We start from the raw sequence: 72089 nt of genomic DNA, 5'->3' as shown, positions 1-72089 counted from the left end.
ACCAGGACAACATCAAGCTAAGTAATCAGACATGTCTCTTATTAGAGCATTGTATGTACATTGCACAGTGGTGAACATCAGTTGTAACATGACAGACTAGTGAGAATGGGCAAGATCACTATTGCATCTTCTTTAGAGTTACAGTAACAGGGCCTCAATGAAGTTGTAGTCATTTCAATCTGAACTCCCCAACACTTGGCAAATGGTAACATGCATGATAAATGAACATTAGTAGTCGCAGGACAGAACAGTGAGAATTAGCTTGATCAGTATTGCATCTTGTTTACAGTTACCGTAACAGGGCCTCATGGTAGTTGTAGTCAATCTCGACTTCCCAACACTTAATAAATGATGGGTGCAACATACCTGTTGGCAACACGCATTTGGGATGGACCATACATTTGCAGATTAACACATATCAAGGGTCCTGGGATGATATATTGATATTTATGCACTTACAGACAGCATAACAACATGTGGCATGTAATGGAGATTGATACATGTGATCATATATGCAACCATAAACATTTACACTGACAAACCAACATCTCTGATACTTGGAGGTTTGAATGTGAGGAAAGAAGGCAGACAACACAATAGTAAAAGCAGAGTTGGGAGCCAACATTGAGGTATTGTGACAGTTAGTGAAGTATAACTTAACAGACTCCACTTCCCCAGTTATTAATGGCATGCCCTCTGTATGCAGGATGGCCAAGGCCTCCTCCTCCAAGGGAAAGAGTTGTAATGGGGCACTGGGAGGAACACCACCAGTACTCTGGGTCTCCAGGTGGTGCTTGGATGCCATGGAACACAATTTGATCCTTTCACCTCTTCTTAATTTCCAGCTATGTCCGCAGAGTAGTATCAACAGCATTCACTTTGTCGACTATCCTGTCCCACATTCCACTGAGAGGAGTATGTTGGACTTGGGTTCCAAACAATTATGGCTGTTTTCTAATGATATCATCCACCAAGACTGACAACTCTGCCTCTGTAAAACGTGGATTTTTGGGGCGAGGTATTACTATAAAAGAAAGAAAGTAACAATGGAAAAAAACACTGAGGGATATTAGAGAAAAACAAAAAAAGAATGTTATAAATGGGGGTCACTAGTTGGCAGAGGTAGGTGGCTTTGTCCAAATAGGATCCCTTGCTTCTATTCAGGGTCAGGGGAACACACACTTTATAAAAACCCCTGCTCACCCTCTGGGTAGCTTGGCACGAGCAGACAGACATATCCCAAAGGCAATGTGTAAAGTATTTGTACTCAAAACACACAGTAATACAGTGAGAACACCACAAATGAACACCACACCTGTTGAGAAAAATAAAGTATCTTTATCTAAACTCAACAAAACCAAAACAACACAAATCCAACACACATATGATAATAAGAGGACTTTTCAAAGGTTTCCAACAACTGGGTTTATAGAAAATTATGGATGTGTGATTTCTCACAAAGTACCTGGAGTTGCATCAAAATTCACAAGGCCAAACAGCCATAAAGATGCCGAAAAACAAAGATGTGTCAGTTCCTGAGACCTTGGGAAGGCGATGAGACAGTTCTGATGCATGCAGGAGAAGTGATGAGTTGAATCCTGTCTGTAGGGGGAAGTGATACCTTGACTCCAAGACAGTTCAGGTCCACGGGCAATTTGCTGCGATTTGCATTGGGAAAACTTGCTGCACAGGTATGATGCTTGGAAATCCAGGATGTGTAGGCAAACAATGCAGCAGCGTCGAGTGGCACTGCGTTGGTTTCTTCGGCTGCAATCCCTCAATGTGTTGGTTCTTGCAGCTGCGACAGGCGTTGCGTCGGTTCTGCGGCGGCGCAGTGATGTGTGTCTTCTCGCATGGCAGTGCTGCGTCAGAAATGCAGCAGCAGGAAGGAAGATGCATCGATTTCGTCAGTCCTTCATTTCTTCCACCAACAGGACAACCGTCAGAGGCTCATAACTGGAATAGGAACCTCCTGGAAGGTTAGAATTCTCAGAAACAGAGTTCAGGGGAGCTGGGGGTGAAGTCTTTGTGTCCCTGAGACTTCAGAACAGCAGGCCAGCACACACAGGTTCTTGAAGATGTTCTTCAAGCAGGTTCACAGCAAAGTTCCAGTCTTTGTCCTTTCCTTTGCAGAAACAGCAACTGCAGACCAACCCCACACAGCACAAAGCAAATGGACAGTACTCCCCTTTACAGTTCTTCAACTCTTCACCTTGACAAATGTTCATCTTTGTCCAGAAGTAATCTAGAGTTCTGGGTTTTAGGTCTAATACGTATACCCCAAAATGTCTTTGTTCTCTAAGTGCAAGGGTCTCCAAGCCCAGTCCCAACCAGTTCTGTCCTCATTGGTGCAGTATGACCACAGAGGGTGGAGACAGCATTGTGTAAGGGAGACAAGCCCTATTCAGGTGCAAGGAAAACTCCTCCCACTACTCTAAATTCAGCCAAGGTCTATTCAGCTCAGCTCTGAGTCATACAAGAAGGCCAGGCAGAACTCCCCCCCCCTCCCCCAGTGGGTGTCTACAGTGAATGCACATCCCCAGCCCCTGGCACTCCAAAACTAAGTAGTCAATACACAAACAGGCAGAGGCACACAGAATGGTTAAACAAGAAAATGCCTACTTTCTAAATGTAATCTATAGTTGGCGCTGTTGGGTCAAACAATTGCTTTGTTTGTGATGCCGTGATAACGTTTTAAACCAGTCAATTAAACCATCATGATTGTTAAGCAGCTCTGAAACACCCCAAACAAACATAAATAAAAATAGTCATACAATGTGAATACGAACAATCACTTTTTTTGTTAAATTAATAAATATCATTGCCATATTATGTCTATCTATATCAGCAGATATGATTTTATTTCTATCCTACCATGAAGGTGTCCCTAGCTTGAATAAACAGCTGCCAAAGCATTCAGGCTTCTTGTAACAACTCGCAAAAGAGTTTGGTTACCAAATAGGTTCTTTTGACATTGATAAGGCATTCATTATTTGTACCAATTTACTTTTTTCTAAGAATTTTTGTCATCTTTGAAAACCGGAATTTCCCTGTGATTAGGCTCAAAGTTCATACTGTTTCAGTCCTTTTGGTGTATTTTTTTGTTCTAAGGACATGGAAAGATATAACTGTGACAAATGAGATAAAGACAGTGAAGTTCTGGAGTGGCCACCTCACTGATTTTTGTCTTTTTCAAGTCTGTAATGCAATGATGTAATGATTTAATATTTCAATATATGACTGCAAGTGTATGGTTTGTTGTAGCGGTCATACAGCTGGACATACAGACCATCAATAAATTTACTAGAGTGAAGATGTCACATATTTAAATGAGTTACGCCTCTTGGGACCTCCAGATATATGATCTTGTCGCTGCTTACTCGTTTTGTGTTGTTATTAAGAGTATTGCTCTTGGTCCTGTCTATTGAGTAGATTTTATCATGCCTATTCCTCATTGTCCCGCTCACTTGTGAGACCACTTGCCTGCTGCAGATTTCCATCTGCATAGTAGTAAAAATCGAAAATGATGTATAACCTTATGAATCAGCACTAACCCTGCTCCTAACATCAGAGGGCTCTGCAGTTCCTCCTCTTCAGGTGAGAATAAAAAAGCCACTGATTAGCAGTACCCACTGCATAAAGCACCTTTGGAAAAACATTCACACAAGTCTGCTGGTTAAGTAACTTCACCAGTCCTAAACCTCAATCCATCTTCTTCTTCCTCCCTGTTAACATAACAATATTTTCTATTCCTCTCTCACACATTAAATCCATCAGAGAGCATGTGGGAAAATTATCATCCCCTGCTTGCAGTGGTGGGGAGGATTGAAGGCGAGTCAAGCTATCACTGTATCAGTGAAATAACATCGATCTAACAAATATTGAAAAACCAAACTATTGTCTCCGTATACTCACTTTTTGGAACAACAAACTTTTGTGACCCACCTAGCTTTAATGTAAATGAGGCTGGAAATGTTTAAATGTAACTAAAGTGTCATGTTGATAGCATTATTAATTTATGGACAGCACATTTTTTTCATTGAAATTGTCACTACATTTGCACAGACACACAGTTTTACCGATAACACGATATTCCACACACATGATAGAGTGGAAAATGGCGTTTCAGTAAATATTTATTATTTCTACATCACCAAGTAAGGTGTCTTGGTTTGCTCCGATCCTATTAAAATCTTTGCTTCCATCACACCTCACAACTTAAGAAAAAATGTGACTCATTTTTGCTTTCCTTACTGCTGAAAGTGTACAGTTAATTTACAGGTATTTACATGTTGTTGTGTGTTACAAAACAGTGACAACCTACAGACTTTCGTTTCACACTCCATGCACCCCAGGATTATGTCAAATAATTTACTTTATTTTTCTTTCTCTGAATGTGATGTGAGAGGAGTTTGTAAACCCCTGTCATCTTGTTCAAATATTAAGCAGCAGAAGACTTAGGCTGACATGTGATCTCTGTCTTTAAAGAGCAGATGTGACATGATAAATACAGAATTTAAAGGCATTTTTATTTAATGCTTGGACCCACCAAAAATCGGCTTGCGACCATTCAGTGGGTCGCAAAAAACAGTTTGGGAAAAACTGAACTATACGTCTTTCTATCGGCTATTCAGGCCACCCACTTTCTAGCACATCAGCTTCCAAATTACCATGTCATCTCATCGGTAGCATTGATATGACCGTATATAAATACATTTATACTTATGTTTCCTTCCATACCGCTAACCACCTAACCACCTTGTTTTGAATAAACTGTCAGCCTTTTCATCCCTTTTTAAAATTTGACCCCTGTGAGTACAAAACAAAAGCTGTGTTATTGACCAACACAATAATTATCACTGATACACACAGCCAACACATAAACCCACCCCACTGCAAACTCACACATGGTGAATAATCATTCCGCTTCTTGTTGTTGGCGACGCTAACAAAGAGATGCTTCCCCGCCTCCTCCCCTCAGCCACCCACACAGAACTCCTAATTAATTAAGCTCATTCCCTTCAATTTCATTCTCTGAAACCCATTATCTTATGTATATTTGTAAGGTACACAATCACCCCAAGGGTATCATGCAGATGAGCAGATGTGTGTGCCTAGTCCGATCTTAGGGGCCTATTAGGATGGCGGACGGACCTGTGTCCGTCCGCCACCCCGAGGTGGAGGGACCGTCTGCAGGGGCAGCGGTGGTCCCTCCATTGCAATTAGGATGTGACCGCCACCCTGGCGGTCACATCCCGTATCTTTAACCTTGCGGCGGGTGCTGCTTGAACCAGCACCCGCCGCAAGGTTAAAAATGCATGTTTGACATTTACATGCACAAAGCGGCAGGCACCGCGTAAATGCTGGGGGGTACCATAGGTACCCCCCACGTGCACCCCCACCCCACGACACCCTTGGGGCCCGCAACGGCCCCCAAACAACAAAGACCACATGCTTTTCCACGGCGGAAAAGCCGCCGTGGAAAAGCATGTTTCCCTGCACATTGTAATTTGTCTGACGGTGTCTTGCAGACACTGCCACCAAATAGCCCTCCACAACCCGCGGCAGATCCGTCCGCCGCTGGTCCCACCGCAATCCCACCACCATCCTAATCTGGCGGTGGGTGTTTCCTATGGCAGCGGCGGTGAATCTGCATCCTCCAGGCCGGCGGTCGCTTCCGCCGGCCCGGAGGATGCGGATTCACCGCCATCCTAATCAGCCCCTAAGATAGGTTGGGTAATTGAACAGCCAGGTCTTCAACTTCATGCAGAATTCAAGAGTCAGCATCTGTGTTGTAGAGTGGGGTGTCATTCCGCACTTTAGGGGAAATATAAGAGAATGCTTATCCTCCAGGTCTTGGTCTGTGTGTGTGTGTGGAATGTGTACATGTTGGATTACTGCAGAGTGGAGGTGTTGAGGGGGTTGGTGGAAGGAAATGTGACTGTTCAGTTAGGTGGAGCCTAAGTTGTGTAGTGCCTTTAATGTGTGTATGAGGAGTTTGAAATGAACATGTTTGTGTATAAGGAGCCAGTGGAGCTCTCTGATATGTGGTGTGAGTCATGTGATGTGAGTTCTGTGTGGGATGTTGAGGATGAGCTGGGCTGCAAAGCTCTGGGTGGTTTGTAGTCTTCGGATGTATGACATTACAACGCATGCTTTTACCACGAATGCTTTTACATCGCAAGTTTTACAACGCATGCCTGTACAACGCATAGCGCTTTGGGGTGCTGGATAGTGATTAGTTTAATTTACTATTCCATCTCCAGACCCCGTGGATAGTAGGGAAGGTGTTGGATAGTAAATTAAATCTATTCCCTATCCTAGAGCGCCCCCAGCGCAATGCGTTGTAATGGTTTGCGTTGTAAAAGTTGAGATGTAAAAGCATTGCGTGGTAAAAGTTGCGTTGTAAGTGATGTTTCCCGTAGTCTTCTGGTGAGTTGCTTGGTGATCCTGGAGCGGAGGGTGGTCCCATAGTCCAACTTGCTGGTGATTAGGGCATGAGTGAGGATTTCTTTATTGTTTGCTTGGGAGCCACTTGAAGTCATTCCTCAGCAGCTTTGGGTCTAGAAGCAAGATGTGTTGAGGGTATTGACTTGTGTGTTCCGGTCTAATTTGCTGTCCATAATGAATCTGAGAATCCTGGTGTCGGAACTGGGTATAGGTGAGGGTCCGAATTTGGCCGACCAACATTTGGAGCTCCATGGTGAGATGCTCTTGTCGGAGATCACCACTTCTGTCTTGTTGGTATTGTGCTTCAGACGGTTGGCTTTCATCCAGTTAGCGTCTTTGGTCATGAGGGGTGGTAAACTTGCTTCTAGTTTTGGGGGTCTTGTCTGAAAGGAATATGAGTTGAGTGTCATACAAATTGAAGCAGGCGGAGCAGAGCTATGAGTCTCGAGGCACACTGCAGATAGGGTTGTAGGCTTTCAAGGAGTATGTTGCCAGGATGACAGTTTATGTTCTATTTGTTAAGAAGGAGCAGATACCCTATGCAGCCAGAGGCTGCCCTCAGAAACACCAGAAGGTTTGGGGGGACTGGCAACATTACCGAGGCATCATACTTATGCCAGACGCTACTTTTTCTAGGTCATTATAAGATGAAGTGCGGCCCTCCAGGTCTAGATGAAGGTGGCCACCACAGACTGTCACACTGAGGGATGGGACCAATGGGATTCTAAATCCACTGGGAGGCTAGGGTGGTGCCATGTGACATTAATTTTCTTTCTGCTTTGTGATCAAGGTGACAATCAGAGATGTTACTATATGGATTTATGTTTACATTTCTGGACATTGCACTATCCATGTTATTATCATTATAATGTCAATACGATGTTATCATAGAAATGAGCAGATCCAGTAGAGAGGGGGACTTTGGATGCTAATCTCATGCAGTCGCCTGATGAGGATGGGGTATGAGACTTTGTCAAATGCTGAAGAGAAGTTCACAAGAATGAGGGCTGCCATGCCTCCTGTGTCAAGTATCATGTGAACGTCGCCTGCAGCATTGATGAGTGCTGTTTCTATACAATGGGTAGGCCTGAATCTAGACTGCGTGGCATCTAGAAACTGGTTGTAGCTGAAGTGGTCGGTGAGGCATCAGTTGAATAGTTTCTCCAAGACTTTTGCCAGGTATGGTAGGAGGGTTATGGATCTGTAGTTGGAAAGCATGACTGTGTCAGAGGATTGATTAATGAATAGGACTAATATACTCTCAAGGATCGCTCCCCTCACCCTCCTAGAACCCATAATACACAATTTCCTCTCTGGCGATATTCTACATCTTCCTTCTTCTGCTGAAATATTCTTTATTTGACAATCCTAAGTAGGAGAGCCGCAGAAATGTGGGCAGTTACCTCCTTTGTCTCACCCATTTGTTTTGTAAGGGAGTGAATATTACTGGTTAATTCGGTCAATAAATGCTGAGTCTCTAGTTTGCCAACTTAAACTTCTGTGGTTTGTGGATGTGTCTCACTTATGAGTCTGAATCTGTTGAAAAATGACGTCAAGTGAGTGTTTTTCAATTGCATTATCACAGCCTGCTCAAACGTATTTCCCATTCTCTAGGGATGCCATGTCTTGATTAGATGTGGTATTCCTATTTCCTCTAAACATTGTGGAATAACCTGCTTCTTTAGCATTGGATTGATAAATTCATGGGTATTTATCCACAGAGACAGAAATGTCAGACTCTACATTGTCTCTTTCCTTTTTATTGGAAATATGGGGGAGTCTTCCCTCCATTTCAGCAGGGTGGTTTGACGTATTAGATGTATTTTTTTAACAGTATGCTCTGTTAGATAAAAGGCCATCAGTGCTCCTTTGTTCATCATGGAAGAGGGGCAACATTCATTTCAATAGCTTCTCCAGATTTCTGCAGAGTAGGTAACGCCTTTGCCAGCTTTATACTATCATGTTCGGTCATTCAGGCAACCTCCTTTAACGGAGCTGTCACCAGGAGTGGCATTATTTAAACAATCCTTAGGATTGTTCTTTCCATCTGAATCATAGAAAGAAATGCCCTCTAAGTTTGCAGCATGAAGGGGAATAGATATGGAGCTCACCCAGTCTCTAGCAGCCCACTCCTCAACCATCAAAAGGACCTGAAGGAGACATTGTTACAAAGCTTGTTGCTTCAGGTGAATCATTGTCGTTGTCGACAAATCTTCGAGCTGCATGGGGGCACTATATGGGAGCCCAATTGAATGGCGTTCTCAATACAGGAGGTAACCAGAGAGCGATTGGAGTGTAGGGCAGTATTAGAAGGAATGATGAACTGTTCAGTTAGGCAAGCAAGCACATGCTTACAAATTCTGGAGCCAATGCTTTTGCCCTCTTTGTGCCGCCTCTTTTGGTATTCTGAGGTATTTGATAATAACCACCTCCCAAAAGCCGCCATCCTCTCCCATGGCTTCTTCTATTCCCTCACTGTGCAACCATAGTAGTAATGTGATTAGTACTAAAGAAAATGTGGAGCTCAGATAGATAACATTTCATTCATAGAAGGTATTAGAAGTATCCGATTGAGCGGAATATATGGATTGTTTAGATAGATCCAGCAATGTTGCACAGAGATTCAAATCTGGTTCATAAGCATGTTTATTTGTACACAGGAAGTCAAATTTGAAGAACAATGAAGTAGGAAGTGACAGGACAAGGCCAGAATTGAGGATTAGACAATAGAGTATTGGTGAGAAGAAAAGGGAAAATCAGGATCAGAAACTCTAGAAAAACGAATAGGTTCAGAGTAGAGTGGAACTCAGAATTAGGTATTTGAGAAGTGTTTGTATTGTGTTTCTGTACTCAAACCTGCCGACATTTAACATGGGAAAAAAGATGTTTACTGTATCATGTTAAACACCAAAATCTATCTGTTATTTCGCATGGACTCATAATAGGTATTATTTATCGTAACCGACAAATAACGCGCCTGTGGTATCGGTATTTATCAGGGGCGATAAACAACGCCTTAACTTCTAATCAGGGTATAATCAGTAAACTTACATGTGTGAGAATTTCCCCATAGGAGAGGTGGAGTGGAGATTTTCACTTGTAGGTTTGTGAATTACATTTTGTAGGAAGTAAGTAGTGTAACTTTATTACTACTGTCTGTACTACAAAATGCAGTTTGTGAATTGGGCCTCTAGACTCTAGCCACTGCAACTGAAACACCAGAACATAAAGTTACATGCATCTTAAAAGGAATTATCAACATGTTTATTCCGACATAATGTTTGCAAATGGTTTGTAAAAAGGTGCCGAGATAAGATGCATAATGCAAAGCATAAGGAATGTAAGGGGATCAATAAAAGATTAACAGAGCGCATTGCGCCCTTTTCCTCAGGAAACGAGAGGTGGGGTGGTAACAGAAACTCTTGTCCTACTTTTAGTTTCCATAGTATCTAAAAATAAATGCTAATGTTTTGAATATCTGAATAAAAGATCTTGTGTCTGCAACCTTTAAATCCATCCCACATTCCTCCTGCATTCATTGAATTTGTGTCCTAGTTTTCTGAAGTGTTTTTACAGTAATAAAACATAAAACTTGTCAGGTTGCATATTCATTTTGTAATATGAGCAAAACCTTTCTAGTATACAAATAACATGTTTTGTTTCGATTGACTTACTGTAACCTTATTTATTCACACATTTGTCTAAAAAGGGCATATATTAGAAAAGTATTCGCAGTAAATTCGAAGATAAACAAATATATGACACAATTGATTTTGTATTTCAGGCAGACATTTAAATGTCTTTAGTGAACTTAAAAGAACAGGGTTGTGAATGGGGGACTTTGTGAAACATATATTGATTAATTACCCATAATGTTCATGGCATTGTATGTAAACCTCTGAATCAAAGATCTTGTATTTCCATATTCATTTTGTAACATGAGCAAAACCTTTCTAGCACATAAATAGCATGTTTTGTTTCTATTTGCCTACTGATGCCTTTTTTAATGACACATACATGAAAGTTTTTCAGAAAGTGTTTTTTAAATAAAAAATAACATATTTAAAAAGATATTTTCTGTAAATTGAAAGATAAACAAAGATATGACAACATTGATCTAGCAGTGCACCGAAACATTTATCTATCTTCGATGAACTCAAACGATCATGCTTGTGAATGAGAGACTTTGTGAAATATTTATTGATTAATTACCAATAAGCTTCATGCTATTGAAACCAAACATTTTTTGTCACAATACTTAGTCGTCTACAGTGTGTTCAAACCTAGGAGACACGCCACAACATTTGCCTATCCTTCCCTATTTATTACAGGGTGTTTGCAGAAATCTTGGGCATAAAATAAGAGATGTCTGGCCAAGGACGCATGGAACCGTTTCCTGAAACCAGAGCTCTGGCATCCGAGGCCCACAGAGACATTCATCCTGCTTCCCTTGGTAACCTAAAATACAAAGCTCCAATGGCTGATGACTGAGGGACTGAAGTGCCATCGCTGGTGGCCACTGTGGTTGTACCCTGCAGCGAGTAGCCACCGGGTCAGGAGCTGAGCCGGGCAAAACAAGATGGCCGACTCAGCTCAGACCTGAGGTTGCATCTGCAGGCAACCAAGAGGAGGTGCGAGAAAAGCCAGTTACGTGAGCCCCATAACATGGGGGAAACAAAGAGCAAAAGCCCTGGAGAGAGAGGTGAGCCAGATCTCTTCCATAGAGGAGAACGATAAGGGACAGCAGGGTCCAGGATGGTATCAGTTGTATGTCGTTACAACGCATTCCGTTGCAACGCATGCCTTTACCACGCATGCGTTACAACGGAATGCTTTTTGTTCGCATAACCTTTTCCCCGAATATTCCTTTACCACGCATAGATTTACACCGATTTTCGTTGTATATTTACGCATGTTAAAGGCATACTCGTGCTAAAGGTTATACCCCTCCCCTGTACCCTTACGTGACCCCCAGCCCCCAATCCTTCTTATATTTACCCCTGCCCTTAACCCTCAATCTTTTTTTTCAACTAAAATTCCCTTACCTCTACACGTCGTCTCCTGTCCTTCATCTCCCTTTTTGACGTCGGACGTCGTAAAGAGGAAGCAGAAGTTTCTTTCCGTTTCCTCTCTAACTACGCTGATTGCCTCCACTTCGCTTCACATCAGGTGCGTTTTTTTGTGGGGGAGGGGGGTACTAGGGAGAGATTGGCCAGCAATCAGAGAGGCAGTGATGGTGCAACCAATGTTCACTATGTTCACCTTGGCAGAAACCATGGCATGGATGGGGGCAGGGGAAAGGCCCCATGCCAGAGGTAACTGATAAAGGTTTGGAAACTCACAAAGCGACTATAATGGCAGCCATCCCGTAAACCAAAATGGTGCTAGATCTGAATATAGATACAGTGGCCCAGAATGGCCATCCCTGAGGATGAGCCATGGAAAGTTGAAGGACAGGGTGGCAGAAGTGGAATGTCTATCCTCTACAGTGTTAAATGGCAAAACCTCTAGAAAAAGTTAACTGTTGAACATGCTTACAGGGTCCCCAGGAAACCGCTGCTTCCTGGAGCACAACCAATGGAAGTGGTGGCGAGACTGCTTCACTTCCACGATCAAGATGCAATTGTGCACAAAGCCAGGATGCACAGCCCATGGAACATTGAGAGCAGTACAATGAATATTTTCCTGGATTACAGAGCAGTGGTGCAGTGCAAATGTTAGACCCTTCTAGGGGTGAAACAGCATTTATGAACACTGAAGCTCTGATATGCCTTATTATTCCGAATGACGTTACAGATCATAGATCAAGGCAAATCATATTTCTTTATCACTGCAGAAGAGAGTTTGTTTCAGTTGGAGACCCGAGGACATTTGCAACCAGGAGTTCGAGAGAAAGCCTAGACTCCGGGAGTGTGGGACAAGATAAGGCGCACACAAGCATAACATAGATGGAAAGCAGCCTGCACCAGAGATCAGGCCAAATCAAAGAGGTCAAGAGTAGTGGCGGATATCTACCAAAGACAGACCCTCTTGGAACTGACTAGGTGATCGGTCCTGGGGGAGGACTCTGGGGACTCAGAAAATGGAAATCCAATTGAGAAAGAGGTCTCAGATTGTCTTCCCAACCAAGGATTACCCAAATGACAGCTGATGAGATAATCTGATGGGAGGGCTCTGTCCCCCATCCTCATTCTCAGATGGGGTACTTAAAGGTTCACACTGGCAGAACAGTAGTGCTGGCCCTGGATAGAGGGGCACCAAAGGTATAGAAGGATTGTTCAGCAGGCCTTGACCCGCCGCATTTATTGTTAGAACTGTGTTCTATTTCATATTCAGATTGTTTGATGTGATGAGGCGACAGGCACCTCAAGCGTTGGTGAGGCAGGTAGTTTTGAACCCGCAGAGTGAGGATCTGAAGGAGGAGGGATTTGGGGGTAAAGGAGATATAGTAGCCCGCAGGCTAACAAACATAAACACAACCACACAGAGGTAGATCATACTGCAGGGTCCGAGCAACACCACTCCACAAACAGACTGACCCTAAAGCTTTTATCCTGAAACATGAACGGCCTAGCAGCAAACTAAAGAGGGAAAGAGTGAAACATTTCTGAACAGACAAAACCCTCACATTATACTGCTACAAGAGACACACTTAGCAGGAATAAATGTGGTTTCTCAGGGTGAGGGCAATACTGCATGCTTATCCATGCAGAATTTACAACAGGGTCAAGGGGGCGGGATTACTAGCCCATCGATCCCTACCGCTACAAATCTTTGAAATATGGAGGGACGAACAGGGCTATTATGCCGCAGTTAGTGAACAGTGGAATGGGAAAAATATACTGTTCGCCTCATGGTACTTCCTTCTGGGATGCAGATAAAAGTGTTGGAAACAATAGGTTGGGTGAGTTACAGAGGTACCTAATCTGGTCCTGGTGGCAGAATGTGGTCTCAACCTCACCTTCAAAGGGGATTTGGATAGAGTAACCAGGTTTGGCAGACCATCCAAACCATATATACACCTACAGACCTTCTTGGAGGTGACCGGTATGGTAAATGTGTTGAGAGAGACATTCTCCAACTCAGCTCCAATACTGACTGAACCATCTGCTAGTGCACAAACACCAGCTGGGAATATATGGGGACACACACTATCTACTGAGAAGCACATTGGGACACTCTCTCCTCACAACCATTCTCAGATCCCCCCTAATTTATGCAGAGAGGGGGATGGAGACTTAACCCCTGGGACGTGACAGACTAGAACATGTGGAAACATATAATCCATTAAATGGAGAACTATCTCTGAGAAAACAACCAGGTCTATTTGCTCCAATACAATCCTTTTAAATGCACACAAATTCGTTATGAGTGGACACTTGTTAGCCATTATAACTGGGAAAAGAAAGGAACATGAGAGACCTGAGGGATTTGGAAGAGCAACTGTCAAGAGAGGAGGCTGACTACAAACCCAGCCCCGTAGAAAAGCAAGCAAGACATGTAGATATTCTCCGTGAGGAGTATAGGGCTCTGGTCTCTCAAGAGGCAAGAGCATTCTTTCACCAGAGTAATAAGGCAAAAACAAAGCCAGGAAACATCTGGCCTGGCTAGCATATAGGAATAAAGGACAGAGGTGGGTACACAGGACAGGATGGGACTCCAGCAGACAAGGTGTTTGTCGAAGCTCAGGCTTTTGCCTGCCACTTGAATAGACTGAATCAATTAAAGACAAAGCTGTATTGTCAGGACCTGATCAAGTTAATGGTTTACCCTCCAGTGTACCAACTTGGAGCTGAGACAAGAATTACTCTAGAGATAGAGATCATAGAAATTGAGATCTCTGAATTGGTGACCCAAATGCAGAGGCAGAAAGCCCAAGGCCCCAATGGGGTGCCAGCCAAATGTTATAAATGTGTGAAATATAAAAATAATGAGGCAACTTAAGGCCATGTTTGAGGCGGCAAAAGAAGAAGGGGTACTGCCCATAGAATGGAGGCAAGCCACAATAGTGTGCATTCCCAAGGAAGGGAAACGAAGGATGAGTGTGCCTCCTATAGACTGATTTCCCTGCTGAAGGTTGAATCTGAGATCTTGGACAAAATACTGGCCAATTGCTTGATACAGGTAGTGGATATTCTGATTGCACCAGATCATTCGGGTTTTATGCTGAACAGGGCAACAAAGCACAACCTGAGGAGACTATACTGCTGCAAGGCGAGCATAAATTGCGTGCAGGAGCCGACCATACTCCTAACCCTAGATGCTGAGAAGGCCATCAATTCTGTGGAACTGCCATGCTTATGGGCAGTCCTGTGAAAGATGGGCTTTGGCCCATCCTTCATGGCATGAAAAAAACTACACTGTATAAAGAGCCACTGGCACAGGTTCAGTTCAATAGAGAGATTTCACATAAATCTCACCTGGGTAGAGGCACCTAGCAGGGCTGCCCACTGTCACCATTGCTCTTTGAGGAAACAATGAAGCCACTGGTCAGATTGATCCAGACAGACGCCCTGCTTCGGGGGCCTGAGATTGGATTTCGACTGGGTGGACCGGCTGTCACTCTATGCTTATGGAGGTGTTTTGGGCCCATGCAGGATTCCCATAAACTGGGCTGAATTAGCAGCTTACCCACTGACAAGGTGTGAACCAAGAGATGAGTGGGAATGTCCTCTACAATAGAAACCCACACAATTTAATTATCTAGGAATTTTTGTGACAACTGACCAAGGTAGGTTTTACATCAACAATCTTGGTAGGGTTCTTGAGAATTATAGCAACGATGTCAAACATTGGCAGAGGCTGCTCCTATCATTGCTGGGCACTGCAGACCTGTAAAAAATGATTTAAATATGCAAAATTCCTCTACGTCCTGCAGCACACCCTATTTGAGGTCCCTGACCGGTTCTTTAGGGAGGTGGACGTAATGACGAGAGAGCTGCTTTGGGGTGGAAGATCCCCTAAGACAGCAATTGTTGCCCTGACCAGAAAACCCAATGAGAGGGGAGTGGCTCTTCCAAAGCTATACTACTTGCCATCCCAGCTACTGGTGTCCAATGTCTGGGTATATGTGACACAGCAAGACCCTGTCCTACTGGTGGACAGGCGGCAATGGACCCAAGTGGTTATCTCCAATACCTGTACTGGTGGGACCGAGCAAGCGCATTATCACGCCTGCCGTTGATGGTAGTGCGCTTATGGCAAAGAGTGACAGTAGACATAGGTTGAGGAGGGGAGGGAAGTAAATACTGGAGACAACCCTTTGGGAAACTGAGATATTGAAGGTCTTATGGAAGATAGAAGGATACAGGAAGTGGGGCCAGCTGGGCATCTCTAAATTGATGTGTTGGACCTGATCCTCTCTGCAGGGTGAACCCCAAGCATTTTGTCTTTATCCTCCACTTTTTGCTGAATTTGATTATACCCAATTGCCATATTTAATTAATATGTAAGTCCCTAGCAAAGTGGCACTATAGGTGCCCAGGGCCCATACATTAAATGCTACTAGTGGGTCTGCAGCACTGGTTGTGCCACCCACTTGAGTATCACTTTAAATATGTCTCAGGCCTGCCATTGCAAAGCCTGTGCATGCAGTTTGAACCTGCTATTTCGACCTGGCAAAGTAAACCTTTTGTCAGGCTTTAGCCTTTCTTTTCAATAGATATAAAACGACACTGGACAGCCCCGACGGCAGGGTAGAGTGTATTTAAAAAGTTGGGCATTTACTTTTAAGTTTTATATGTCCCGGTAGTGAATAACTTCTAAAGTTGTTTTTCACTGCTGCAAGGCCTACATCTCCTCTAGGATAACATTGGAATTGCCTTATGACATTTTATAAGTGGAATGTCCAACCCTTCATGTTTGGTGTCTTTGGATTTGTAAAAAAAAATCCTAACTTATGGTGAAGTTGAATTTTTAATTACAATTTTTAAAATGACACTTTTAGAAAGTTACCAGATAGGTTCTTTTGGCATTACTCCAATGTACCTAGACGATCAATTCTGGGAACATGTGATTTATTTTACATTAAATATGGACAATTTTTCACATTTATATGAACAAACATTTCATTATAGCATGAAAGGATACACCCAATATTGCAATTTGATCTTAATACATATAAAAACATACATTGCATGTAAATCACAAAACAAAATTGTGAAGAAAGACTTGAATATCAAAATATTTACAAGGGGAAATATTTACAAGAGAAAACACCATTCATATTCTTATCGACCTCCTATTTTTGGAGGGAACCAGTCCGTATATACAAAACAAGAATCAGGCCGACTTTACTGCATTCTACTGTCCTGCCTTTATACCAGACTGAAGGTGACCGAATAATCTAATGGGTCGTATCACAACTGGGGATTAGTATTTTTAGTTATCTCCCATGTGTAGCCCAAACCACATCAATTCGCTTCAACCGTGGTGCCAACGCGTTTCAAACTCCACAGTGTTCATGGGTTATCCTCAGGGCGTGGACTGGAGGTTTCTGAACTACAAAGAAAATAGAAAGCGTGGTGTCATTATTATATACAGAGCTCCCTACAGATAGTTATATGTTACAGTGAATTGCAGCTGTATTGAAGCTAATTGTGGTACCTGATAGGCAAGAAGACTGAGTCAAAAATGAATGGAACGACCAGGTGCAGAAATGAATCAGGCTGGAGAAGACAAATACAACTCATAAGTGTCCATTCAATCCAAACTATTCACGATTTTAATGCATGGTAGCTTAGAAAATGAGGGCTCTAATGTACCTTGAAAAGATGATTGTGTACAGATCTAGTGGGTTCTGGATATCAGTAATGGTTGTTTTGAGGCTTTAGAGCTTGAATGGATCGAATACTGTTAAGAAAATACCTTGCGTTATATGGGAACATGTAAACGGAGTTAAATGAAGCGTGCTCCGTAAGTTATTTCAAACCCCTTCATGAACACATCCTTGCGCTGAGCGATTTCATAGTCTTGCAGTGAAGGAGGGAGCATACTTCCTAAAGCCCCACAAGCCTAGCGTTCGTACGCGTTTCAGTCTGCTGTAAAATTTGAATTCAAAATGCGAGCACGACTTGCCTGATGAGTATACGGTGTTCGCACCAACATGGATCAATGTTTCCTCAGAGTAACAGCGAGCTTCGCGCTCGAACGTGACCCGTCAATGATACATGCACACTGGAAGCAGCGGACTGGATTCTTGACTACAATGAATTGTGAGTGTTGTAGTCTTGATGCAGGATACTAATTTCTGTGCGGTCATTCGAACTAGACTGGACTGGTGTATTTTCCTGTTCGCACCAGCTCCATGGGTCAGCGTTTCTTTTAGATGGAAGACAGCCTCACGCTCGAAAATCACAGATCAATAGTGCGTGCACGTAAAAAGGAACGGATTCCTGATAACAATGTATTATAAGTATCGGAGTCTTATCATAGATTACCGATTTCTTAGAGGTCATTCAAACCTCTGATAGCAGAATCAAACTTCATGATCAGAAATGCCTCCTTTTGAGATAGTCATAGGGGCGGATCCCCACCCCTATTTGAAGGTCGTATGATCACCAACACTGTCTATTTGATGTCATTTTGAGTGTGGTTCATTGTACAAAATGCTCCACCAGGGGGGCGAATGGTGTTCTGTTCTTCACTCTCGATCGGATAATCCGCTGCCGCACTTCCTGGCTGGCTTTTCCCAATGTATACTTTGTTGCAAGGGCACATGATTCCATCTACAACCTTATTAGATTTACAGTTGGTAAATTCGTTGTGGCGCCAATATTTTTTGCCATCACTGAACAGGGTTCCTTCAATAGTTATGCTGCATACAGAGCATGTCCCGCATTTGTGGTGGCCTTGTACTGGCTTCAGGTTGAAAAGGGTACTTTCCTGATTTTGTTCTTGGACGTACTGGTGATCTGTTGGCCAATACTCCGGTTCTTTTTTAATGCAAATAATGGAGGGCCTATGTCTGGAATTGCTCCTTCCACCATATGCCGATTGTTCCGAATAATTCTTTTAACCTGCTGGGTATGAGGGCCAAACGTGGAGACAGACACAATCCGTTGTGTGCGTGGTTTATGTCTCTTAGTCAACAGATACTCTCTAGGAGTCCAACTGGCCCTTTTCAATGAGTGTCTCAGCAATTTGAGAGGATATCCTTATTCCTGGAGTTTATTATACAAGGTTTCAGCATGTAGATCAAAGTCCTCTATTCTTGAACAGTTTCTCCTCACCCTGAGGAACTGTCCATATGGAAGATTATTCTTTAAACTCCTAAGATGGTAACTGCAGAAGTGCAGTGCATTATTCTTACCAGTAGGTTTTGTGTGCAGTGTCAACATAAGACCATTGGGAGTGGCTTTTACATCTACGTCCAAAAAGGAAAAATTCTTGAGTCATATCCCAAACTGAATTTGATATCAGGACTCCGGTTGTTCAACCATTCATGAAACTCTTTAAGTGATGGTAATGAGCCTTCCCAAATGCACCACACATTGTCGATGTACCTGAGCCGTTGCTTAATGTGGGTGCCGTATGGATTGTTCTGATATATTTATTTTTCTTCGTACTGGGCCATGTACAACACGGCCATTTCCGGCGCGAAGGGACACCCATGGCTGTCCCCTTGATTTGCAAAAAAATTCATCCTCAAACTTGAAAAAATTGCGTCGTAGTGCCAACGTTGCCAATTTCAGAATCCAGTCTGTGGGAACCCGGTGTGGTCTGGGTCTTGTTTCTAAATAAATTTCAATAGCATTCAACCCATCCTGTTGGGGAATTTGGGTGTACAATGATGTCACGTCCATCGTAACTAGGATATGGATCTCTGGATCGAACTGTGGAGGTGTTCCTCAAACCTTTCCTGCCAGAATTCCATTCTTACCTGCGTGACACTATGGAATTCATCTACAAGGTGAAGGGATTCCAGTTTGATCCAGAGATCCATATCCTAATTACGATGGATGTGACATCGTTGTACACCCAAAGTCCCCAACAGGATGGGTTGTATGCTATTGAAATTTATTGAGGAACAAGACCCAGATCACACCGGGTTCCCGTGTCCAGACTGGATTCTGAAATTGGCCACATTGGCACTATAACGCAATTTTTTCAAGTTTGAGGATGACATTTTTTTATGCAAATCAAGGGGACAGCCATGGGCTGTCCCTTCACGCTGGAAATGGCCATGTAGTACATGGCACAGTACGAAGAAAAATTCATAGATCAGAACAATCAATACGGCACCCGCATTAAGCAATGGCTCAGGTACATGACGATGTGTGGTGCATTTGGAAAGGATCAAAACTCAAACCAGGATTTAAGGTACTTTGTTCAGCATGCCTAACTGGGTCCCTGTAGTCAGCCAATGCTCCATTGCAGTTGGCCTCAACTTGTGACTTCCTCCCCATCTGGCAGGACCAGATATCCACAGCTGGTTGCTGCTTTAAGCCTTATAGCACAATTGTTACTAAAATCTTTACAATCAAATATCTTGGGATTCTCTGATTTGGTTTGACATTTTGGTCTTGTTTTATCTATTTAAATATTACTCTATTTTACTAAATCTGTTGTGGGCTCCTTTCATTGTGTTACTGGTACACATGCGGTGGGATTGTACACACCTAAGGAGATACTGGGACAGGATTTGCAATACACTTTCAAGAGGGCTTGGACTCACCCTGCGCTTTGCTCCGACCATAGTACTTCTGGGTATATGGGTGAGTAGTCTCTAGACAAAGGGGCCCAACTATTCTGCACTATGGCACTGGCATTTGCCATACAGGACATAGTCCGATGTTGTGGAACAGAGACACCTCCAAAGATAACTGTTCTGAGATTGAACCTGGACTGGTGTATGCAGCAGGTAACATTGGTATTTTCAATCCCACTGTGTTCCCACATATTTGAGAGGGGGTTGGGCCCATGGAGGCAATTCACTGATGAAGAGGAAGAGTAGGGGTCAGAGGTGACGTACTAAGGCCGGCAACAGTGGGGGTGCATAAGTGCTGACCATCAGAATGGAAGTCGAGAGGTGGAAATGTACAGGGTGGTGACTAAAGGTGCAAATGGTATGCAGTAAGACCCTTAGAACTGGTGTGTTTAGTCATACATTATTATTTTGGAGCTTTTCTGGTACCATGACCTGGGGAGTAAGAGGTGGGGCGGTTTCATTTAGACCTTACTCTTGGGTTTACGGTTTGTCTAATGATTTTGAAACTAGTAAAATAAAAAAAAATTAAATAGTAGACGTCTCTCTGCCAAAAATTTGTTGTTCACACTATCAGGTGCAATTTGATTCACCATTTGTGGATAGTTTTCTTTGAGGAGAGACAGTAAGAAATGTAATACATTTGTTATTTTTGCTTCTAATCCAAAGAAATATATTCTGGGGGCTACACAGCAATGCGTAAATTGTGTCAGTGGTTGCAGGTGGAAGGCTCTACTAGTAATTTTTGGGACCCTGGATTTACCTTTCATAATCTGACTTCAAAGTGGAACAAAGGAGGAAAAGGCAGAAAATATAGAAAGAATTAGAAAGAAAGAGATAGGAAAACTGTAACACAGGGAGAAAGCAGAGAAGAAAAATGATCTGCAAGCATGAGATAAAAAGTCTATAGTGGTGGAAGAAAGAGACTTTAGGCGAATACAAGCCAATTCAGCCTTAGTATTTGACAATCCAAGCATTTGGCAGCTGGCTCCAAGGTAAAAAAAATTGGGCCCCTGTGCTTAGTTTTAATTCTTCAATCTGGCCTAAAGACAGCCTTAGCTCTTTTGCCTGCTCTTTTGCCTGCCTCATGTTTTCCGAAAAATATCCTATAAAATATACATACATGTATAGGTACTTCCATTTAAAACTCTTTCACCATTTGTCTTTTGACATGACACTCAAATTATACTTCCTCCCATCCCAGCAGATGGTATAGATCAATAGATCAACAGATCAGCCCACTCCAGCTGTTGGATCCCTTCAATTTGCTTAAATACATTTTGCCATTGCACACATAAACATACACTTAAATATAGTTTACCCAAAATAAAAATTCTTAGACACTTGCTCTGCTCAATGACTGATAGTTCCTACGTATTTTAGGGTTAAATCAACTATTTTCATCACTCTCAAGAGATTCATTGTCAATTACAATGATCATTCCTCACTATAAACCATATTTGGTATATTTATTTATCCTACTGAAAATAAGAACACATCATTGGAGTAACTAGAGTGTATATGCAGGTTACACTCCCCACAGCATTGTAATTGACGCATCTCGCCTATTGGAGTGATGTAGAAGCACTGTCAGTATGCATAAAACACTCCTCTCAAATCAAAGACAAAGCTTACACCCATCAAAACACAAATAGACAAAGTAAGCTATCTAACCGTATTTGTACTTTCTAGTGATTTAAGCTTTATAAAAAGTAGGGTGTGATTACAAACTTTAAATAAAAGAAGAAAAGAATTAGATTCTGTAACCTTGACTCATTATTATGAAACAGCTTTGGCAAATAATTGATCATATGGAAAACAAGCACAACTGATTAAAATAGCATGTGTGTATGCAAATGTATATACTAGAGACATACCCCTCAGCTTGGTATACATCATTTGAAGCAGATGCTAATGACTTGAGCTGGATCTCTATTAACAACAAGTGGAAGTGCAGCTTCATGAAAAGGTTTCAATGATTTTTCAGTTGACTTGTGATGGACATCAAGTAACGACTAGTGGGACTGTAGCTTTATTTAAGAATTACAGTGCTTTTCCATCTGACTCAATAGGGACACCTAGTAATGACTAGTGAAACAGCGATTTCATATTAGAATCTCAAGGCTTTCGCATTTGACTAGAAAGGGACAGCTAATAAAGATTTGTGGAACTACAGCTTCATGAAATAATTTCAATGCTTATGCATTTGACTTTTGAGAGACACCTAGTAATGCCTAGTAGAACTGCTGCACAACATATGAATTTAAAGGCTTTTGCATTCTGAGGGACACCTAGTAACAATGTGTGAAACTGCACCTTCATGAAAGAATATCAGTGCATTTGCATTTGACTTCTTAGGGACACCTTTTAACGACAAGTGAAACTGCAGCTTTGTGTAAGAATGTTATGGCTGTTGCATTTGACTTGTGAGAGATACCTAATAACCACTGGTGGAACTTCAGCTTCATGTAACAATTTGAATGCTTTTGTATTTGAATCGAGAGGGAGACCTAGTAATGACTATTGGAACTGCATCTACATGTAAGAATATCAATACTTTTGCAAAGGGACGATTTGTCAAACTGCACCTTCACAAAAGAATATAAATGCTTTTTCATTTGACTTGTGAGAGATACCTAGTACCGACTTGTGGAACTGCACCATCTTTTTTATACATATGTCTTAGGAATACTTAATTGCTAGACAAGTTGGGGGTACATTACCGTGCACAACAATGCTGTTATATAAGCAAGAAAAGAAATCAGCAATGATATCATCCCTACAAAACGCTATTAGTCATTACATTGTGATATCCAGCTCTGAATGACTTGACCAACAGTTGGTTGAATACATGCAAAACAAATGTATAACATTGAAATCAACTGGCCGAAGGAGGGCTTATGACGAAGTAACTTATTTTGATACTTCTATCTGTGGTTTGGGAGGAACGGAATCAAGTTGTGGAGCAATGAGGGGGGTATGCGTGTTGATAGTATGTCGTCCTGTAGGCATGGTTTAACTATGGCAGAGCATGGGATAGCTTTAGTTAAATCAGAGTGAGGTGAGTCTTCAAGTCTTGGGGGTTGGGGTTAGAAGGGTGGCCCAGTGACCACAGGATATCTCAGTTTCTGCCACAAGCGCTCTGCGGAGATCAGCGAGCCACATCTGGGTGGATGGGGCCAAGTGTGATTTCCAGGACGTAGCCAGTCTATGCTTGACTAAGACCAGTGCCAGATCTAGGAATTTGTAATGGCTTTCCATTTAGCAGTGTGGTGCATGACGCCCAGTAAGAAGTGCGGGCCCTGGGGTGCAAGACTTGTGCCTGTGGCATCCACAAGCACATCCGCCACTGCCAATCAGTATGGTTGTAATTGTGAGCAGCCCCACCCCATTTGAGGAAATGTGGTGTCCGTGTGTTGGCATCTAGGTCAGACATCCGAAGCACATGAGTACATTTGTGCTTGTTTCTGAAGAGTGAGATACACATGATGGAGTTTGTTGAAATGTGCACTTGAGTCTGGTATTTGTAGATATGAACTGTGGGGGCCTAAGCACTTCTCCCATTGTGTGTTGGTCAGGGTCATTGAGCATAGAGTTCCAGTAGCTCCTGAACTCTGACAAAGGTGATATGTTATCTAGTTGTAGGGAGGTATGTAGCATGGTGATTGCCCGTTCACCTGTGCTGTGTGTGAACAAGGTTTGGAGTGCTCTGGATATTACTGGCTCATCATGTGTTTTTTCCATGTACTATGTAATAGGCATGTGAGAGATGCATATAATAGAAAGAAGCCTGGGGTATCCCATAATCATCTACTAAGTTTTCAAATGTACAGAGGAACGATTTGGAAAACAGATCCCCCCACGTGGTGATACCAGCCCTAGTCCAGTCCGTCGTTGCAGGCCTCGGTGTGTGTCTGTCTCGATCTGGGTTCACCCAGAGGGATAGAACTGCACCTTCATGAAAGAATATCAAACCTTTTGCATTTGACTGGAGTGAGCTACCTAGTAATGACTAGTGTAACTGCAGCTTCATGAAATGGATTCAATGTTCCAGCATCTTTTGCTTGTTCTTATTAGAATTTAGAATTACTAAATAGCACCCGAAGAGTATATAGGAGTGTGCATTGTTTATCTAGAGCACATTCTCTAACTTTCTGGAGTAAGAGCTACTTATGTTCTATCACAATGCATCCAAGATACTGATACTTTTAGTGTTGTAATTGTGACCACATGAGACAAGATTTCAAGAGTGGTGATCCTATGCAAAAACAAGAAGGAGCCAAGAGGGAATGGAAAGGTATGTAAGGGATCGCCCTCCACTCTAAACAGTCAATCCACAATAAGATCCCTATACCTGGGACAGTTAGTGTGTTTAACTGACATGAGTACACATAACTCTGGTTGTATTTTTTCCGAACATACCAGAGTAAACCCCCTACTCTATATCGCAGTGGGGTGTGAATTCTCTAATGTCTTATTGTCCCCATCATATACTGTTCCGATCTAAAAAAGTACAAAGGTTCTCAACTCAAACAATGTCCAAAGATGCCTGCCTTCTTCTCTGGCAGTACATACACCCACACTTAACCACATGTGCACGTAACTACGAAAAAATGTGTGGTGGAATGGAAGGCACCTCACGGGCGAACAACCCTCGGGGATCTTGGCAGATGTTACCAACTCAATGCCCCTTTCTCATCATCGGTTGCCATTCCAAATCCAAAAGAAAACAAATTTGTTACAACACATAAAATGAAATGCGTGTGGAAGGTGCTAAACGGAGAGTTTTACAACATTAACTCATAAATGTGACCAAAAGGACAGAGTGATATAAAATCAGCAGACACACCCACTCAATTACTTTATTCTTCGTATTAGTGTGAACTGATGAATTAAAAAAAGGTTGGTAGCTTAATATCGCCTACCAGTACCTGATACCGACATGTTTCACTGCCCCAATATATTTGGCAGATTCATCAGGGTATTCAACACTCGGTCACTGCACCAATTTTAGAACATCTTTTTGGACACTGTTGAGTTGAGACACAAATAAAAACCAAGAGACAAAACCTGTAGTCAATCTGAATATTTAGGTTTCCAAAAGAAAGTAATGGTCATAAGTATAATTACCCCAGGTCAGCATTAACATCTCATACCGGCTGACCGAATCACTCTCTGATTCATTTAGAGTCGATTGATCTATCAATCTGTAAAGAGTAACAGGTAACAAATAAAAATTCAAATTTCAAATTAATGCGGAAACACTCTTTTATATCATCATTTAGGGAAGGAGTGAGGGACAGCAATAACCGAGTGTTATCCACCGGGCAAGGAAAACTTCCCGGCCTCGTGCAGTAATGACTTTCACTCACAATCCCAAAAGCGATGTATCATCAGAGTTCATTAAGAGTTCGTGAGGCGCGGGACTCAAAAGAGAAGTTCTCATCGCCTACAGACTCAATATCTTAGGCAGTCACTCGTGACAACGTCACTGAATGTGACTGTCTGACCAACGCCCCTACTCTACACATCTATCTGCAGCCCCACTCCTCACCGTACATCGGGGTAACCGGACCATACATCATCCCAGGAACACCGGGCACTCGCTGGCGTCTGTTTTTGAATGCAACGTTACCGGCAGTGTCCGGTCACATGTTGTGACGCGCATGCTCAGAGGGGTATGTTCCTGGATGGAAAGTGAGCGCCATATTGGAATGGTGCTGAGAGTCAACCACATCGCTTAGCAGTCAGTTCCAAACCTTCAGCCTCGTGCCACATTCTTACCACAAGGACTCATAATTATTTGATAAATGATGGAATAAGGTTTGCGATATAATTACCAATGGTCTGTTTGTCAATGAATTCACATGGTCACAAGACAAACCCAAGCAATGTATTCACCGCGCCATCTCAGAGTGGAGTGACTGATCCAATACCGGGAACGGTAATGCAACACTGACGGGGGTATATTTACAACTAGTCATACCCATGTCTCAATTATAGTCATAGATATGGTGCAGTACTCGAACCCTGAGTGTGATTAAGGAGTTATGATTAACAAATTCTGGAGTTATGATTAGAAATTCAGAATAGATACATTCTTCACATGTCAGAGCCTATGGGTACACCACGCTATTAGATGGAATTTATTTTCTATATATAGCGCGGTAAGTACCATGCAGGTGCATTCAAGGCAGAGCACCACCCGCGGACCAGGGGAGTCACTCCGCAACCCTTTGAATCCCTGGCCGGGCAACAAGGAGCACCAACAAACACTGGGAGGGGAAAAAGGCTGTAATTCACCCCCCTCCTCCCTGTAGCTGTATAACCCTTACAGATTTATTTCACTCGATTCCACTCAATAATCTCATTAAGGCCAATACTGTCACTGCGCTCTCTGTATATCCATCTTGCTTCCTTACTCAGTAATGCAGTTTCCATATTCTGTGGGTTTCCCTTTATTGTCTCCAGCACAGTCCATGTGAAATCATGTTTCTCTTTGTGGCAGTGTTGTACCAACTTAGTAGTCAGTTTCCCCGCCCTGATCGTGCTAAGATGTTCTTGGATGCGCACTTTGATTTTTCTCGTAGTTAAACCAATGTATTGGAGGCCACAGCAACATAGCAATCTATATATCACATTCGTGGTATTACAGTTGCTAAAGTGGTTGAAAAACCACACCTCTCCTGTGCTCAAGGTTACACTATTGCTTTTCTTAGTCAGGGGGCAAACCGAGCATGTACCACAAGGGTAATGTCCCTTAGGTATGGTAGTCAAATCTTTCTTTTGTGGTGCCGGGGTGCGGGTGTGGACCAATTTGTCTTTTAGGTTAACTGCCCTCTTAAAGGCAAATCTGGGTGGTGGCATGCGAAAATCCTTCGTGGATAGCAAGTCCCAGTGTTTTCTAATTGACTGCCTAATTTTCGTTGCCATGGGATCAAATGTCATCACCACCGGCAAGCAGTCTCTTCTCTCTTTATTCGTATGTTCCAGTAGGACACTCCGAGGTGTATTAAGTGCCCTTTTTCTGGCGTTTTTAACTACTTTACGGGGATAGCTGCGCTGCTCAAGTTTTTTTGACAGGTCCTCTGATTGCTCCATAAACCCACCCGTGCTGGAGCAATTCCTCCGGTATCTGAGGAATTGGCCCACTGGAAGGTTGTCGCGGAGGGCTCTGGGGTGATACGAATTGTACATCAGGAGTGAATTCCTATCGGTAAGCTTTTGATGAACCCTGGTCTTAAGTCCGCCATCCAAGTCAGACTCAATTTCCAGGTCCAAATAAATAGCACTAGTGCGGCTATAGGTCCACGTGAATTTGAGGCTCTCGTCTTGCGAGTTGAGCCATGTCAGAAACTCCCCTAGGGATTCTTCAGTGCCTGACCAGATGCAGAGCACATCGTCTATATATCTCTTCCAGAGGCAGATGTGCTGCTGGAAGGGGTTGGTATCCGGATAGACGATGTGCTCCTCAAATCTACCCACATAGATGCATGCTAGGCTTGGGGCCATCTTGGCCCCCATAGATGTTCCAGAGGTTTGAAGGTAGATTTGGTCCTTGTATCCAAAGTAGTTCCTCGTGAGTGCAAGCTCAACACATTCCATGACGAATGATTGGGGAACATCATAGAACCACTCGAGGTCCCCCAGTGCGCGCGCTGCTGCCACCAACGTCGCGTCCTGGGGGATGCTTGTGTACAGGGACTCAATATCGATGGTCACGAGGAACTGTGTACTTGAGTCATATGGGGTCTTTTCCAAGATGTTCAACACGTCGGTGGTGTCCTTGATAAAGGACCGTTGATTCACCACCGACTCCCGTAGAAAGTAATCTGCATATTGTGAAAGGGGCTCCAACACTGACTGTATCCCCGACACGATGGGTCTGCCGGGCGGAGGGCGGGTAGGTTTGTGGATCTTCGGTAAAATATAGAAAGCCGGAGTCCTGGGGGTGTTATTAACCAGGAACTCCGCTTCTTTCACCGAGATCCATTTGTTAATTTTGGCTTTGTTGACCATTTCTCGTATGGTTTGGAGCAGGTCATCCACAGGATCTTTTCTGAGGGGTTTATAATTAGTGCGGACATTCAACAAGCGAAGTACCTCTGTCTCATAATCCTGAGTGTTGAGCACCACCACCGCACCCCCTTTATCCGCTGACTTAATCGTCAACGAGAGGTTTTTTTCTAAGCCTCTCACTGCCTCCCAATCCTCTCTCGTCATGTTAGAATAGTTGGAGCGTTCCTGGGATTTTTCAAAATTCTCAATATCATTGAGCACTTTTTCTTCAAAAACAGACACTTCAGGGCCAACTGCGGACCCGACGGGGCAGAAGGTAGAAGGTTTCTTCAAGTTAGTGCCTCGAAATGAATTGATGTCTTGCTCATTTTCTTTCTGTGCGAAGAATTTCTTAAGTTTGATTTTTCTCATTGTTTCGTGAAATTCCACGCGGCATTTAAATGCATCATGTTTCGGCGTTGGAACAAACCCCAACCCCTTATTGAGTACTCTATCTTCACTAGGTGTTAAAATGTGGTTGGATAGGTTAACTACAATGCTCTCATTTAGTTGTCCGTTCGTCCCCGACTGCGGGTCACTCTGGGTGAGAATGTCTGCCATTGGGGTGTTGAATTGCCTTTCCCTCGGCCTCGCCCTGTGGCACCCCTCCCCCTGTTGTGGTTGGTTCTCTGACCCTGCTCTAAAAAAGAGCGCAATAGTGCACCCAGATCTTCGGTCTGGCGATTCTGTTGGTTGAAACGTACTCTACTATTCTGCTGGGGTTCTTCCTCTTCTTCACTGGAGGTGTTGTCAAACGTCCAGTTATTGGGTGTACGCCTTTGCTGTTGTCTTCCTCCCCTACCTCTGTATCTACTAGTAACATTCTGCTGGGCGGGTGCCTGTTGGTAATAGTCCCCCTTTACATACGGGAATGCCCACTCGTGAGTGTATCTTTCTAGATTCTTTGTCAGACCTTTTATCTTTTGGTTGACCATGTAGTTTTTATACTCAACCAGGTCGTCCTGGATTTTTTGCAAGTGCTCCTTGCTGTCCACCAAGGTAGTGTCTTTAGACATCTTATCTTCCAAATCAAGGATCTCCTTCAAGAGCTCCTCGCTTAGTCGCTGCGCAGTGCTAATGATCAGGATGAGCCAATCCCTGGTACATTTATTGGCGATAAAACTCCAGTCAGTGCGGAATTTGTCGTCATCCAGAAAAATCCGTGGCTCAATCCTAACTATAAGGCTCGGTGGTGCTACCCCTGCCGTGTAATACTCTGTCATCAATGCACCATGCAATGCTATCCGAATTTGTTTTTTCTTTAACGTGGATAGTTTTTCCCACTCCTCTCTCACAGAACTGGTACCCCGTAAAGGAGCCCCTAGCATCAACGAAGGGCCCGACAGAATCGCCGAGATCTGCTCTTCCGAGAAGGCCAGGCAATTCTTAACCATTTGCACCGGCACCGTCTGATGCTTGTAGGAAACTCAAACTAAGCAAGTATCCCTACAACTAGGAGTACTACGAGGTAATTCTGAGTACAAGTGACCAAAACCTAGTGAAAGGAAACAGATAGGCCACAGGAAATATTATATTAATTGTCTCATGGAAAAATCTCATTAGAAATTTTTTAAAAAGAATTAGCTCTCACGGCTGAGCCGCCGTCCAACACATGCAAAAACAAGAAGGAGCCAAGAGGGAATGGAAAGGTATGTAAGGGATCGCCCTCCACTCTAAACAGTCAATCCACAATAAGATCCCTATACCTGGGACAGTTAGTGTGTTTAACTGACATGAGTACACATAACTCTGGTTGTATTTTTTCCGAACATACCAGAGTAAACCCCCTACTCTATATCGCAGTGGGGTGTGAATTCTCTAATGTCTTATTGTCCCCATCATATACTGTTCCGATCTAAAAAAGTACAAAGGTTCTCAACTCAAACAATGTCCAAAGATGCCTGCCTTCTTCTCTGGCAGTACATACACCCACACTTAACCACATGTGCACGTAACTACGAAAAAATGTGTGGTGGAATGGAAGGCACCTCACGGGCGAACAACCCTCGGGGATCTTGGCAGATGTTACCAACTCAATGCCCCTTTCTCATCATCGGTTGCCATTACAAATCCAAAAGAAAACAAATTTGTTACAACACATAAAATGAAATGCGTGTGGAAGGTGCTAAACGGAGAGTTTTACAACATTAACTCATAAATGTGACCAAAAGGACAGAGTGATATAAAATCAGCAGACACACCCACTCAATTACTTTATTCTTCGTATTAGTGTGAACTGATGAATTAAAAAAAGGTTGGTAGCTTAATATCGCCTACCAGTACCTGATACCGACATGTTTCACTGCCCCAATATATTTGGCAGATTCATCAGGGTATTCAACACTCGGTCACTGCACCAATTTTAGAACATCTTTTTGGACACTGTTGAGTTGAGACACAAATAAAAACCAAGAGACAAAACCTGTAGTCAATCTGAATATTTAGGTTTCCAAAAGAAAGTAATGGTCATAAGTATAATTACCCCAGGTCAGCATTAACATCTCATACCGGCTGACCGAATCACTCTCTGATTCATTTAGAGTCGATTGATCTATCAATCTGTAAAGAGTAACAGGTAACAAATAAAAATTCAAATTTCAAATTAATGCGGAAACACTCTTTTATATCATCATTTAGGGAAGGAGTGAGGGACAGCAATAACCGAGTGTTATCCACCGGGCAAGGAAAACTTCCCGGCCTCGTGCAGTAATGACTTTCACTCACAATCCCAAAAGCGATGTATCATCAGAGTTCATTAAGAGTTCGTGAGGCGCGGGACTCAAAAGAGAAGTTCTCATCGCCTACAGACTCAATATCTTAGGCAGTCACTCGTGACAACTACTTTGGATACAAGGACCAAATCTACCTTCAAACCTCTGGAACATCTATGGGGGCCACGATGGCCCCAAGCCTAGCATGCATCTATGTGGGTAGATTTGAGGAGCACATCGTCTATCCGGATACCAACCCCTTCCAGCGGCACATCTGCCTCTGGAAGAGATATATAGACGATGTGCTCTGCATCTGGTCAGGCACTGAAGAATCCCTAGGGGAGTTTCTGACATGGCTCAACTCGCAAGACGAGAGCCTCAAATTCACGTGGACCTATAGCCGCACTAGTGCTATTTATTTGGACCTGGAAATTGAGTCTGACTTGGATGGCGGACTTAAGACCAGGGTTCATCAAAAGCTTACCGATAGGAATTCACTCCTGATGTACAATTCGTATCACCCCAGAGCCCTCCGCGACAACCTTCCAGTGGGCCAATTCCTCAGATACCGGAGGAATTGCTCCAGCACGGGTGGGTTTATGGAGCAATCAGAGGACCTGTCAAAAAAACTTGAGCAGCGCAGCTATCCCCGTAAAGTAGTTAAAAACGCCAGAAAAAGGGCACTTAATACACCTCGGAGTGTCCTACTGGAACATACGAATAAAGAGAGAAGAGACTGCTTGCCGGTGGTGATGACATTTGATCCCATGGCAACGAAAATTAGGCAGTCAATTAGAAAACACTGGGACTTGCTATCCACGAAGGATTTTCGCATGCCACCACCCAGATTTGCCTTTAAGAGGGCAGTTAACCTAAAAGACAAATTGGTCCACACCCGCACCCCGGCACCACAAAAGAAAGATTTGACTACCATACCTAAGGGACATTACCCTTGTGGTACATGCTCGGTTTGCCCCCTGACTAAGAAAAGCAATAGTGTAACCTTGAGCACAGGAGAGGTGTGGTTTTTCAACCACTTTAGCAACTGTAATACCACGAATGTGATATATAGATTGCTATGTTGCTGTGGCCTCCAATACATTGGTTTAACTACGAGAAAAATCAAAGTGCGCATCCAAGAACATCTTAGCACGATCAGGGCGGGGAAACTGACTACTAAGTTGGTACAACACTGCCACAAAGAGAAACATGATTTCACATGGACTGTGCTGGAGACAATAAAGGGAAACCCACAGAATATGGAAACTGCATTACTGAGTAAGGAAGCAAGATGGATATACAGAGAGCGCAGTGACAGTATTGGCCTTAATGAGATTATTGAGTGGAATCGAGTGAAATAAATCTGTAAGGGTTATACAGCTACAGGGAGGAGGGGGGTGAATTACAGCCTTTTTCCCCTCCCAGCGTTTGTTGGTGCTCCTTGTTGCCCGGCCAGGGATTCAAAGGGTTGCGGAGTGACTCCCCTGGTCCGCGGGTGGTGCTCTGCCTTGAATGCACCTGCATGGTACTTACCGCGCTATATATAGAAAATAAATTCCATCTAATAGCGTGGTGTACCCATAGGCTCTGACATGTGAAGAATGTATCTATTCTGAATTTCTAATCATAACTCCAGAATTTGTTAATCATAACTCCTTAATCACACTCAGGGTTCGAGTACTGCACCATATCTATGACTATAATTGAGACATGGGTATGACTAGTTGTAAATATACCCCCGTCAGTGTTGCATTACCGTTCCCGGTATTGGATCAGTCACTCCACTCTGAGATGGCGCGGTGAATACATTGCTTGGGTTTGTCTTGTGACCATGTGAATTCATTGACAAACAGACCATTGGTAATTATATCGCAAACCTTATTCCATCATTTATCAAATAATTATGAGTCCTTGTGGTAAGAATGTGGCACGAGGCTGAAGGTTTGGAACTGACTGCTAAGCGATGTGGTTGACTCTCAGCACCATTCCAATATGGCGCTCACTTTCCATCCAGGAACATACCCCTCTGAGCATGCGCGTCACAACATGTGACCGGACACTGCCGGTAACGTTGCATTCAAAAACAGACGCCAGCGAGTGCCCGGTGTTCCTGGGATGATGTATGGTCCGGTTACCCCGATGTACAGTGAGGAGTGGGGCTGCAGATAGATGTGTAGAGTAGGGGCGTTGGTCGGACAGTCACATTCAGTGACGTTGTCACGAGTGACTGCCTAAGATATTGAGTCTGTAGGCGATGAGAACTTCTCTTTTGAGTCCAGCGCCTCACGAACTCTTAATGAACTCTGATGATACATCGCTTTTGGGATTGTGAGTGAAAGTCATTACTGCACGAGGCCGGGAAGTTTTCCTTGCCCGGTGGATAACACTCGGTTATTGCTGTCCCTCACTCCTTCCCTAAATGATGATATAAAAGAGTGTTTCCGCATTAATTTGAAATTTGAATTTTTATTTGTTACCTGTTACTCTTTACAGATTGATAGATCAATCGACTCTAAATGAATCAGAGAGTGATTCGGTCAGCCGGTATGAGATGTTAATGCTGACCTGGGGTAATTATACTTATGACCATTACTTTCTTTTGGAAACCTAAATATTCAGATTGACTACAGGTTTTGTCTCTTGGTTTTTATTTGTGTCTCAACTCAACAGTGTCCAAAAAGATGTTCTAAAATTGGTGCAGTGACCGAGTGTTGAATACCCTGATGAATCTGCCAAATATATTGGGGCAGTGAAACATGTCGGTATCAGGTACTGGTAGGCGATATTAAGCTACCAACCTTTTTTTAATTCATCAGTTCACACTAATACGAAGAATAAAGTAATTGAGTGGGTGTGTCTGCTGATTTTATATCACTCTGTCCTTTTGGTCACATTTATGAGTTAATGTTGTAAAACTCACCGTTTAGCACCTTCCACACGCATTTCATTTTATGTGTTGTAACAAATTTGTTTTCTTTTGGATTTGGAATGGCAACCGATGATGAGAAAGGGGCATTGAGTTGGTAACATCTGCCAAGATCCCCGAGGGTTGTTCGCCCGTGAGGTGCCTTCCATTCCACCACACATTTTTTCGTAGTTACGTGCACATGTGGTTAAGTGTGGGTGTATGTACTGCCAGAGAAGAAGGCAGACATCTTTGGACATTGTTTGAGTTGAGAACCTTTGTACTTTTTTAGATCGGAACAGTATATGATGGGGACAATAAGGCATTAGAGAATTCACACCCCACTGCGATATAGAGTAGGGGGTTTACTCTGGTATGTTCGAAAAAATACAACCAGAGTTATGTGTACTCATGTCAGTTAAACACACTAACTGTCCCAGGTATAGGGATCTTATTGTGGATTGAATGGTGATCCTATGCACCAAGTCTCCTTGCTGCACTGCCCTGCATCACAGGGAAAGGGCAGGAGTGCATCAAATCCATCCAATACGGAGCATTCCTGTCCTTTCCACTTGTGCAGGCACCATCTTGGCAGCGTAGCACCAATGCAGGCACCCTTGCAACATGGTGCAAAGGTGTCTCCATTGCATACACGACTGATTTTAGACCGCAAAAGCAATCCTGAGAGGTTTTTTCCTCTTTCTATGTGTGCTGCAAAATGCATCACAGTTAGAAAGAGGAAAAAACCAGAAGAGAGATTTCTCTTCATTATGCCTCACCTGGGGAGGTGTAAGATTTTGGAGCATTGCCAGGTTAACAAGTCCTTGTAAATCACAGAAAGCATCAAAAACCATGGAAGTTGCATAGGAACACCTACCACAATGCCCATGGAACACCTCCCTTGCACAGAGTAATGCACATATATATTGGAAATTCAAACATTTTTCTCAAAACATCAGGCTATGAGTCCAGAAAATATACACATTTATGTCTTAAATTCAGACTTTTTCATTTTGGGATACATATATTAAATCAACAAAGCAAAAACTTTTAATGTATGCTGATCTCCACCCAAGAGAGATAATTACAGATAGCTGGAAAGCTACCACTAGCCTATGAACTCTGCTTTTGGAAGCCTGATCTGCAGGATAAATAAGGATTCTGTGGAGCTTAACTAAAGCAGTGCACTGCAGCTCCAAAACCATTTCACAGAATGGCTCAAAAACTATACTCATGTTTCGTAGATTGCTCTGAGGCTTTTTGTTGTGGTGTAAGCTAAATTGTTTGAGAATTCATGTCCTATTATTGTCTAAATAGAGTTTGATTGCAAGTACTTTGAATGGGGCAAAAACAACTAACACAAAACCCATAGAGCGGTGGTAGCCTACTGGGGACAATCGTGTCGTGGAACATGGCGGGGCTAGGAAAAGAAAAACATAAGCTTAATCCTTAGAATACCTAGTCCCCGAGATAATTTTCCTCCAGGAGACGTGGGCAAGGGAAGAGTTCCATTTAGGGAACCAGTTAAGAGTAATAATTGCTCTCCCTTCTTCTACATGGTCCCAAGTTTTGTTAGGGGGGACTCAAGGCCTTTCAAGGAAACTTTCTACTAACAACGGGTTGAAGCAGGGGTGCCTATTGGCCCCTTTACTCTTCTCAATCTATATAAATGACTTACCGAGTCGGATAGGGGAGAGTAAAGGGGATCCTCCACAAGTGGGTGACCAAAAAATAAGTTGTTTGTTATACGCAGATGATGCAATAATAATGGACTTAACCCCAATTGGGCTGCAGAGATGACTGTCGGAATTGGTTAGGTACACTAAGGAATACTTTTTAAAAATAAATGTTTCAAAGAGTAAAGTGATGATTTTTAGTTATAATGGCTGTAAAGTTAGATCAAATTTAAAATGGTTTTTAGGAGACGAAATAATGGAAATAGTAAAATGTTACTCTTACTTAGGAAATTTTTTCACAAATAGGTGTTCCGCTAACAGACATATGGACCACTGCAAAAGTACAGCTATCTCACAAGCCTCTGCAATCAATCGTTTGTACTTGCAATGCGGGAAAATAAATTTTTCGCATACTATTGCAGTATATAAAATAAAGATCCCCCCGACCTTGAATTATGCAAACGAAACGATTTTGAGATCTTTTCTAGCTGGCCATACCCAGACAGTTCAGCTAGACACCTTCCTGTCTGAAAAACTGGTCCTACCCTGTGGTGTCCCCCAAGGCTCATCCCTCAGTCCAACCCTATTTAATATCTATGTCACTGATTTGGCAAGGGTTATTAAAGATTGGGGGATGAGCCTAACATCTTACGCCGATGACACCCAGTTGGTTCTTACCATCAAGGAGAATGGAGACAAAATTGCAGCCAACTTTCATCAGGGCATGCTGGCCATCAGTAATTGGATGTCAGTATATTGCCTCAAGCTGAACTCCAATAAAACTGAGGTCATGTCCTTTGGCAAGCTTACCCCCATGTGGTCCGATACATGGTGGCCCACGAACTTGGGTCCACCCCTCCTTCCATCTACCAAGGCCAAAAATCTAGGCATACTTCTAGACAATAAACTTACCTTTGCATCCCATGTCAATTCCACTGTCTCATCATCATTTTTCAAACTGAAAGCTATAAAAAAGATTCTCCCATTCCTCCCTCCCAATTCCGGTAAAACATTGGTCACCTCTTTTGTCATGTCCTCAGTGGACTACTGTAACGGACTTCTGGTCAATGCCCAAGATAAAGTCATCAAGAGGTTACAGTCTATACAGAACGCCGCGGCCAGATTGCTTTCGAATACTCCTAAATTCAAACCTATTTCTGACACCATAAAAAAATATCACTGGCTCACTGTCAGAAATAAAATAAAGTTCAAGGCGCTTTGTATCACCTTCAAAGCCACACACAAACAAGGCCCACGTTTTCTTATTGATCATTTCACATTCCATGTCCCTAACCGATCACTCCGGTCAATGAACAATCTCACCATGACAGTCCCACGTACTAGAACGGTGGCATGGGGTGATCGTAGTTTCCATGTTTCGACCGCTAAACTTTGGAACTCCCTCGATCCACACGTTAGGGCTGCTCCCACCTTGACCATTTTCAGGAAAAAAATAAAAACATGGCTTTTCAACCAGTAATCCAATTCCCCTTTCTCAATCTGTTCTCATCCATAGCGCCGAAACGCCCTTGGGCATTTGTTCGCGCTCAACAAATCGCATAAATAAATAAATGTGAATGGGCAAAGTTCGAAAAAGTGGAAGGTAAAATCTGGCGCCAATTATGTAATCTGAGTCATGCTGCGTCAATCGCGGCTCTTAGGCTCGAATTTGGCCTTCTTTCAACATATGTCTTAACAATGGCAGCTTGTTTAAGGTGGGGTAACGCATTGATAAATTGTCAGGAGAATCTATTAAGGTTGGCATTGTATAAGGAAATGTTCGTTAATATGTTATCGAAAAGTGTAGTTTTTAGGAATTATTTAAAGGCTTTAAACAGTTTTGGTATAGATTTTGAAGGGGCAGCAGGTTTGGATAAAATAGCATTAAAGCATATAATTAAAAGAACTATATACGTGATTTCACGGGAAAGAGATCTGAAAATATGCCGTGTGAATGGAAGGTTGGTCTGTATGGCGGAGAGTTCAATAGTTAAAAATCCTCAGCCGTACGTTCTGTGGAACTTGAATCATGGAGTTCGCGGAGTGATTTTATTATTAAGATTGAATCTGCGGCCTTTGAGGACTGGAACAGGTGCATGGGAGGGTATCCCCAAAAACGAAAGATACTGTGATTTATGCAATGGCGGCATACAAGATCTTAACCATGTTTTGATTGTGTGCCCAGCACTCCTTTCAATATGTCGCAAATATTTAAGGCATGGTTGTTTACAGTATAAAATCTCAAGAGCAGAACAAGCCCGCAACTTTCTTTTGCTCCCCCCATCTGAATTGATCTGAATTTTCGTTTCTTTAAAGAATTTTTGTATGTTTATTAAAAATAAGTGGGCGAGGGTGACCCGTAGTATTGTGCGATATGACCATGCATTAGCACTTTTTCATGCACTTCAAGCACTTTAATTAGTTACTAAATGTGACAACCAATAATCAACTTTAATTGTGTATTAGCATTCCTGTAAGATAGTTAATTTACTATGCACATTTCCTTGGAAACATAGCTCCTGGGTAGTTATTTGTGAGAAATGTCCTAGAATAGGTTATTCAATGCACTAGCACTTTATGTAATGCACTAGCACTTTATTTAGTATTTTATAAAAATATTTGCGTTATTACTAATCAATGATCATCTCCCTAAAAAAGTTTTTAACTATTTATGTAAATTGTTAAGTGTATATTGGATGGTAATTGTACTTTTTTCTTAACCATGTGCCCCCAAATGTAGATTAATTTTTAAAACCAGGGTGATAGCCAAACGTTTTATCCACCTGATAATGATTGTTATTGGCCGCAAGTGTACTCTACTAGAATATTGTTGTCCACCGTAGTGACGAACTTAATGAAGAAAAGAGATTTCCACTTCTGGAAGGATGCAATTTAGGAAAATTGAACTTGTAACTTTTTGTGTTTTTAGACACTGACCTCTGTTGTCCTCCATAGCGCAAAGTCTAATGAAGAAAGGTGACTACATACTCTTGGGTGTAATCTAGGAAAATTGAAGTTGTATCTAGTCGTGTTTTAAATATTGTGATTTGTATGAATTATTTTTTTTGTATTTTATGTGGAATTCCTTGGAATTCCAAATCATAATAAATAAATTGCACACTCCCAACAATGTCCTATTACTTGCTCTGTTACATGCATTCCATGCAGACACGTATCAGAGCATATGTTGGTGGGGACAATACACTGATATCCTAAATTTCAATAGACAAAACTTTACAGTTTTGACATTAATCTAGTTGACAATTGTAGGAAAGTGGGTTTATGTTTCAGTAACCCCCCCACTTTTTGCCAGACTACTCATGCATTTTGACTTGATGTGCCCTGGGTCCCAGCCAATCAGGTTCCCAGGGCCAGTGTTCTTTCCCCAAAACTAACCCAACTGGCATCTCTTGCCACAGGTCAGCCCTTGGTAAAGGGTACCACAGGTACCTAGGGCACTGTGACTAGAGAAGGCCTCTAAGGGCAGTTCGGGCTGGACTGTTCCCAGGAAGCACAGGGTCAGACTGATTTGCATATGGCCATGTCTGAACTGGGGTGGCAGAGTGGGCTAAAGAACGGTGATGGATTAAACCCAGATCTGTTGACTGGGTGTGAGTGTTTGATTGGTTCAGACGCTCCGTCCATCACCACCCCCTTTTGTACCTCTTTGTTCGCCATAAGTTGGCAGGGTATGCTCAGACGTGAGTCCCTTGCTCACGTTGCCACTGGATTGAAGCAAGCCTGGCTGAAGACGGCTGTAATGCCAGGAAACGATCCTAGGAAGCTTGAATCCGGTCCAGGGAAGGCATGGCGTGGCAGTTCGGGCTGGACTGTTCCCAGGAGGCACAGGGTCAGACTGATTTGCATATAGCCATGTCTGAACTGGTGTGGCAGAGTGGGCTAAAGAACGGTGATGGATTAAACCCAGATCTGTTGACTGGGTGTGAGTGATTGATTGGTTCAGACGCTCCGTCCATCACCACCCCCTTTTGTACCTCTAAGGGCTGCAGCACTTATTGTGCCACCCTTAGAGGTCCTCTGCCATTACACTCATACACTGCCTTTGCAGGCTGCGTGTTTTGGTGCAGAACAAAGTAAAGAGTCGACATGGCACACATCTCTACACAAAGGAACGTGTTTATAACGATGTCGCTTATGATGGCACAATTCAGCAGTGCGATTGGTTGGGGGCGAGATGTTGCCCCATTGTTATGGTGTTTTGAACTACGAGTGCTTTTTGGGCATTGCACTTACCAGTCTGCATGCAAAGCAAAGAAATGTGGTAAAGTTATGGAAAAATTGTGAAAAAGGTGTGCATCCTGGCCCCACACTTGAACACATCTCTGTGTGCCATGCCTACAATACACTGCCCAGCATAGGTCAGTCACCCTTCTAGCTGGGTGCACTATACCAGTGGTGAGGGTACAGGTGCATGAGCCCTGTATGCCTACAGTGTCTAAGTCCATTCTTAGACATTGTAAGTGCAGTGCTGCCATTAAGAGTATATGTTACTGGGAGTTTGTCATTATGTACTCCACAGCACCATAATGGCTACACTGAAAACTGAGAAGTTTGGTATCAAACTTCTCTGCAAATTAAACCCCCACTGATGCCAGTGTGGGATTTAATGAAAAATGCAAACAGTGGGCATCTTAGAGATGCCCCCTGAAAAGTAACCTACCACTAAAGTCCAGGCTGAGTGGCTACTTTCAGCTGCTACCACTAGACATATTTCTGGACCCCTGGGTCGAGAGCCTGCTGCTCTCTGGGGCCTGACACAATGCACATCCTGGGACGAGGTGCCAAGCCTCCTCCGCCAGGAAGGGCATGGTTCATGAAGGGGAAGCTTCAAAGGCTTGCCACCTTTGTGAGCATCCCCAGGCCACTTCCTGCTCTCAGCAATGGGTCCCCAGTGGTTCTGACCACCAATTTGGGCTGGAGAAATGGAAGGAAAAACAAGTGAGGAAGAGAGGTGTGGGGGAGGCGAGGTGAATCACAACTCTCAGTCCACACCATCTTGAAGATGAGGGGGACTCGACCAACCACGGAGAGGCACATGCCCCCCTCCCATTGGAGGGTGGCATAATAGGGGGTGTACCCACCCCTGGGAAGGGACCCATTGGTCCCTACATTTTACCGACCTGTAATGCCCCTAAATCTAGTATTTAGGGGCACCCCTGAACCTTGCTTTCTCAGACAAGAAGAAACTACAAGAAGAAGAAGGACCAAACAGACTTGCAGCAGCTAATGAGAGGGACCGCATGTTGTGTTTCGATTTAGATACCCGGACATAGGTTTCCGAATCATGCCCTTTCATAGGCACAACTCACATTGCCCTTATTTAGGCATAGAATCCCAGCCCTTCTTTAGGTATCAGCCATGCTATCCAAATACAGGCATGATCACCTACATCCGTCCATCCCACGTCCCAACAAGTTCTTAGAAACCAGACCTTTAAGCCATGGGACATTCCCTGCTTGGATTATTGATTTCTCCAATAACTCATTTATTGTGCATGAACAACTATTCCCTAGGGGTTCATTCATGAAATTCCTCTGCCCGACTTTTACATCAATGCTAGCATTCCTAAGCACCGCCCAGGTAAAAATATACCTTCACTTACCCTGGCAAACCACGGCTCGGCACGGCTCGGGTCGGCTTGGCTACGCAGCTTGATACGGCTCTCCACGGCAAGTTTGGAAGGAATTCGAGTCCCCGCCTGATGCACTGACCAGACACTGTCATCCTCCTTGCAGAAAATCCAGCTTCCAATGTTTCTGACTCCCTTCGCGGGGTGTTAGAGATTGAGACCCGGAAAGAGATTCCAACCTCTCTCATTCTAAGGTATGGTGCAGACTAGAACCTAGAGGGACTTCTGGCAAATACAAACTATACCTAAACTATTCTACAGATAACAGCACCTATACTTAGGTTAGGTGCATTGGGGTAGAACTATTTAAAGCATCAGATGAGTATTCACATTTTAGCCTGTGTTATTTATGTATGTTTATATGAATATATGTCATAGCTAAAAGACCATGCTATTGCAGTATTATTTCTTCTTACTGCTCACGCTGTACCTATTATATTTTGCACACTGTCTTGTGATCATAACAGCTCATATCTGTTGCGCGAGAAATAAGACTGTTCAAAAAACCCTTTTTATTGAAACACCAGTTTATCTATTTTTGTGTAACTCTGAAGAAAGTAAGCATGCACGATTGACTGAGTGAAACTGTTATCTATTGTTTCCACGATTCTGAGAACTGTTCCAATTCTAAGGGAAACAAAGTTGTCATGTTTATGTGGTTGTTAGAAACGAATCCCTTCTTGTTCATTTGAGATGTTTCTAGTGACCTCTGAGTTAGCTGGCACATAAAGTAATTACGTTTTTTATGCTCAATAGAGGCATACTGACCTTAGTCCTATGCAAAAACTATAGTGTATATTATTCCAATGCGCAGAGCCTATAAGGGAAATAGAAACTACACTACATGGCGCCCAATGGTTTGGTAAGGCACTGATTTAACGCTAGATACAAATGTAACTCAGTCGTGCTTTTCTCAGAGACCCTACTCATAATACTCCATAAGACGTCTGGAGTGGGTAATATCCGCCATAGTTGAGTAGGATGAAAATCCTATGTATTAACTGTTTCTTTTGTTCAACGTTGAAGGATACAGTGTTCCAAAATATTGTGCACCTTATGTCTGTTCCCTTGAAACTTGCTCTCCATTTTTCATTAAACAATTTCCGTTAACGGGGACACAAACACTGGAACCGGTGGAGCTATAGCCGACCAAGTTGCACAAGCTTTTAATTTTACAGGTTTAAATGAAACCAATGAGGAGGTTATAAACATCGCTCCAAATTTAAGGAAAGTCATCACTCTAAAACTCATAAAACATGGCCTAACATCGAGAGGTGGTAGAGCAGTTTTTGTGATAGATGCACACGAATCTTTTCAGACAGAGGTATTCTATTCATGGATAGTATTCCCAGAATCAAATCCAGTAACACATTTGTTTCACTTCTACAAAGAAGATGATCCACCTGAGGAATATATTCCTTTCCAGGATGTTGAAATTCCAGTCACATACTAGGAGCATAATCTCTGGTTTAAAGATGCCCTAAAACATTTCAATCACATTACCAGCCTCGGTCCACTATGTAGACTAGGAGCTACATGGCCTCATCCTGACATTGAAGACATGTCAGAGGTAGAATTACTTGCTCAACTCAAAGAGTTAATCATAATTTACAGACAATTGGGCCAATATGTCATGCAGACTCTCACAGTCAAACCACCAATAACTATTCCAAAACAAACCATTAACCAAGGGAGTACACTACAAATTACTCCACAGACTTTACACGCAGTCATGGGTAAAATGCCCGCAAAACGTGAACAAATTCCATTCTGAATAGCTCAAAAATTACTCAAATTGAAGCAGTATTTCCTGATGCTAGCCCTTATGAGAAACACAGAATCCTAACAATCTGTTTACCAATGGGGAACATACCACATCTGGAAGACTGCACCACTTGTCTTTGCTGCCATCTATACTAAAACACATGGTGTTCCGTCTATGGCGGTAATACCTAATGTCCTGAAACAAATTCAAAATGAATACAGGGCAGAGCCTGCTCTGAATTTAGGTATGAAATTACTGAAAAACTTCAACCAGGTCTCAACAATAATATTATCTAATATTAAAGGAGAGGCAGCATCAGTGGCGATCCGCCAGCGCTTAAGGGAATTTGATGTAATAGAACAACAACAAGAACTACCCAGAATAATTGAAAAGTCCTATGAAGAAATAGGCAAAGATAGTTTGGGTGGGAAACCAATTAAACCACAACTGTCTGAAGGTCCTGAGAAGGAATCTATTAAACACAATCCTACATCTTCTAAAAAGAAGTGGGAAAATAACAAACAACATTCAAAAGAGAAACATTCTCAATCCCGGGGTAGATCTCCTGAAAAGGAGCCCTCTGAAAGGAGGTATAACCTCAAGAATAGGTATATTTGAGAAAACCTCACAGGTATCAAGACACTGATACACATTCCTCGCGTACCTTTCAGATATCGTCACAGACATTCGAAAGAAGAGGATGGTCTGATCAAAAAGAAGAACGCATGAAGTCCAAAGACAATCAACACGTTCAGAAAAACAAACCAAAACCTCAATTGATCAAGAAGAAGGTAGCAGGTCTGAAGATCAGACGTGCCGAGAATTCTGAGAACACAACTAAAGAACGGAGAATGGGCTCAGTCAGTGCTGGACAGTGCAGCAGAAGTAACAATAGCTCGCCAGAACCTGAAGGAACTTCTGGAGACAGTGGACTTGAATGAGTACATACAAGTAGAGACTGAAGACTCCACAAAAGTTATAGTCCCAGAATCAAATCCAGTAACACATTTGTTTGTGCTGATGAGACTCCACTGGCTTCCAGTTAGGAAGCGAGTACAATTTAAGACCTTGTGCACCATCCACAAGAGCATGATAGGGGAGGGCCCGAAATACATGATTAAGATCTTTCAGCCCTACATCCCGGGACGACTTCTGCGCTCCAGCCATCAGCAGCTCCTGCAGATACCAAGAGTAAAGAAGACCAGACAAGGTGGCCGTGCATTAGCTTACGCCGGCCCTACACTCTGGAACTCTTTGCCTCCAGAACTCAGGTCAATTTCCAGCCATCTGAGCTTTCGGAAGAATTTAAAAACGTATCTGTATTCTGACAAATAAATTACCTCTCTGCCTCTCCACCCTTTACTTACCACTCTCTCGTAACTAGCACAATCTTGTGGTACAGCAACAGCGCGGAGATACCCCTTCGGGAGTCTAATCTGGCGCTCTATAAGAATATAAAATAAATAAATAAATAAATAAATATGAAATAACACTCCGGATGAAGGGAGTCATACCAAGAAAAGTCAACGCACTCTTTTGGGAGTGTCTTTCAAGGGGTGATGATATACTTCTAGCAGAACAGGACTGGCCACCAGAATTTGTCAGGGAGTGCCCACATGGCGAAGACATTATTATGCCAACCTTCCCCAATCATGTTCCAGTACATTTAAAACATACTTATGCCAGGAAATGGGCAGTCGCCCAAGCCCCAGCATTACACAAAAATCATGTACGATGGGATGAGAACTCTCCACACCACAAGATCCAGTTAAAAAATCAACCAACTGCACAAAGGCAGTACCAAATTAAGAAAGAAGCTAAAAAACTGGTCAGGGAGATCTTAGATCAACTTGAATACCAAGGGGTGATTGAAGCATGCACCTCATCAATAAACAATCCTTTATTTATTTATTTATTTATCTTGTGTTTTATAGAGCGCAAACTTGACCCGTGAGGGTATCAGAGAGCTTTACATGGTATACAGTGTTGAAGAAACAAAAGGTTTAAAGTGCAGAAAAATACAATATCAACAAAAAGGATGGCGAGGTGCCAGGGTGCTGAGAACATAGGGAAGAAGGGGATACAGGTGTATGGTTACTGTTATGTTTCCTGTTTCCAAATCAGACAATACATATTGTCCAGTTTTGGATTACAGACACCTGAACTCTTGTCCTAAAACATTTGGGGTGCAAAATGCACACAGTACAGCATTAATGAATAACATTGTGCGTAAAAAATATAAAACCACATTAGACTTTTCTAACAGCTTCTTGTTAAAATATAGCACCTGAAAGTAGGTACTTGACAGCTTTCTCAATAATGGGGACCCAGGGTCACTTTTGTCGACTTCCGCAAGTGTTCAAGAACAGCCCGGGGTTATTCTCAGCAAGAGTAACAGAGTTACTACAAATTTATAATGACGAGGCATTGTCATATGTTGATGATATCTATCTGACAGATAATGGCCAAGATAGGCACTTGAACAGAGTGAACACCATTATACTGGGCTTCGCCTCTAAGGGCTACAAATTCAATTTCAAGAAATCTAGAATTGCCCACCTCAATGTCCTTTTCCTAGGATATGAGCTTTCAAGTGAAGGCAAAAGCCTGGAAGCTAACTTTTTAGAAAAGTGTGCGCTGCTCCAACATCAAATTATGCTGAAAAACTTACAGTCGAGTCTAGGTTTCCTGAATTTTGGAAGAACTTACATTCTAAATTACACAGCAAGGGTTAAACATCTCTACGAATTAATCAAACCTGATTTCAAAATCAAAAATTGGACACAGTAACGCAGAGATATCATGCGTTCGCTTCAAACTGACATGTTAGCAACAAATCACTTACAAACACGCGTAAACGTACGCAATTTAGTGATCCGAATAATTCTGGGTCAATGCGGATTCACCGACTTATCTTTTAATGAAGGGGAAAAAGTACCAATTGCATACAAATCACATTTGTATACATAAGCGGAAATTAACTTTACATCAACAGAAAAAATTCTGACAGCAGTTCAAACCGCTGTAGCAAAAGAAAGAGCTCTAGCTCAGGGGAAACGCAACTCCAGTACCAGCCTTACAAAAGCGAGCATTCTGAATGCAAAAGCTTTACATCCGAGATGGATACAATGGCTTAATTCTCTTGCTGCAACTGATGTTGAATATGTTTTTGATCCTTATTTGAAAACACAAGCATTCTTGCAATATGAACACGAATGTCCTCTGCCTATTAAGATTCTCCCCCTTGACCAGTATGAATTTATAATTTATACTGACGGATCAGCACAACTCGCTACGAGGAGTAAACATGCTTATAGTGCAGCATGCGCCATCGTTAAAGGTTGTAAGCGCGATGGCAAATTCCGACCAAAGGTCACAAAAACACAATCTCTAGGAGATTGTACAGCTCAGCGAGCTGAACTTCAAGCATTCAAATTGGCACTTGAAAATATGGATCGCGAATTCCCCACACTCATTGTGTGCGATTCTTTTTACCGTGTGCAATCATAAAATGAATATTTACAGAATTGGGTTCAAAACGGTTTCAAAGATGCAAAAGGTGGCACAACCAAGCATAAAACGCTTTGGGAACAAGTAGCTCAGTTGCGAGACTGACTACAAAACACTGCATTGGACTTCCCAAGCTGCGATCACTCGTTCAAAAACGAGAATAGACAGTCAAATATTGCTTCAAGCAAAGGCAGTGGTGCAGCGTTACCTAAAAAGTTTCCACTCAAATACTCGTATATAATTGATGCGAACAATGTCCTGTTTACTCGAATCCCTGGAGAGGAGGATAGGGTAATTCCAAAAATGGAACATAGATTAGGACTAATCCTAGCAGCACATGAAGGGATAGCCTCTGCCCATGCAGGTGTTTCCGCCACAGTATCGTTATTAAAACAGAGATATTGGTGGCCCGGCATTAGGAAACAGACCAAAAATTATGTTTTGGAAGGTGAAATATGCCAGAAGATGAAAGTCTCAACAGTGAAACGACCTGCGCTGACGCCCCTGTTAATTTCAGATAAACCATTAGCTTGTGTTTACCTGGACCACTACTGTCCCTTACAAAGGGATGGTAACTATAAATATATCATGGTCGTTGTGGATTCATGCTCAAGGTTCCTATGAATGTGGCCTCAGTGCTCGGCTGACGCTCGAACTGTTATAAAAGATTTGCGAGTCTTTATCGGCACATAAGCAATAGGCAAACTACACTCTGACCAGGGTCCTGCATTTAGCTCTCTGGCTTACAAAGAAGCCATGGCCTGTTTGGGCGTATCATTGCGGTACTCTTCTCCATTCCATTCTGAGGGAAATTCTGTTGTGGAAAAAAAAAACTGGGACACAAAGCGGTCTATAACAGCTAGAGTATAAGGTTCGGGTGATGGGTGGGTCAAACATCTTTATGGGGTCCAACGCTTATTAAACAATTTGCCAAGAAGTTCTCTAGGGGTTTTCACTCCACAAGAATGTTGGTTCCGGATCTTGATTGTCATGACACAGTGGTGGAAAATAAACCACTTGATATCAAAGATCGTTTGGCTGTTTTACAGGACTTAAATGAACTAAGATCGAAACAAAGCAAAATGTTCCTGAAGCCAACCACCACTGGGGAAAATCCAGCCGACCCAGCAACACCTGTCTGGATTCCAAAGCTGGGGGATCTAGTCAGAGAAAAGATCGCGGACAAGAAGGAATTTGGCCTTCTTACAGACAACCAGTCCTAGCAATCCACGGATCAAGAATAGTACTTTTGCCGCCCCTTGCTGGAAAAAAGGAGAAAAGCTTTGTGTCCATCAACCTCATCAAACCACACTATGTGGCCAATACTAAGCAGTAGGTCATGTGGACTCCGACCAAGCACTCCTCTAGTTACTATCCAAGAGGTTCAAACTGAAAGACTCATCACCTTTGAGGATTCTGCAGTGAGATATGAAGGACTAAGCAACAATGCTATGGAACTCATTCCTCTTGACACCCAAACAACAGTTTGTCCTGCTACACCTGTCTACAACAAAGTAACCGGTGATCAACTGGTTCCAATCATTGACAGAACTGCCTCTGGCTGTTTCATTAACTTTGATATGTTTTCCGAGGATCCCAGCAAACATGAAACAACGCCAGGACAAAGAACTTTCAAAGAACAAGCAACAGACTTTTTTCATCTCCTGAAAAAGACTTATCTGGCATGTTGACTGTAACTGATGGATATCTTGAATATGATTGGAAAAAAACTGCAGTTTCTTTTTCTTTTTTTTCCTTTTTTTATTATCAAATCCAGATAATACAGATGTCATTCAGAAATAGAGAATACATTATTGTACAATAGCAAAAGAAGTACATATATACACAAAACAGGTAGTTTTAAGAGAGATTTCGTGGATTAATACATTTCTACTAAATAAATAAGTTACATTATGCATCTAATTTTATACATATAATATATAACAATACTTGAATACACAAAAGAATACATCCATCTAAGGTGAGAGATACCTAAACCCTATACTCCAAAACTGCAGTTTTAAGGTAGTACAAACTGTGAAATCTAAAGAATGATATGATGTTAGACATTCTGGGCCCGATGTAGGTCACCAAATACCGGTCGGCAACGGCCGAATTCGGCCGTTACCGACCGGTATTTGGTGATTGAGATGTAGGAGGCAATATTATGCACAATCTGTAAATTTACCGAATCGGTAAATTTACCGATTCTGTAAAATACCGAATCGGTAATTATACTGATTCAGTAAATTCCAGATGTAGGTAGCACTGTTTACAGTGCTACAGGCCTTCAGAATTCGGTATTTTACCACCCAATCCTATTGGGTGATAAAATACTGAATACAGGTGTACATGCACATCTGTGCATGTACACCTGTGCCATGTGACAGACAGACATGCCCTTAGGGCATGTCTGTGTGCCACATGGCACACATGTCTGTATTTGGGGTGCTAGAGGGTGTCAAAGTGACACCCCCTGCACCCTTGCTGCAATCGGTATTTACCGAATCTGTAAATACCGATTCGGTAATGCCCATTGATTCCTATGGGCTTCAATGCCCATAGGAATCAATGGGCATTACCGAATCGGTATTTACAGAATCGGTAAATACCGAATCTCAACAATTCGGTATTTACCGATTCTGAAATACCTGCATCCCCCCCTCCATTTTACCACTTCTTAAATACCGAATCGGTATGATTCGGTATTTAAGAAGCGGTAAAATTAAATTACCTACATCGGGCCCCAAGTGTCTGCACTCCAAGAGTTAGAAAGTTTTTTTCTCAAATCTGGCATTAAAAATGTCCATAACGAATCCATATTGTATACGAGGTGGCAGCAACAATATGTGTTCAAATTCCCCTGTTCATTTAAGTTGCTTAAATCTCTTTGCATTTTACGTCAACAAATAGAGAAATAATTAAATATTTCTACAATGTTATCACTATTAGAGTTGACTAGACAATGTTTTTCATTATTTTATGTTATGAGAGCTCACTGTACTTTTTACTATTCATGCTTTTAGAGGTTATTTATGTTGCATTTTGACATTTAGTATTTTAATAATCCTCTCAGCTATGAAGATTGTTTACATTTATAAATAGACAAAATATGTAAAAGAAAAGGTCTCTAAACATGTACAAGAGGATGCCAGATTGCTTTGTTATTCTGCTACACCAAATTGACACGTTCAAATAAATAGCTGGTTGCCTTTGCCTGCTGCTATTTTAAGGTGCCTCGAACACAGAGCAGAAATACAATAAATGTTATCGTACTTGGGAAAGTAAACCCTGACACTTTGAACTCTCTCTCATCGTTGGCTGTTTGAAGATACTCACGTTGTCCTGTGGCAGGTTGTCAGTGCTTTCTGTTTCAATCAAGTTAGTTTTGATGGCTCCAGGACAACATTTAAATGCTATCCACCCAAAAGATACTTACATCATAAACACCCATCTCTACCAAGGAACGGCTCTTGATTTCTTTGGAGTTAAATAAAAAAGAATACACAACCTTTAAACAAATCACCTTCTTGGGCCTGGTTGTCTGATTCCTGTAGCGCAACATTCTGAATAGATGAATGTTCGGATAACTTCTCTGCATATTAAGCAATGCAGCAACATAGGTCAATGCTCACATATCTTAAAACGGTGATGGATCAAGCCCTGATCTGTTGACTGGGTAGGAGTGTTCTGATTAACTCAGATACTCTGTCCATCACCACCCCCTTTTTGTAATCACATATCTTAAAGACATTTACCTTTTCTATATCAGTGGTCGGGGATCTCCCAATTTCCTCTGATTATATGCTCAGGTTTTAGCTCACTCTCTGCATGTAATACCCAAGTGTAATATTAGAAGCCCAATCTAAACATCCAAGCATGTATTACTTCCTCCAACTTCACAATCACATAAGATGTTCATCATCTTTTTTCTCCATCATTGCCTCCACTATTTCATCCCTGGACCAGGCAGTATTAACACTGCAATGTTCTTTTCTGCAATGTCATACTCATATGCATTGACCAGCTCAATATTTTATCCACCCATTGTAGAGTAGCTGTCGAATTTCAGTTCTTTGAGATTTGCCTGTTTGAAACATGAAATGTTATTCTCAGAAATCTATTGCAAGTTTTTAATAAGGCAGGCAGGATATAATTCTTCTTTGTGGTGTGACAAGCTATCAACAGCTACCTAGTTCACCTCCACTGTCCTCCCCAAAAATAAAGGTGAGAGATGTTTAAGTGGAGTATAAGGCTAGGGGTGGAACTGATATTCATAACTCCACTTCTCTCCCTTTCGTTAGCCTCCTCTGGAACCAGATTGTTGTGACTGAGGGAAGCATTCTGTGCAGCCCTGCCTCACACCCTTCACTCACTGCCATTTATAGCAAGCACACAGATGTTGGTAAGTGTGAGTATTATTTCCTCTGGGAAGAAGCAGTGGACCATCCTTCAGGGCAGAGGAGCCCAACACCCATGCCTTTTTCCAAGCATGCAGAATTTCTGTCAGGCTGAGAAAAGGTAAGACTGACAGACACTCAGGTGCTCAGGTCAGGCAGTCAAGTGCTAAATGTGCATGTGCCTGTCTGACTAAGCTGATCTTTGCCAGGCTGAAGACGTCACAGCCCTATGCCCTTTACCTCTTCAGCCCAGCGAAGCGTTTGGAGGTACTCCCACTCATTAGGAGGGCGCATGTCACAGATAGACTCTGCTGGAGCTGTGAGCCTTAGGGGGGTCTTACCCAAAACATTTTGCTTTCATGTCTCCTATTTTTGTGAATATCATTTTTGGTGGCCTTAGGTTTTTGCACCCTTTATTACTGCTAATAAGTGTTAAAGTGATTGCTCTCTTTGCTGAAAACATGGTGGAATGGGCTTACATCCAATTAGCACATATAATTTACTTATACCCTAGTAGAGTGGTACTACATGTACCCAAGGCCTGCAAATTAAGTGCTACTGGTGGCCCTGATTGCACCCCCCTCTTAAGTAGCTCTTTAAACGTTTTACGTTAGCAATTTCAGGCTGTGTGTGCAGTTTTAAACTGCCATACCAACTTGGCAAAAAAAAAAACTCTTGATAGGCTCAAACCTTCCTTCTGAATACATATAGGTCACCTCTAAGGTAGGCCCTACACAGCCCAGAGGGCAGGTTGCAGTGTTTTTAAAAGTTGGACATATACTTTTAAATTTTACATGTCCCCGTAGTGAAAAAATCCCAAATATGTTTTTCACTACTGCAATAGGGCAACATTGGGGCTACCTTATTACATTTAATAATCTTTAGCTTTGAAGTGGGAGCAGGGTGAAAGATCAAGTTTGGTATCTAAAGAATTGTAATTAAAAACCCACTCTAACTGTGAAGTTGGAATTTTAATCACAATTCTAAAAATGGAACATTTAGAAAGATGGCATTTTCTTGTCCCAAATATTTAGTGTCGGCTCTCTGTATCCTTGGTCTTATAACTAGTTGTAGTTGGTCTTTTTGTATTGTTCCCAGACTGTGACACAAAGGAAAGCTAGGTAGTGGCAGGATGGGTCACTCTGAGTTAACAAGGGGGAAGAGCTGTCAACTATCATATGTGCACATCACAAAGGCCCTGCCTGGACACTCTTACAAATGATTTGACACTAATCTATCGTGACCCCAGACAACCTGGAGCCAGGGGAGGGAAGAGTTAATTCCAAACACCTCTGTATGATGGAATCCTCTGGAAGCTTCTTCCTATCTAAAGTGGGCACCAGGTATTAATTGTAAACCTCAGACACCAGCTCTTCAGTCCGTTCTGGACCTGTAGACTGAGCCAAGAAGTAGGACTGCTGGACTGCTGTTCTGAAGGACTGCTGCCCTGCTGCCCTCTTGCCTGGATGACAAGGACTGGACCTGCATCTCTAACCCCAGAACCAGAGACTTACTCCAAGGGCCAGTTATCTAGTCTACTTATCAGAAGCCTCAGGGGCATAACACGTTTCCAACAACCTTGAACACAGCACCTTGACTCTGTAATTTGTGATCCCTACTCTGCCAAGTGGGGCCACCCCAGTCATAAACCCTTTAAAGTGGGCCTAAAGGTGTTGACCCGTCAGAACCACTGCATCTCCTCTGCTGCATGAAATTTCCCCGCACAAGGACTTCCCATTGCCCTCGCAGCCAACAGCTTGGTTGAAACCAATTCTACACATAACACACCACAGACACAGGTCCCTGCATAACAAGCCACTTGTTGACACATCCTCGACAACGCTGCTGGGCTCCACATTATAAGTCCTACAGCTTCTTTGGCTCCAGCTGATGCACATTGTTGCCTTGATGCAGGATTTTGCATCACTAGCCCTTTTATTGATGGTTTGCTTGAGGACAATGCAAGACCTCACATCGCAGCCTCGCAGCTCCTTGGGACACACGCTGTGCAATGCATATCTGACCCAGAGATTGCATCGCCTCGGCAGTGTAACACATCCTAGGTGTGAAACTCTGCAACTCTTCGCACACAGGATTTAAGGTACTGTTGTTCTGGGGACCTAACTGGGTACTTGTAGCCAGCCCGCGCTACATCTCGATCAGCCTGAACTTATGACTATGTTCTGGTCTAGTGAGGCTTTTTGGCACTATTTTCTCTGGAATCTTTAAAATTACATATCTCCATCTCTATGGATTGGATTTTTGTCAGTTTAGTCTTAAATTATTTATTAAAGTGTGCTCTATTGTTCTAAATTGGTGGGGGGAAGGGTTCTTATGTTGTGTTTTTACTTTATTACTGTTTGAAGTGCTGCATGAATACTTCACACATTGCCTGATTGCTCTTTGCCAAGTTATCAGAGGGTTAGACACAGGTTAATTAGTGGTTTGCTTGTGACTTCAACCTGGCAAAAGCTATGGTTTCTGCTTGAGTAGGGTTTACGCTTTTCAACCAGTAGCACTCTTTCTTACAGACTCGGACTTGGGTGCTTACATTTTAAGCCCTGAATTGCCCAGGGCTGAATGTCTATCAGTGACACTCATTACAGACTGGGTTGGGGTCAGCAGTCTCAGTGACCCCATCCCTCTCTGTGATGAGTAAGGGACTGCTGCCTCCTCTCATTGGCTGATCCATAACAAGATCAGCCAATATGAGGAGTCAGGTGCTCCAATTGTCACAAACTACTGAGGCTTTCCTCCCGTCAGCCAAGATCACTGCTGCAGCCTGTAATATGTGTTTTTTTAAAGTTTTTGGTGTGTGTGTGCATGTGTGTATCTATGAATGTATGTGTATCTGTGAGTGCAGGCTGTGAATGGGTGTGCGGATGTATGAGCCTGTGAATGGTGGGTAAAACTGTGCATGTGTGTGTGAATGAATGTGTTTGCGTGTGTATGTGTGTGTGTGTGTGTGTGTGTGCCTCGTTCAGCCCACTTGAATTATCAGGGAACACTGGTGGTAAAACCAATATTTAAACTCATGCATAATGGGTGGCCAAGTTTTGATCAATATCTTTCACAGTCACCACTAGACATGTATGCTAATACTCCTCCAGCTTGTGTCATTGTTTTATTTAGAAGAAAGCGTGGAAGGGCAAAGCTCTTGACACAAAGGCAAACAAAGTAACTAGCATATTTAATTTGTCCAGGTACATTTTCAGCTTCTGAGCTGTGTACAATTGAAACACATATCTATGCACTGCTGATAAATACCAATATTTCTTTCATATTAATGAATCTAGGAGATAACCTCCTAAATAGTGCTAGATCTTATTTGGATTTTAACCAGGCTACTCTAAATATGTATAATATTGTCTCCATAATTTTCAGACCATTTTTAAAACAACACAATTGTCAGGAAATATTTAAGAAATTAAGGGCCATATATATCAAAGGGTTGTACCCATTCTGTGTCAATGGGAAAATGTGTTCACACATATGGCCCTCAGACATCAATACCATGCTGGGACTCGGGGCTTCTCACGCATTGTTTTCTATTAGAAGAGTTTGATCTCAGTAACAGAAAAGGAGCATGACCTGCAACAATCTGTGTTCTCTCATGGATAAATCAGTAAAGTAGCTATCCCACTAGGTACTATCACGGAGCTAATCATCTTAGTTTTACAGCCCGAACAAAGTCCATGGAATCAGAGAAGGGAGGTTTAATGGTTTGAATTTCAACATGGGTGATGTGATGGGGTCCCTTTTGTGTGTCTCGGGTTCCCAGAACAAAAGCACAAAATATGAGGGTCACTGCCACATCAAATAAGAGGAAGTGATATTTTACATACCTGCTACTTCTGTAGGAAGAGGATATTACATTTGTCTCATCCACTAAAACCTAATGCGCCTGAAAGCAAAATCGCATATATCACACAAAAAAGGCATACCCAAGGATATACATGAATCTGGGGTAGACTATATGTATCAAGAAACAGTTGTTCCTTTGTTAGAAACAGAAACAGTCTTATCATACAATGTTGCACCAATGATTGTATGATAATACTGTTGCTATTTCCATACTACTGTTTCCTGATACACACGGAAATTAACTCACACAGCAATGTAGAACTAGTTAATGAATCTAGAATATAAAACCTAGCCCTCTACACCTATACTGTTGACCCTGTCAAAAATAATGCGTATTTCTCAATGGTGGTTAGCCTATTTTGGGGGAAAAAGTTGGGGGCAAGTCATGTTTTTTTCATGTATTGACAATATTTTCAATGAAACATCTCCTTTTTTGGATGGGTAAAGGCACAGTAAAAACAATCTAGTCTGCAGATTGGTCAACATTAACTGGTCTAATTTTCCAGCAGATGGAACTATACAGGGAATTCTACAAAAAACTGCTAGGCAATCACTTTATTTGATGAAATAGCTGCCCGCGGATTTCAAAGTATTCTGGACATTCTTTCAGTGAAGAGTTACAATACAGTCTTAGATTGGAGGGACTCAGATTCTCTTTATTATTGACAATCATTGTCATGCTCACTTGAGCCAGTGGTTTCAGGTGCTTGGCACCAGTACTTAATTGCTAAGCCAGCACTTAAACAGACTGCCACATGGTGGTGCTGTTTGTTTTATTTATAGATGAGCACAACAACAGTTGTTTATTAATTCAATATATGATCAAAATAATTAATACCAGTCACCCAAGGCATTCTTATGGCTTTGGGGGCCTGGAATAGTATCATTTGTCACGCTTGTAGGAGTGTGATCAGCAGTCGGTGTGTTTGTAGTGTCATTGGCAGCTCTGAAAGGGGCAATGGATGGTGCAAGCTGCAGTAACATCCTGACGAGAGCCCTGGCACTTGTGTTTTTTTTTACAAATTAAGCACAGGTCATGCTTGCTGTTACAACTCCATTATATAGTTACTGTAATAAAGGACTTGGGAGCTGCATTATACATACTGATTTTCCTGACTACTAGAATGTGTTTGATATCAAAGTAGCGGATAGCCTCAGCTCACAATACTCCTAATATAGAAAGGCATTCTACTGTCCGTATACACTATGGGTACTATACTAAAGAGATGAAAGGACAATCAATTTCATCTTCCATACCCCGATTATCTTTAGTCATGAGAGGAACGAGACCAAGCTGAGACTCTATGTGCATTGTCAATAGCTGAGTAACATCACCAAAAGCATTGAAATCACTACCACTTACCCAGATTGTCATCAAACAGCTTCTACTGGATGTAAATACGTAATCCTCAAAGTTGTGTGCAGTATAATAAGAAGGATAATGTATAGAAAACAGTCATTCAGAATGCATATAGGCATTATGAATATATGGTGATGATTTAGTACTTTGCATCACCTCAGCCACCAACCAATTTTTGGATTATGCAGTCTGGTATATCATGACCATGTACACTGTAATGTATCTTGATAATATTCTGGCATTTCCCTCCTACCTACATAGGCAATAACTTAATGTTAAGAAAGAGTTGGAGAAATGTAGGATTAATTAACTAAAAGACACATGCTCCGAGTTTTATTTGTTTCTATTTTGAGTCCATTTTCTGTCCTTCATGTTCTTCTCCTAGAGTGGAGATCATGGATCATATTCATAGGCTGGAGGAGGCAATAATGGAATTGCTGCCCCATGAGAGTAAGGGAACGTTAATGGCTTCAGGTGTTCACCACTATTTTTATAACAATTCTCAGAAGTGATTGCATTATTTTCTTACTAAAAATGGCAAACTATGTGTGGATTCCTTTAAATTATTTTTGATATTCTTCCTACTCTTCTTTAACCATTTTGAGATATTCCCTGTACCGGTTATACCACTGAGACAGATGCTTTTGTTTGTACCTTGTGTTTGGTCCTGCTACAGAAAGATACAAATACAATTATAAAAATACAGCAAGCTGCATATAATTCACAGACAATGACGCCAGCAAAGAAAGAGCATACTATTAGTTAGAAGAGTCTACCCATGTGTAATTTTTAATGGTACGAAAATATAAAAACGAAAACCCTGGTTTGTTATTCTAGTTTTTGCAGATCATTGAAATACTGTATTCCTCCAGTCATTTGGAGTCGCCAAGCACAGACAGTAGTGAATACTTTAATTCTCTAACAATATAAATATTTCCATAGTTCTCTCAAGCACCAACCGACTGCCCTTTCATAATGAGTAGTGGTAGCATAGAAAATAGCAGTAAAACCTGTTCTGCCTACCCCCATATGCAAAAATGCTATCCCTGTGGAGATTTAACCTAGGACCAGGACAATTTCTACAGTGTGCTAAAATATCACGCACAATGAGGTCGGAGTTCACGTAGTTGGGTTAAGTGCAACTCTGCAAAGTCACAAAAAAACTATGCCGCTCTATGTGGAGTTCCTCTGGTGGGAGGAGCTTGCTGGCACACCTCTTCGCATTGCAACGGCAATGCGGAGTGCGTTCTCACATTCCAAATTGCATGCAAACAGAATCACTCAGTTCTCGTGTGTGTTCTTACGTTCCAAATCATGTGAGAATGGCACCACACTCTCTGCATGGGTGCGGCCATCTTGATTTTCTGCTCTCTGTTGTGGTGCTGGGCCTAAATCCTAATCTCTATTTAATCTGTGTAATCCTCCCCCTTTACAACTTATCCAACCGTCATTTTAAAATGTTATATTAGTATGTGTCTTTGAGTTTGTGTTTTTTACATTTTTAGGAAATTAATTTCATATTTTTTGGGACTGTTTGTTTATTTCCCATTATTTCCTTATGTCTTTCTTCTTTCCTTTTCCTTTTCTTATTTTAACTCACGCAGCGCCATGGCCACAGGCAGTGTGGCTACGTTGGGGGTGGTGGCGTCACCCAGGTGTGCAGCCCTGGGTGATATTTGGTGAGGAGGAGGTGGCAGCACTGATACTTTTTTTGTGCAGCGCCAACTACCCTCCATTCTGTCAGCAGACGACAGGCCTAGTATTGAATACCCCCTACGGAAACTTCAGCTGCCTTGGGGGAGGGTGCACTGGTACGTGCAGCACACTAGCCAGCTTCAGCACATCGTCCAGCAGCTGACACACTGCTGGGCAGGTATCCTGGACCGGTAACAGGCCCTGCTCAACCTGCTAGGCATCGAGATTCTGGGGCTCAGAGAGTATTAATTATTTGTTGTGTTTCTGTTTACAATGATACAAGGTTTTTTCTGAATAACATGCCGCTCACGCTCAGAAGTAAGTTACATTTAGCTTAGATTGGAATATTATTGTGTAATCCAGTTTCTAGTTTCTGCTAGGCAGGTGCTCAGCGCTGCCTAAAAGACTTCCAGGTTATTTCACAGCTATGTGTAGTATGCATCTATGCATTGCAAAAAAGGGAGACTGAGTTGGTCCTTCAATGGGGTTGTGAAATAGGAATAGAAGCAAAGATCATTAACTGCAATGCATTAGTTCCAAATGCAGCTTTTACTATGGAATTTTGGAATAGTGATATCAGGATTTGTATGGGCAACTCATAGACAGCCCATAGACTTGAAACTAGTACCATAGACAATCTGTTTAGAGAACTACAATGTGACTGCATTTGCTTGTTATAAACATTTTGTTGCGATTAAGTGAATTAATAATCTATTTTTTTTAATCTTCTTCACTTCTTACATCAGCACCCAAGGGCAAGAAAAGGGATATTCCCGACACAGGTCCATGAGTAGCTGGTCAGCAGGCACCGACCACCAGCACCGCAGCTGAGGGCTCTTCTGACTACAGTAGACCTATTATTTATTAGTATTATTTCCCTCATGTTAGGTTTTAAGATTGTTGTGGGCTTAGGGTAGAATCTTGGGTTATTGGAATGTTGGTGTTGAGTTCCAGGATGGGAGTTGCTGACTTTAGGCTGGTGTTGCTGGTGAGAAATAAATTGGCATATTAGCAAGAACCTCGTTAAAATTATCGCAGTTTTAGCGGCAGGAAACTGCTGCTAAAACGGCGATAATGGGCTTGCTAATATGCGTTATACAATTCCAATAGAAGCCCAGGTTACATGTGCAGGACATCTAACCTGGGCTTCTATTGGAATTATTTAACGTATATTAGCAAGCCCATTATCGCCGTTTTAGCAGCAGTTTCCTGCCGCTAAAATGGCGCTAATTGTAACGAGGTTCTTGCTAATATGCCCCACAGTTTCTTTGACACCATTACCTGCCGTCTTCCTTCCACATGGAGACGAGGATGGGATATGAACCCACTTGTGCAAAGCACAATGGATTCCATTTTTATTTCATTCCTGTTATCCCTGCATTATCTTTTTTTGCTTATTTCCTTATATTACGTGGTTTTCTTTTTTTGGTATCTGACTTTTTCTGGTCTCCACTCTAGTCTCTAGTTCACTTATCTTCAGCTTTGTTGGTATTCTTTCCATTTCTCCTTTATATCTTGTAATACTGTAAGAGTAAGACTAAGAATAACACATTTATGTACTCTACTCTACCGGGAAGTTTACAGCCCAAGTAAGCTGGTATTATAAATAATGCTCTCCTTGTATATTTGTTGAGAAGACTTTATTTTTCCTGCTCATGCTCTAACAGTTGAGTTCATGAGAGAGAAGCCATGCACCCCCAATGTAGTGTGCGGCTGTCCCATTCATTTACACAGTTTACCAGAAGTTTCCAATGAAAGTGCAGCATGGCTGGAAGAAAAGTATGAAGTTACACTCCCATGGCATTTAACAACCAACACCATATGTCTTTCATTGACCATTAATCCTTCCCTGACTTGTCTAACTTTGTAAAACCAATCAAATGCCCAGATTGATATTTTTGTGAGAAGATACTGCAGTGCTAATTGAACTGTAGTGATGTATTGCAATTGTATAATATTTTATTGTAGCCACACAGAACACCAGTCATGCCAGCTCCAGTGCTGCTGCAGAAGGAGAGTCAGTTGGGGGGCGAGAAGCAGCAGCAGGGATGGAGCACAGGTAAGTCACATAATTTCTTGCAATTACTATAATCTAGTGGCGGCCGACATAACTCGCGGATGGTAAGGCAGGTCATGCAGGGGGAGTCGCAAGGGGTCGCAAATATTTTTTAAAAACATACAAAATAAAATAAAATAAACTTACCATTGCATCGGGTCTTGCTTCACCGCTCCTGCTCTTCTCCGTCTCGGAAGTACAGCCAGGCCCCAGTGACCAATCACATTGCTGCAATGTAGCATTGTGATTGGTAGGCTGTAGTGTAGCTCCTATTTTCCCAATAGGCTCTGCGCATTGGAATAGTACCTACAGCAGTAAAGGCCTAGGCCAGACGTTAACTAGGTCTACTACTGTCGATACTAGACTTAATTTTTGGGTTTGCCAGCTAAGCTCAGAGTTCGCTAGAAACTTTCTCGAATGTTCAAGGAAGGAATTAACTCCCCTGATTAGACAAGAAGGGATTTAGTTTCTGACAACCATAGAACATGACAACTTTGCTCTCCCCTAATCAAGAGTCAATCTCGAGAGTCGTGTGAGCACAAGGCAATTATTTTACTCAGTCAGTACGTGCATTCTTAGTCTCATCAGAATGTAGAGAAAAGGAAGAGACGGGCGTGTTCAATAAAAGATGTTATTTATTGATCAGTCTCTTTTCTCATACATGAGAAATGGATCGATATTATTGCAATACTTATAGTTAAGTAAAGTGCATACATTAAAAGCAATAGTATAAAATAATACTGTAAAAACATTGATATGGTTTCTGAGCCATATGATGTTTAAAATGATTAAAATATATTTACATACACATATACATTTGACTAAACGTACTCAACTGGTGTTTCTAAATACGCCTACCCCGTGTACCTGACCTAAGTCTAATGCGTGGGCGGGAATAGAAAGTTACAGTTTAAGTTAAGTTTGTTTTTGCCAAGTGAATAACTAAAGAATTCTCTGTGAGGGGTTATTCAGTTCTGTACCTGGAATTTAGGATGAATGAGGAATGGTATCTCTTTCTCTGCTCTCGATATTCCAGGCTGCCTGCGAGGGCTGCCCGAAAGCGCCGGTGCTGGGTCTCTCGGCTTGAGATAGCAGCGCGTCTCTCAGCGCGTCAGGAAGGCGGGGCTGCGCCAGCGGGGTCTGCTTCTGCTCTCGGCTTCGGCAAGTATGGCTGCTCCGTCTTGTCACCACGCGTGTGTTTGCATAGGGCAAGATCGGCAATATTTATACCTTAAAGGTGCCGAGATTGACGTAAGGATGGACATAGATACGTCAATAAAGATGTCATACGACTTGCTCGTTAGCACATTCTTTACTAAAGTTCTCTGTGAAATCAAAACAATGGCCGCACGGATTATCCAGGTTGTCATAGGTTTGATTTGTTATGAGAACGTCGTATGCCTTATCAGGGGCTGGAGGAATGTCGCTTGTCTAATTAGATCTCAAGCGTTATGACCTAATCAGATAACACGTTCCTGTGCCGTAGTGTGACTGCGTCAGATAACGGTATCTGCATCATGGGGGCTTTTCTTGCCTCATGGGCTGACTGTTAGTTAACTTGATAGTTAGTTTAACCAGAATATGGTCAGGAATAGGGGGACTGATTCAGAACCTATAGAAATACACGACACCCACTCCACGCTAACTATGGTCATATCTACTAATCTATGCATAGTATAACATAGTACAACATACTATAGAGTATAGTGTATACCTTACCACCCCAAAATACATAAATGCATTTCGAAATTTTCAAATATACTGAAAAATTGCAGTCATATATATTGTATGCACTTAAGCTATGGTTTAAATGCAAAAGTAAACACGCATTTGTATGCATTATTGCTTATTGGTATATGAGAAATACACATGAAATGGCTCTTAATATGGCTATACAGAAAGGAAGTTCGAGACCATTTCATCACATAATAAAATATTTGTGAACATCCCAGCGGGCAACTAAAGTTTATAAAGTATCTAAAAATAGAAATCTTAGTTCTCTAGGAATAGTTTCTTACTTTAAGCAGAAGATAAGTGTCCCGAAAAATTTGTGAAAAATAATTTGGGGCTGCTAAAAAATTGTTGTTCGTGAACTGGTGGGAAGAATTGTACATGTGACTTTATTTTTAAAGTTGAAGGCCGAATTCAGGGAACGCCGTGTGCGAGCTTGCTCAAAAGTCTCTATTTCTGTTCTGGAGAGAACATCATATCATTCAGGCTTTCGAAAAAACTGTCAACAGCTTCATGGGAAAGTTCCACTAAGTCGGAAATAGAGGTAACCATGCATTCGTGCGCATGATTGTCTGCATTGACATTCTGATTCGCATTGCTGACAGAAGGTCGTACCTGTTCGATGCTGCTTTCATCTTGAACTTCACTACTCTTCAATCGCAGTGGTGAAGATTCCACGAATGCCGTCATCAGGATTGGCAACTGCAGACACAACAATGATGGACAGAATGTGGATCAATGTCACACATTCACCCCAGTCCAAAGATCTGGGCCCAAATCCATCGTTTTTCCACTCCACACCACCCTGGGTTAGACAATGGCGATATGCAAATCAGCGCTGACCCTGTGCCCCATAGGAACAGTCCAGTCCGAACTACAAAAGCCATGTCCTTCCCAGAACGGAAACAAGCATCCGAGGACCGGCCCGGTTTCGAGGTAACACCTCTCTTCAGCCCGGCTAGCTTGATTCCAGTGGTGTGGAGTAACTGGGACTCACGTCTGAGCATCCCCAGTACACTTAGAGCGGTAACTGCAGACACAACAATGATGGACAGAATGTGGATCAATGTCACACATTCACCCCAGTCCAAAGATCTGGGCCCAAATCCATCGTTTTTCCACTCCACACCACCCTGGGTTAGACAATGGCGATATGCAAATCAGCGCTGACCCTGTGCCCCATAGGAACAGTCCAGTCCGAACTACAAAAGCCATGTCCTTCCCAGAACGGAAACAAGCATCCGAGGACCGGCCCGGTTTCGAGGTAACACCTCTCTTCAGCCCGGCTAGCTTGATTCCAGTGGTGTGGAGTAACTGGGACTCACGTCTGAGCATCCCCAGTACACTTAGAGCGGTAACTGCAGACACAACAATGATGGACAGAATGTGGATCAATGTCACACATTCACCCCAGTCCAAAGATCTGGGCCCAAATCCATCGTTTTTCCACTCCACACCACCCTGGGTTAGACAATGGCGATATGCAAATCAGCGCTGACCCTGTGCCCCATAGGAACAGTCCAGTCCGAACTACAAAAGCCATGTCCTTCCCAGAACGGAAACAAGCATCCGAGGACCGGCCCGGTTTCGAGGTAACACCTCTCTTCAGCCCGGCTAGCTTGATTCCAGTGGTGTGGAGTAACTGGGACTCACGTCTGAGCATCCCCAGTACACTTAGAGCGGTAACTGCAGACACAACAATGATGGACAGAATGTGGATCAATGTCACACATTCACCCCAGTCCAAAGATCTGGGCCCAAATCCATCGTTTTTCCACTCCACACCACCCTGGGTTAGACAATGGCGATATGCAAATCAGCGCTGACCCTGTGCCCCATAGGAACAGTCCAGTCCGAACTACAAAAGCCATGTCCTTCCCAGAACGGAAACAAGCATCCGAGGACCGGCCCGGTTTCGAGGTAACACCTCTCTTCAGCCCGGCTAGCTTGATTCCAGTGGTGTGGAGTAACTGGGACTCACGTCTGAGCATCCCCAGTACACTTAGAGCGGTAACTGCAGACACAACAATGATGGACAGAATGTGGATCAATGTCACACATTCACCCCAGTCCAAAGATCTGGGCCCAAATCCATCGTTTTTCCACTCCACACCACCCTGGGTTAGACAATGGCGATATGCAAATCAGCGCTGACCCTGTGCCCCATAGGAACAGTCCAGTCCGAACTACAAAAGCCATGTCCTTCCCAGAACGGAAACAAGCATCCGAGGACCGGCCCGGTTTCGAGGTAACACCTCTCTTCAGCCCGGCTAGCTTGATTCCAGTGGTGTGGAGTAACTGGGACTCACGTCTGAGCATCCCCAGTACACTTAGAGCGGTAACTGCAGACACAACAATGATGGACAGAATGTGGATCAATGTCACACATTCACCCCAGTCCAAAGATCTGGGCCCAAATCCATCGTTTTTCCACTCCACACCACCCTGGGTTAGACAATGGCGATATGCAAATCAGCGCTGACCCTGTGCCCCATAGGAACAGTCCAGTCCGAACTACAAAAGCCATGTCCTTCCCAGAACGGAAACAAGCATCCGAGGACCGGCCCGGTCAGGATCATCAGGATTGGCAGCCTTTGAGGGCAGCACAAAGCGTGAACCTTGGTAGGAACCAACAGTGTATCTGCATCCACTGGCGCATCCGATTGTAGCGTCAGACAGGTGTCTAACACGCATTCTTCTCCGCATAGCAGACACCTTAGTACAGGTAAAACACACCTTTGCCACATTGGTCGAAATGATAGAAACCAAGTCAGGTTTAGGTCTCTAAGCCGGGAGAGTCCCAGGATTTTTGATATCCGGTCCCGGTATCCAATGGCTAGGATCGTATCTTCCATTGTCGCGAGAGTTTGATCTGTGACATGGGTTGCCATAACGAAAAATAAGGACTAGGAATAGGATTCCTGCAATTAGTCCCAGGATCAGGGGAAGTCCGCCAAAAATCGAATGGACGAAATCTGGAAAAATACCCAGTATGGCTTTCAATGGTGTTAATGCCATCGAAAATACTGTCTTAAATACCCCTGAGATCCCATTGGTATCAGAAATATTTAAGATTTCGCTCAGGATTTCCGCGAAATGTACGGGGGAATTAGTTGATAATAATGTATGTATCTCTGCAGTCGTCCTTGCGACTTGTAGATCATACGTTTCTTTTGATGACGTGAGCCTTGTAGGCGTCTGAAGAAGCACTGTTTTCATTCTGCTTAAAGTATCTATTCGAATAGAAGTAATTTTCAAACTGGGCCATGCCCTTGCCTCCCTGTCTGGAAAGGAGCTGGGGAATAAAGAACGTCCACAGCACTTGACCTTCGCCGTTGTAGTGACTAGATAAGGAGTCCCGGGCATAAGACTACAACATCTGCGGTCTACAATAAGAATGTAACTCCCATTATAGAGTCTTTGAAAGAATGGTTCTATTTCAGTTGCAGGTGCGCCTTGCTGGTGACATGAAAGGTTGTATGAATTCCCTTCACAGGCTCCATGCAAACTAATTCCGTTACACAGAAGCGTGCCGCTTAGTGACATAGCACAATTGTTGCCACTAAGAAACACTTTCTGTCCTTTATTACTGACACATGCATGTGAATAGGGCAGGTTCCAAGTTGTTTTAAGGTACCCCTTTCCCAATTTCTTGTACATGCCAGCCTGTATATATTTTTGGCAGTATTGAAACCTGAAGGTTGAGATTGGAATATTTATGATTCCGTGGATTATCCATTCACTGACAGGTCGTTCTGACATTGTCATTGGTAATCTTTCTAGTTTTTCAATGCTCAAGATTGTATAATCAGCACCCTTTTGCGCCATACCGATTTGTCTATCAGTAAGGTTAAAGATTTGGAATAGTGACGTTGTGTTGATTAAACGCCAAGGCACATAGCCTGAACGCAGATTTTGTAACGTCCAGCCAAGCTGTACAATGGAACGCAATTGTGACTGACCATGTTGTAATAACAGTAAGTCTTGCGATAATATATCGATTGCTGAAGACACAATGCTGTCCAATGAAAAAATTCTGGAGGACAGAGTCATTAACCCATTGTCCACTACAGAAAGTGATTTTTCCAAATTAATACGGTCAATTTCCCGTATTCTTTCTGCTGTCTCAATTTGAGTAACCTTCCAGGCCTCATTGTATGCTGCATATACAGAGGCTGCTATGAAACGCTTTTGACGCTGTTTGCGTGGTCCCATTATGAAATCACGCAAGTCAGCACCATCAGTAAGTAAAGTTAGGTGTTGCTTAATTTCAGGCAGTGTGGAAGTTTGTAGCCATTGAAGGCATAATTTGCCCACACTGTAGGTTGTTATTATCCCTGGGTGATGTCTTTGGGGATATCTAGGGTCTGGCCTGGTCATTTTGAAACCCTGTGTTTTATTCAGGAATCTATCTTGACAGTAATTTGTATCTGTGGGCCAGATCAACCATTGTTTCCAATCAGGATGTGTTCTGTTTTGGTTTAATATATGGTTTACGTCTATTTCTTCATCTGTATCAGAGTTATTGCTAAACATTGTTGGCTTTGGAATAGACTGTTTATTTAAATCTTTGATTTTGGCTAAGCCAAGACAGGTGGTTTGTTGAACAGTGTCATTTAAAAATATCATTTGTTCTGGGATCATGCAGGCTCTAAACAAAGCTTCTATACCCTGTACTTGCCATTCTTTTGTACCCCAAACACTTTTCAAATCAACATTTTTGTCCCAATAATCAAATCCAAAAGTATTCATTTTTTCAAAGAACGAATCTGAATATATCAATTTTGTGTTGGTTATCATGGTTTTCATCCCTGTCTTGTTTGACAATTTAAAATAAAATGTTGCAGCATTACTTATGTTAAAACCTGAAAAATATGAATATTTGTCATATACGGTTCTAGAGCTTCCTTTTGGAGGTGTAGCACAATGTTCCCATTGATTATAACTTAAAACATTTCTAGGTTGTGCAGATTTATGTAAAAAATGGTTACCATAATGGTTATAGCAATACATACTATCATAATTTGTAGAACCTTGCAAATAATCATGTTTTGTAAATTTAGCAGACATTACTAAGTCAGACATCATGTTGTTAATACTTTCGAAGTCCCAATCATCAGCAAATGAGTTTGGTTTTGCAAAGTCACTCAAGGAGATCTTGATTTGGTGTGGATATTTCAGGATCTCGACCGGACCATAAATTTCATAGTCAGTGTTGTCCCAGGCTACCCCACCAGGTATAGGATTGGCTGTGAAGTTGGCTGAAGAAAGTTCTGAAGAAAGTTCTCTTTTCTCGACGTGTGAAGATGTGTGTGGTTTGAGGATCAAGTTGATGTTCTGACTTGCTGTGTCCATTTTAGCATATTTTCCCTCAATGAAGCGTCCCAAAGTAAATACCATGATGAGCCAAAGTATGAGGATAGATGCGCCAAAACCCACCCAAAATTCAATCCATGGAGAAACCAGATATGTTTCTTTCAGTTGTTTCAAAAGTTCCTTCGCTTTGTCTTTAAAGGATTTTGATGATGGCTGTGTCTTTGATTCACTGAAGCCGTCAGAGGAATCATCGAAGTTGATGAAGTAACCGAATGCAGTTCTGTCAATTGTTCCAATTGGTTCAGGATTTCTGTTTTTTGCATTTTCACTTGGTACTTCATTGTAGATTGGTGTGTCTCTGCTAAATGTCTTTATTTGGGTTTTAAGAGGTCTAAGTTCTATTGCATTGTTGCATAGTCCTTCTTGTTCTTCTTTAGGCGTTTCGAATGTGATGAGCCTTTTTGTTAGGACCTCTGTGCTGGTAGCAAACCTTGGTGTTCTGCTACTTATTGGGAGTCCACTTGGCCTACTGTTTGTTATCGGCCACATGTTGTGGTTTTACCAGGTCGATGGATACAACTCGGTTCTCCTTTTTACCAGCAAGTGGCGGTAGTACAACTGATCTTGTCCCGTTGACAGACAAGACAGGAACTGCTTTTCTGTAAGAAGGCCCAAATTCCTTCTTTACCGCGATCTTCTCCCTGACTAGATCCCCGACTTTTGGAATCCAGACAGGTCTTGCTGGGACAGGTGGTGATTCTTCAGTGGTTGTTGGCTGTTGTTTCAACTGTATGTTGCTCAGGTCTTTTCTTGTTTTGTTTAAGTCCTGCAAAATAGCCAAACGGTCTTTGACATCAAAGGTTTTTTCTATTACCACTGAAGTCTGACTATCAAGGTCAGAGATCAACATCCTAGTTCCGAATAATAATTCGTACGGACTGAATCCCTTCAGAGAATTTCTTGGCAAGTTATTTAGACTACGTTGGACACTTATTAGATGTTTGACCCACCCAGCTCCCGAACCTAATATCCTTTCCATTATAGATTGCTTTCTGCCTTGGTTTTTTCTTTACACCATCCAGTACCCTCAGGAAGGAAGTGAGAAGATTCCCGCTGGGCTGTGCTCATTTGGCCATGTTTCCCCCCAGGCTGGTATGCCTGAGTGAAAACAATGGTCGAACGTAACATGCTCTTAGCGTATATGCCAATTAGACTCGCAAATCTTGTATAATAGTCCGGACGTCAGCCGAGTGCTGGTGATCTATATTATAAGTGAAAACTAGCCTGTATATGTTAATCGCAAGCCATTCTTTTTGCTGGTAATATTATCTGCCTTGATACGACGAGGTATTAAACTGCTTCTCTCCCCACTGCGATCTCTGTTGCAGTTTGGGCAGTTTTTTACAAACATGGTGTAGTGCAGGCTCATGCCTGGCCACCAGTACCGTGATTGTAATTCTTCCAGAGAATCTTTTAATTTAAGGTGTCTGAGACCCTCGCCCATGTGTGCGTCTGCGATTAACAAGTTTCTCCTGTCCATGTTTGGAATCACTCTATCCCCCACTCCAGGGATTCGAGCAAAAGGGACGGAGTTTGCATCGATTATGTATGTATAATTGAGTGGATAGTTGATCGGTAGTGCTGAGCAGTCGCCGTTTGATGACGTTTTCACCGCCAGCAATGTTTCACCGTCAATGTATTTTAATGTACGCTTTTTTCGATCTACGGGAGCCGGTTTAGTGGCTGCCGCTGCGGCTGCTTCAGCCAATGAATTCCCCACAACGTGAACGCCATCACGTTGATGACTCAGTGAGTGAGTCACGTGAGTCTTTGGTAGTTCTTTTTTCAAAAGAGCTACTTGTTCCCAGAGCAGTTTCTGCTTTATTGGTGCATCTGTGTCATCTTTGTAACCGTTCTGAATCCATGTCTGCAAATCCTTGTTATAGGCTTTGACGCAGTAATATGAATCTGACACTATAAGTGTCGGGAATTCGCGATCCGCATTATCCAGCGCCATTTTTAATGCTATTATTTCAGTTTGTAGTTCTGAATTGTTTCTACTGAGTGTGATTTTGTTAATAGAGGTCTTAGTTTACCTCCGCGCCACACTTCTTTTGTAATCTCACATGTGGGATTGTATGCATGTTCTCCCCAAACGGAGGGTTGAGCATGTCCGTCTGTATAGATTACACAGGCGTAATGTCGTAGAGGAAGAATGTCGATTGGCAGAGGATACGTCTTTTCATATTTTAGATTTTTTAATTCTTCTAGTTCTTAGAAAATTGTCAACCAGGCTATACTTGATAATTCATATCCCACGTACAAGACTGTCAGATGGGCAATTCTGGACTTTTTAAAGTTGAATTTGTAACCCTCTGCAGCGAACCCAAGTATTATGGTGTTCACCCTTTTCAAGTGAGTCTCCAAGTCATCATCTGTTAAGTAAATGTCATCAACATAAGATAATGCTTCATCATCATATAGTTGTAGTAATTCTGTTACTCTCGCTGAGAATACCCCCGGGCTGTTCTTGTACCCCTGGGCTAACCGACAGAATTGCTTTTGAGTGCCATTTACTGAGAATGCAGTTAAATATCTGCTCTCTGGTGCTATGTTTTGACAAAAGAATCCATTGGAGATGTCCAAGGTTGTTTTGTATTTTTTGCGCACTATGTTATTCATTAGTGCAGCACTGTGTGAGTTTTGCACTGCAAAGGTTTTGCAACATGTGTTAAGGTGTCGGTAATCCAAAACTAGACGATATGAATTGTCTGGTTTGGAGACCGGAAACAAAGGATTGTTCATTTGTGAGGTGCAAGTTTCAATCACCCCCTGGTATTCTAGCTGATCTAGTATTTCATTTACCTGTTTTTTAGCTTCTTGCTTAATTGGGTACTGCCTTTGTGCAGTAGGTTGTGATTTTAACTGGATTTTGTGAGGAGGAGAATCCTCATCCCATCCTACATGATTTTTATATAAAGCAGGTGCTAAGGCCACTGCCCACTTTCTAGCAAGTGTGTATTTTTTATGAATCGGTATTTGATTCGAGAAGGCAGGCATAATTACTTCTTCGCCATGAGGGCACTCCCTGACAAACTCTGGTGGCCAGTCTTTTTCAGCTAGAAGGATGTCATAGCCTTTGGAGAGGTTATCCCAAAATAGTCCCCTCATTTTCCTAGTCTTATCTCCCTCTATACGTAATGTTATCTCGTATATCTTGTGGGGCTTGCTAACTCTGGTGTCTGCAGTTTCCACTTGAAGGTATTCATTCGTGTCCACTGTCTCCAGATGATTCATAAGGACTTTGCGAGCTATGCTCACCTCTGCTGCGCTGTCTAGCATTGTCTGAGCCCATTCTCCGTTTTTCAGTTGTGTCCTCAGTATTCTCGGCATTTTTAACTACCTTGATACTGGCTACCTTCTTTTTTGGAAATTGTAATTTCTTTTTTAGCTGAGCAGGTTCCTTGTCTTTGGACTTGGCGTGCTCTTCTGATCGTCCTCTTCTTTCCGATTTCTGCGAGGAATTCTGAAAAGATTGAGAGGGACGTGTATCAATGTCTTGATATCTATCAGGTTTTTTAATATTATCCCTATTTCTAAGGTTATATCTATTCCCCGAGGGGTCACTCTGCGGTGACCTCTGTCTTTGGTTTGGAGATTTCTCTCTTCGCCGAGGAGACCTTCCTCGGGACTGGAATTTCTTTTCTTTAGGACTGGATTGTTTGTTTCCATCCCAGTTCTTTTTTGGTGAATTATTATTATTAAAAAATATTTTTTCTGGACTTGTAGTCAGTTGCGGTTTTACTGGTATTCCACCTAGACTATCTCTGCCTAGTTCTTCATAGGATTTTTCTATGATTCTTGCAATTTCAGCTGGTTGGTCTGCTATATCTGTCTCTTTTAACCTCTGGCGGATCGCCACATTTGCTGCTTCACCTTTTATGTTGGCTAGTAATATAGCCGAGACCTGCTTGAAGTCTTTCAGTAATTTCATACCAAGAGTTAAAGCAGGTTCTGGACCGTATTCATCTTGAATTTGTTTTAGCACATCTGGTATTACCGAAATGGATGGAACACCGTGCGTTTTTGTGTAGATGGAAGCAAAGACTGTACCCCAAGTGTCACAGTCCTCAATGTGTGGTGCGATTCCCATTGGGAGACATATAGTCAGAATCCTGTGTTTTTCTAATGGGGTGGTGTCAGGAAACACCGCCTCTATTTGGGTAATTTTCTGTGCCAACCAGAATGGTATCTGTTCCCGTTTAGCTGGAACTTTACCTAGGCAGGATTGGATGTTCTGTGGTGTAATTTTGTTTGTGTTCCCCTGGTGAGGGGTCAGCTGTGGAAGTTTAATCGCTGGCTGAATTGTTGAAGTCCGCATTACATACTGAACTAATTGTCTATGAATTTTTAGTAGTTGTTTTAGCTGTATTAACAGCTCTGCTGCAGGCATTCTTTCGATGTCTGGATGTGGTGTGTATCCGGCTAAGACCGGCCACGTTGCTCCTGGTCTTCCTAAAGGACCGAGTCTTGTAATGTGATTGTTATGTTTTAGGGCGCCATCAAATAAGAGCAAATGCTCTTGGAATTTGAGTGGTACTTCCACCTCCTCGAAAGGAGTGTACGTTTCAGGAGGTTCCTCTACTTTGTAATAGTGGAAGTACTTTGTTACAGCATTTGCTGCCGGAAAATGTATCCATGAATAGTATACCTCTGTCTGCCGATATTCGTGTGCCTCAATTACGAATATGACTGTGCCACCTCTAGGTGTCAGTCCATTTTCTATAAGTTTTAAGGTTATAGATCTCCTTTTAATGACCGGAATGAGTATTATATCCGCGTCTGCTGCTTGCATGGTAGCATCAGCATCTGCGAGTTCAGTTGCTAATCTAACTGCCTCTCTTTCTTCTTCATTTTCTGACATTTTACTGTCCTGAAAGTTATTTTGTTTGTTTGCAGATCAGGTTTCTTATGGAAACAGAGATTAGATGCACAATATTTTGGAACTGTTTATCCTTCAACGTTGACTAAACCAAGAACCTTACATAGGAGTTCCCTCCTGCGAGGTTATTGGAGGATATAACCTTTCACCCACTCCAGACGTCTTTGGAGTATTCGGGAAAAGGGGTCTGAGTGAGAAAGCACGACTGAGTTACTCTAAATGTCTTACGTTAGTTTTATCGCCCTTTCCAAACGCGTTGGGCGCCATGTAGTGTAGCTCCTATTTTCCCAATAGG

This window comes from Lissotriton helveticus, chromosome 9 (assembly GCF_964261635.1).
Source record: "Lissotriton helveticus chromosome 9, aLisHel1.1, whole genome shotgun sequence".
Lineage (NCBI taxonomy): Eukaryota > Metazoa > Chordata > Amphibia > Caudata > Salamandridae > Lissotriton > Lissotriton helveticus.
This window is presented reverse-complemented; position numbering follows the sequence as displayed.